At 45.1% G+C, this 72,089-nt stretch overlaps 1 protein-coding gene across 1 annotated transcript; it reads left to right on the top strand.

Annotated features, from left to right (window-relative positions):
- Positions 1-19,198: 19,198 nt before the first annotated feature.
- On the top strand, positions 19,199-68,759 carry znf385c (zinc finger protein 385C). The gene is made up of 9 exons (XM_056407744.1): positions 19,199-19,356; positions 45,270-45,421; positions 50,825-50,935; positions 54,752-54,965; positions 61,098-61,457; positions 61,588-61,775; positions 63,267-63,365; positions 63,830-63,919; positions 65,720-68,759. The coding sequence occupies exons 1-9, from the start codon at positions 19,347-19,349 to the stop codon at positions 65,948-65,950; spliced, it is 1,455 nt and encodes a 484-aa protein (XP_056263719.1). The 5' UTR covers positions 19,199-19,346; the 3' UTR covers positions 65,951-68,759.
- Positions 68,760-72,089: the final 3,330 nt, after the last annotated feature.

The following is a 72,089-nucleotide window of genomic DNA, read 5'->3' as shown; positions in this document are numbered from 1 at the left end:
TCTCGGAGTGCTTTACAATCTGTACACATAGACATCCCTGCCCCAAAACCTCACATCGGATCAGGAAAAACTCCCAAATAACCCTTCAGGGGGAAAAAAAGGAAAGAAACCTTCAGGAGAGCAACAGAGGAGGATCCCTCTCCAGGATGGACAGAACAATAGATGTAATGTGTACAGAAGGACAGATTTAGAGTTAAAATACATTCAATGAATATGACAGAGTGTATGAATAGTTCATAGTAGGCATATTCCACGATGGAGACCTCCACGATCCATCAGGCAGATGGCGGTAGAGAGGAGGAGTGGGCGGAGCCTCAACAGTGGGCGGAGTCTCAACAGGGCAGTGGCGTCGTCGGTAGCAGGAATTCCACGACCCAGACCTCGATGATCCATCAGGCAGATAGGATCTATGTCGTCTCATAGGGTCCGATGACCCCATGAGACGTGAAGTCAAAAGGACTCCGGGGAGAAAGCAGAGTTAGTAATGTGTGATGGAGAGATGAAAATTCATCCCTAAGGAGAGAAAAAAAGAGGAGATAGGTACTCAGTGCATCCTAAACGTCCCCCGGCAGCTATAAGCCTATAGCAGCATATCAAGGGGCTGGACCAGGTGAACCTGATTCAGCCCTAACTATAAGCTCTGTCAAAGAGGAAAGTCTTAAGTCTACTCTTAAACGAGGTGACTGTGTCTGCCTCCCGGACTGAAGGTGGAAGCTGGTTCCATAAAAGAGGAGCTTGATAACTGAATGTCCCTGTATGTCCCTGTATGTCCCCATGTGTCCCTGTATGCTCCCATTGACACTGCAGACGGAGCTAAATGGAATTTGCCGGAAACAAATGGTTGTGAAGCGTTCGGCCTGTGAGAGCCAGTGTGTATGACGAGTGGTGAGTCCAGCTCGCTCCAGCCAGCCAGTGATCCTGCTGCTGCTGTGATGAGTTTGGCTCATGACCTCCTCGGGGCCGCGCCGCCTTACTGGCCCCCTGCCTATTGTTCTGTCAACAGCATCTGTTGGGCCTGATAACAGGATTAGACCAGCCCCCTATAGGGCTGCTGGAGCTAGCCTGGATTAGCCAGCGAGGCCTATGTTTGTGTGTGTGTGTGTAATATTAATTCAGAGTCAATCCCTTATATCCTGTTTAGAGAACTTACATCACAGAAAAAGACGACTGGAACTAATTCCTCTCATCTAGCAGATACAACCTGATTTATTTGTTCCCACCATATGGTTCCTATTATCAATATGACCCCTTCAATATGATCTCTTCGAGCACGGAGAGCCTATTCTTCACCGGTTCTCCGCAAGGGTTGACATTTGTATTAGGAATGGCCTCTCGAGTGCAAAGTAAATCGAGCATTATTATCCCGACCAATGGATTGAAGGTCGTGTCAAGGTCCAGGAGTGTGTTGCTTATGAATATTACATGTTCTTCTCCAACTTCATTACACGCCGCGCTGGTTTCACGGGGTAATAAACAGTTTCCCGGGTCAGAGAAGCAGGCACGCAAATAAATCCCTGGATTTGAATCCCATCGAAAGTCAAGCAATATGATAATGATCTCTTCCAGACCATTGTCTTGTTTGTTGTGGTGCCTTTCAGAGTCATTTGTTAGAAAATCGCTTCGAGAGACAAGCCAACAAAGGCTATTAACGTCTGGGAGACCAACACACGCGCGGGTCGATAATGGCCTCGGCCCCCTGTGGGGATGTGAGAGGCGCACAGAAAGGGTGCCATCCCAAAGTGCACAGTGGGAATCTCACGGGAGCATAGCAACGACGTCCCCCGGGCTCCTGCAGCACCCCCCCCCCATCCCCCCCACCCCACCCCGTCGCCCCTCTGGGATGCACAAATCCCTCTTCCCGCTCGCCATGTTGTTGTTTTTTTCCCCCTCTGAGAGTTTACCTGCCAAAGTGGTTCGTGATCCTGCGACATTCCTGCCAAGCCCCACACCTGCTGACACGTTTGGTTCCACTTGAATCGGGAATCTGGCTGTGTTTTGGATGAAAGATGGAAGACGGGTTCTCCGTTGCTTGTGGGACCTGGTTTACTGTGTGCGCGTTTTTCCCGTCTTTGTGTTTCCGTGTCAAACAAACCGATGAAACCTTCAGTGAAAATAAATCACGGCGATACCCTCAGTGGATTAGAAGCGAGTAGTGACTCTGAAAGAGAAGCCGAAGAGTAAATCAAGTGGTTGTCAGTCACACAGCAGCTCTGCACCTCCTCTTCTCTCATCTGCGTGCCTCTCTCCATCCGGGGCTGTAATCAGGCGAAGGACCTCCAGCTGCTTAAACGATGAAGCTATTGTGAGGCTACATGTCACGACTCACGACACACTATCAAGCCCACAGTTCTTTACCGCCGTTTCTCTCCCTGCTCAAGAGGACGAGCACTTTGCCGTGAAAATGATGCAAGACACATTTCACACGATGAGCTTTCCCCGTTTCCTCCTCTGACCCAAGCTCAGTGGCGGGCCGTCAGGGCCAGCAAGGCCTTCTCTGCTGGCCTAAACATCATCAGAATATATATTTTTTTCTAAATATATTTTCCCACAAATATGTATTCAATTATTTCCCAGAGTAAGAGTTATTCTCTTAATTTCATAGCGTTCCTCTTGGTTGCGCTGCTGCCAGCGCCAGGTTGAGATTTGGAGGGCTGGTCTTTATCTTAGATCTTTTATCCAATCATATTCAGCCATCGTGTGTTGCCAGGGGGCTAAAATCTACCCTTAGGCCTTCAGAATCAACATTGCGGGCGCTGGTAGCTTCAAGTGAATGGGAATGACGATGTTGTGTCAACCAATCAGCTTTAGAGTTGGCTCCTGTAGGCCTTCTAGAAGGCCCCGGAACCGGCACAGGAGCCAGCTAGCAGGCGGAGGGCGTGCACGTCTTTTGATTGGATTACCAATATTGAATTTGATAAAGGAATTAATTCGCGGACTACAAAGCTGTTTTTTCAACCCACAATGGCGGAAGGAGGAGAAGATGTCGATTTGGTCGAGCATATACTTTTAACGCCTTTCTCAAGACGAACTTTTCAAGAAAAGTTAGACATCGTAAGGAGGACTTTTTTTTCTTCTTTTTCTCCGTCCCGATGCGCACATTCTGCAGCGCGCGAGACGGAGAGCCGAGAGAAATGACATGCTGTTGTGTAGATACGATCAACATCAGATGGCTGTTTAGTTTAATAAATGAACAAAGATGTGCTATAGAGAAAATGACAGGGGCGGGCCAATTTTTTTTAATGTCATGCGATCTACCAATACTACGCCGCGATCGACCGGTCACGACGACGAGGACGACTCGACGATTGAGCAGCCCTGGTCTAGAGCCATGGCATCATAATGATAGTAATAAGAGGTGGATTAATTCGGGTGGGACTGTGTAGGACCTCACTGAAGGCCCAGGCCCCAGGCCCACGGCCCGCCACTGCTCAAGCTAGTGTAAAAAGTACCTCACTTTTCCTCGAAATTACATGTTGCTGTTCTAAAAATGGAAATGATATGGGGAAAATACGTTTTTTATAATATCATTTTGATACATTGGATTTTGGGTCGGTAATATTCGGTTGTCAGGACTGAGGACGTACAAAGCTTGCGCAAAATGCAGCATTTATAAAATCTCAATCCTCAGTTTGATGAAAGATGGACGTGTGTGTACATGCTGAGTTCACGGACCTTTTCAGGTCAAAATCCTCCACATAAGTTCACATAATGCTGCGTGTCCGTCATGATATTCTTTCTGATTCTTTACCTGGGAACATTGTTGCTGTTGAAACGCTTTTAATATACATTAAGTACTAGGAGGATGATATTATACCTTTTTCCAGGTGATTTCCCCCGATCGTGTGCTCAGGTTCAGGTCCAGGTTAGAAGTATCGGCGACCGGTTCAGCAGCCCAGGATCTTAGCAATTACATTTCATATCAGACAATTCTGCAGTTCATGATTTACGTCCAGTGCCAGCGCAGGAAGTATCGCATTTTCATCCGTGTTACCACGGCTGTTGTACGTTCTTTCCCAAAGCATGCGTTGGAAAGCTCCGGTCGCCGCCACTCTGCGGAGCTTTGATCCCTTCAGTAAATGTGCTGCTCTCGGGGCATGACACGGTCCGAGGTGAGGGAGGGATCGATGCGGACACTCCAACATCATTCTCTCACTGCGCTCTCTTCGAGCTAATTCGTCAATAATCAATAATGGTGAATTAATGTTATGAGAGTGTGGTGGCATTATAGACTAATCTAAGCCTGAGTACCCCCCCCCCCCCACCTCCCACGCCTCCCTTCCGCTCTGGTGTGAAGAGAGAGCGCTGTGAGGGGCAGCCAGAGAGCTTCAGACGCTCAGTTTTGCAGCTTTGAACAAAAAGGCTTCGTTTCCCTGAGCCTGACCCCCCCCCGACGGAGCTCTTCTATCTGTCTATTGTCTCGCCATCACATTGACTCCCTGTCACTGCCTCTACCTATTATTCTAACCCTTCTGTCTGTCAGCCGCTCCTGCACTCGCTTCCTGTTAGCCTGCTTCTGTCAAACTCCCGCGCTCTTTATCCCGACACATGCTCCGTCTTATTTTAACCGGCATGTTATCACATGGAACCTCGTCTGTCTGTCTCTCTGTGTGTGTGTGTGTGCACACACCCCAGGCGTGTGCCTGTCCTGGGCCTTCTTGAGAAGGAAAGTAGAAAGCACCCACCCACACACACACACACACATGCAGGTCCACATCAGCATGAAACACACACACACACACACACACGCTCATGCGCACGTCCAGATGTTGTGCAGGTGTAAGATGTGACATAGTCCAGATAACAGGCCACTGCCTCCTCCGGTCCACATTGCAATATGATACAGGCTGGATTCCAGTGACACAGCTCGTTCTCTCTCTGCCTCTCGCTGGTCCTTCTGTTTTCTTTGTCCTTCCAAAATGTTTGATTTATGTCTATATGCCGAGTGAGCATGTGCTGCCTCTGGATAGCCGGTCCTGTTTGGTTAGTTTGACCCGTATCAAGGCAAGTCTGCACCATCCCAATCATGAAAATGAAGTGCGGTGCGTTTACCGTTTTTTGTTTGTTTGTTGATTTGTCTGCAGTTATGATTCGGTTATGTTTATTATCAGTTATAATTCACAACTCCTACCACAAAAACACAGCCCGCTCTCTATACCCTTATGCCCTCTGATGTGACTCATACTTGTACTGTAGTGACACAGTTACGCATGCATACACACTGGATGTTGCTGTGGTTTGTTCTCCGCAGTATGTGTGTGTTAGTGTATTTGTGTGTATTTGTGCATCTGTGTGCGGTCCAGTAGACCCCTCCCAGTCAGAGCGGAGCTGTCTCAGCTCGTCAGCATTAGACTCGCGTGGCACCGACAGTCAGCCAGAGGAAATGATGGGATGTAAAAACCGCCCACAGCACCCATGTGACCCGATGTGCAGGGACGAGCGGCCAGTCAGTCTGAAGGGAGGAGGAGGTGGAGGGGAAGGAGTGGGGGGGAGTGTGATGGGCAAAAACAGGTAGGCAGCAGGGTGATGTGTCCTCACAATAGCGGAGGCAGAAAAATATAGCTCGACGCACGACACCTTTACATTTACACACACACACATACACTCAAACATACAAATCTCACACACGTGTACACAAAGCCAAACACACACACACACACACAGAGGCCACGGCTGCTGTGATATTCTCTCCGGTTGAATGGCCGTGGAGTGAATCTCAGCATGGCTGCTCCAGACCTTTACGCTCGTGCCGTTGCTTTTAACTTTCGATGCTTCTGCGGCCGCACACGAGCACAAACATGGAGCCTCGCACAAACGCACACTGCTGGGTCCAATCAGAATGCGGCACGGACAAAGAGAGCAGAAAGAGTGTAAATAGATAGACGCTGTAAAAAGCTGTTACGTCTATTATTAACTACCAAGTTGTTGTTTGGTGAATGAAGTCAATATTGTATTCAAAAGAAAAAATATCAAGAAATATTCAAATGACAAGACATTTGAATGAATATGCTTATTTGTGTATACAAATGTTTTCATACTGAAAAATACAGAATTCAATTTTTATTTTTTTCTTGCTATCCCTGCAGTCTGAGTGACTGTTCAGTAACGTGTTTGATCATCTGTTTGTAGACGTTAGGAATTAGATCTCAAAGCTAAATTTGTCAAACCGAAATATGCGTTGGTATCAAAGGTGCCTCCGGGCCCGAACTTGAAAAGATTAACTCACTAATAACTAACTGGACACAATAATAGGAACAGGACCTGCGAGCATCTCAGAGACGGCAAAGCACAAGAGGGCCTCTTTCCCCTGTAGTCTGTCAGGGGAAAGATAGAGGCAGTAGTATGTCACTCAGGGTCTCTGACACGGGGCAGAAGGAGCTTACGGGCCGCGTGGGGCTCTAACTTGGCCGTGGTGTGAAGGGCAGCATGCACATACAGCGTTTTTCCAAACGCTTTCACATTTATGGCCCTTTTTCTTTTACAGATTTTCCAGGCCGACCATCAGGTGCATCAGACGCCGTCATATTTCCAGGGTAGAGTGAAATCCCAGTGTTTCCACTGGGCTCAGTGCACACCTCCCAGTGGATTTCTTTCCCCTCTCAAGTTCAATATCCCCTCTCATCCCTCTAGACTGAACCGCACCTCAGATCATCGCTGTTTCTCCTCTCTTTTCCGTCCTCTCTCTGATGGTCTGCTTCCATCCTGTCACCTTGTGTATAGATCTGATGGAAAAATGGAGAATGCCTTTGCAATTTTTTTGGGATCAAACTCTGTTTTTAACCATCATTTGCGCTGCAGTTTTGATGTGGGGGCACACAGTAACCACACTGCAGCTCTGGTGTGGCTCTGTGGCGGTTGTCAAGCGTACACATGTTTGCAAGGAGGAGCCTCTAAAGTGCAAAGCCTTGTTCAAGAAACTGCACGTTCAAACCAAGCCGGTGTCCCCCTCATCCTTGCATCAAACGGATACACATGGTGAACACATGCAAGGGTTTAACTGTCATAGTTTGGTGTCACATGACACTTTCCTTGCTTTCACCTGACCTAAATAAATGCTCAGTTGACCTTGCTGATAGTGACGGTCAAAAGCCACCTTTATTATGTCTGTCAGCTCCGTACAGGCTTATCTTCAGTGTACAAAGCAGCATTCTGCCAACGCAATTTCCTTTATCTGAGTCGACGAGCACACTCGCTGCCTTATTGTATTATTTATTGGACCCCAAGACACAAGCTCTACAAGGGGAATACCACCTAAATGTACACATATGTCGGTGAGTGCTGTGCCTGTATATATTCACTATATTTACATACACTCTGATAATGAATGTGTTTTAGCCCAAATTGTTTTTATTTTCCCTTGATTTTACTTTAACATATCCAAATTAAATAATAATAATTGGTGGAGGAGTTTTTGTCGGCTGAAAAAGCTAAACCATTGTAATCATGTGTCGACATTTCTGTAGTTTTTTCTTCTTTTCTATAACTTGTAGACCGGGGCTCTCATCACTATGTGTGAACATCAGTAACGCTGCAAAAACCCGAGGAAGGAGTCTAATATGTGGTAATATACAGCCTGCAGCCACTGATAATGAATAAGAGATTGGTTGTTGGCCTCATACAAGGTTGCAACATGCACTGTAATCTTTTCTGTATTTTCCAAATGACTCACATAGGAGCTCCGCATCAGCCGGACGATACAGAGTAAAGCTGTTTTCCATTTCTGCCTTAAATAAAAACATATCAATGCATTTCAAGGCTAAGATTGAACACAATTACCTTTCAGATTCAAGTGTGGAGGTTTTTCATTGAGGAATAATTCTGTTAGAGTTACTTTGGCTGTCGGTAGTTTGTACTGCGGCTCTATTCTGCAGACAGCGTTGCCTTGTCTCGGCTTGGGGAAGCAGCTCAGCGACGATCTTTAATAAACGTTGTTGCTATGTGCTGCAATAAATGAATTCACATTGGGAAAAAAATCCAGTATTTACCCTTTAATTTCAGTTTGGAGTGCCAAGGCAGTACTTATTAATTATTATTAATTAATTGTACAGCATTAGTCACTGTCGCTAGCCTTGGAAGAGGAAACTGAAAAGACAAAAGAGTTGCAGTCCATCTCACTGATTCAAAATAATAATAAAATAATGAGAAGAAAAAAAAACTTACTCACGGTTGATTTATAGTTTTGCATTTAAGGGTTGCAGCGGGACACCTTCTCAACGTAAGCGTCGCCGTGGCATGTAAAGGGTCAACGTATGGGACGATGACATCCATCACGCATGTGTTGGACAATGTGACTATCATGTGACTATATGTGTCTTGAAGATGATGGAAGTACTCATGCTGTGTTACAGCTGCAAAACTACCACCCCGTCAGATCCTGTGTGCGGCCCACATGAATGCTGGACAAAATAATAGGAACAGGACCTGCGAGCATCTCAGAGACGGCAAAGCACAAGAGGGTCAGGTTCAACATTCAGTTCTCACAGTGCAATACGTAATTGTGTGCCTGGGTTTTCATCTTCCATTCAGCCGGTGCGCCCCGTTATTCTTGGCAGCAGTTACGTCAGAAAGGCTGAAGACGCTCTTTCTTGCGTTTCCTTTTCCACTTGAAGCACGAAGCAGACATTAAGATTCCCACCTGCCTTTTGTTTCCCTCCGCCAGCAGTTTCTCCTCTCTCTGTTTTGTCCTCCCTCACCTCCTCCGCATCCCGCTCTCCTCCTTCATCTTCCACTTGTGAAACCAAGCCAAGGCCAACGGAACGCATTGATGATTTATTTATGCTCGGAAACCCATCTTCCCTTCTTTTTCCTTGCAACTCTCTCTCTCCCTTCATGACGCTGCTCCGTCTCGTCTTCTGGTTGTCGTCTGTCTGTGAAAACATTTCACAGCGATGCTAAACGGAGAGTCCTCTCTCCTGTTGTGATGAGATGAGGAGTGTGCAAGTGGAAGAGCTCACACACACACACACACACACCGCTCCTCTGCAGTGTCATGCTGAGATGACGGCTCTGGGTTTAACTCACATGATGGAGGTATATTTAATACTATCTGCACAGCTTTTTTACAAAGAAACACAAACGTGCGGAGACGTTATCAGATCTACACGTCTGTGTCGCCACGTTATTTATGGAACAGTTTACTGCACAGCGACGGTTCGCTGCATACAGTTTGGGGTCAACTATCACCCACGACGTCTGGTGTTAACAAGGGAAGCCTGCTGGATCAAAACCTTAAGCTGTCTGTTCCTATCAAATCTTACCCATAAGCCACACTCTGGGCCCGGCCGTGTATCATTTGTAGTTCTGTACAATAATGTGTTTCCTAGTCAGCGTACTTCATAAGGAGTTTCATAAATTGTATGTAACGCTTGGATTAATGGCTGGTAAATAGAGGCTCGTAATCAATCAATACTGCGCAATAGATCAAGTATATAAAAAACGATGCCTGTTTCGAGGTTGTTTAGAATGCCCTCTTAAGCATAACATACGTAATCATTTAATCCATCTTTTTAAATTAAGCACTTACAATCTGTATAACAGCTGAAAATCAACGTATTAACAAGTTATTACTGCTACACTCCAGGTGTGATGGATTATTACAACCATCTAAAACGACAAAGGAGGAGCGTGTAAACCTGAGTTGTACATGTTGCATTAATAACTTGTTACCTTCGGAAGGTTTTGTTTTGATCGCCGTGTATTTATATATTTATTTATTTATTTGTATGCATGTTACTCGCATAACTCAAAAAGTATTAAACCGAATCGCATGAAATTTGGTGGGGTGATTGTTTATTATCCGGGGACCATTTGATTAGCTTTTGGGATCGATCGGGTCAAATGTCAAGGTTAAGGTCATGAAAAGGTCAAGATCTTCTTTGAATCGCATGAAATTTGGTGGGATGATTGGTTATTATCCGGGGACCATTTGATTAGATTTTGGGATCGATCGGGTCAAAAGTCAAGGTCAAGGTCATGAAAAGGTCAAGATCTTCTTTTTTTATCCAATTGGCATGCAGCTAATGCCAAAATGTGGCGAAGGCATGCGCTCTACCGAGTGCCCGTTCTAGTTAATAAATGGGCTATGCAGCTCGTTAGTAGTAGTGAGTAAAATAATGGCGCAGGACAAAAGACGAATGGATTTTTAACAACCAAATTGTGTTCTTACTAGGGCTGTCAGCGTTAACGCGTTAATCTATGCGATTAATTTGGCCGCCTTAACGCACTAAAATATTTTGACGCAATTAGCGGAAAAAAATTTCTTTTTAATTTTTTTTAATATACTTTATTAATCCACAAGGGGAAATTAGTTCTCTGCATTTAACCCATCCTTAGTTATTAAGGAGCAGTGGGCTGCAGTGATGCGCCCGGGAAGCAACTGGGGGTTCAGTGCCTTGCTCAAGGACACTTCGACTTGCTTCCGGTGTTCGTTGAAGTTTGTACACTCCTCTGAGTGTCAAACCGCGGCAGTGTGGTTTGACACTGTTTCCGTTTTTAAAACAATTATTTCTCCGCGAAAATAAGGAGCAGAAATCAGTTTAACTCGTGGATGAATCAGTCGGGTTTCCTCCTGCTCCTCCTTCCTCCCGTCTCCCCCTCTGATACACAGAGGAACGGAGGGGCGACGTGTCAGGTGACGCGGCGCGGAAAGAACTCGTCACACGAAACCTTCAACGTGATTGGTCAATCCGTTTGTCTCTCAACATTTTGCGAAAAATACAACCAATGATCACTCAGTAAATCACAAGGACCTCCCACCACACATGTGAGGCTCTTGAGCAACCTGTCAGTCAGAGAAGCAGAGAACACGGCGAGGACAATGTGCCTCAATATATAGAGCTGAGATTGTTCTGGAATGTTTGATGTATAACACATGGGGATGTGTCATATGCAAAAGTCTTTAAAAGATGAATTTACATTGTTTTGTAAAATCGAGAAAATGCCCCCAGCCTCCGGAGGGTTAACGTGACATATTTGAATGTCAGTCAGTTTACCAAGGCCACTGGTTCTGCTGTTCAATGTTAAAGATGACAGGACCAATGGGGTCTTTAATACACCTTTTCTTACTAATCTGGATGTTTCACTGAAGAAACAATTTATCATCCATGATATTAAATACCTCGCTGGCACTTTATAGGTAGGAGCCTCTTTGAAAACACAGCTCTGTGTGAAGTTTTGTCTTTAAAAAAGAATACATTTAAACAAGTGTCTAAAATACACGCTGTCTGAAGGGATTACTCGTTCATTTAGAAGATTTAGTCTTTTGAAGAAAAAAAAACTTTTAATCGCGATTAATGAATTTCAAAATGTGCGATTAATTAGTTACTTTTTTTTAATCGATTGACAGCCCTAGTTCTTACAAATGGTCTGTTTCTTATCAATGATGAATGATGTTTTAAACTTTGAGAGACTTTTCTCATGGGGTACAATTGACAACCCTAGATAATGTCACTATGTAGGATAACATACTATAGGCTTCTTTTGGTCAAGAAAATGCCAAATTTATTTAAAAGATAGATACAGATCCCACAAACATGGAACATTTGATAATTTGGTGTAATAACAAAGCTTTATGGTCAGCTTTGTATTTTATCACCTTTATCAAATGTGTCCCATTTGTGATCAAGTTACCAATTAAAAACTTTTCTTAAAATATTGTTAAATAAAAAAAGGAAATGTTGCCACTATTATGGTATTATTATGATAAATGATGATATGATATATATATATATATATAACCTGAGAGTTGTTAGTTTTGTTTCCTATGTACATATATATATATATATATACATACTTATATGTAAATACATATATACATACATATATATATTCAATTCAATTCAATTCAGTTCAGTTTATTTGTATAGCCCAATTTCACAAATTACAAATTTGTCTCGGAGTGCTTTACAATCTGTACACATAGACATCCCTGCCCCAAAACCTCACATCGGACCAGGAAAAACTCCCAAATAACCCTTCAGGGGAAAAAAAGGGAAGAAACCTTCAGGAGAGCAACAGAGGAGGATCCCTCTCCAGGATGGACAGATGCAATAGATGTCATGTGTACAGAAGGACAGATTTAGAGTTAAAATACATTCAATGAATATGACAGACTGTATGAATAGTTCATAGTAGGCATATTCCACGATGGAGACCTCCACGATCCATCAGGCAGATGGCGGTGGGGAGGAGGAGGGCGGAGTCTCAACAGTGGGCGGAGTCTCAACAGGACAGTGGCGTAGTCAGGAGCAGGAATTCCACGACCCAGACCTCGATGATCCATCAGGCAGATATGATCTATGCCGTCTCATAGGGTCCGATGACCCCATGAGACGTGAAGTCAAAAGGACTCCGGGAGAAAGCAGAGTCAGTAACGTGTGATTGAGAGATGAAAATTCATCCTTAAGGAGAGAAAAAGAGGAGATAGGTGCTCAGTGCATCCTAACGTGCCCCGGCAGCTATAAGCCTATAGCAGCATATCAAGGGGCTGGACCAGGTGAACCTGATTCAGCCCTAACTATAAGCTCTGTCAAAGAGGAAGGTCTTAAGTCTACTCTTAAATGAGGTGACTGTGTCTGCCTCCCGGACTGAAATTGGAAGCTGGTTCCATAAAGAGGAGCTTGATAACTAAAGGCTCTGGCTCCCATTCTACTTTTTAAGACTCTAGGAACTACAAGTAGTCCCGCATTTAGTGAGCGCATCTCTCTAGTGGGGCAATATGGTACGACAAGCTCCTTAAGATATGATGGTGCATCACCAATCAAGGCTTTGTAGGTTAAGAGAAGAATTTTAAAAGTGATTCTTGATTTTACTGGGAGCCAGTGCAGAGCAGCTAGTGCAGGAGTGATGTGATCTCTTTTCTTAGTTTTAGTGAGAACACGAGCTGCAGCATTCTGAATCAACTGGAGGGACCTAAGAGATTTATTAGAGCAGCCTGATAATAAGGAGTTGCAGTAATCCAGTCTCGAAGTAACGAACGCGTGAACCAATTTTTCTGCCTCTTTTTGAGACAAGATGTGCCTGATTTTTGAAATATTACGTAGATGAAAGAATGCAGTCCTTGAGATTTGCTTTACGTATGTATATATATGTATATATATTTGCTTTATATATGTATATATATATACCCCCCCCCCCCCCCCCTGGTTTGTTAGAGTTGCCTTCAGGTGTCAACCTTAACCCCTGTCACGCCATGACAGGTATTGTCTTTCTTGTCAACCCATCTTCAAATGACTGTCGCTGCTCACAGTCGCCCCTCCACGAGCTCCTCCACCCTCCTGTCAGTCTGTCTGTCACTTATAGTTATTAGTTAGTCTCTCTGCCAGTCTCTTTGTCAGTCAGCCGGCCCGGCCGCTACGCTCCGACGCCGTTCCCTCCCAAAGCTCTCCAATTCATTTGTTTGTTTGTCAGAGAGAGAAGTTGAGAGAAGTGTGGGGAGGTTTTGGTCTAGAAAGAAAGAACAAAATATGGCAAAAAAGTAAGCAAATTACTGGAGGGACGGAGAGAGATGGAGAGAGATGGAGAGAGGTGTCAATTTAGAGAGTGAGAGCTCAGCTTAGTGTCAGCATTTCCAAAAAAAAGAGTGTGAGAATAGAGAGTAAGAATGTGCTGAGTTTACTTTAGACAAAGTTAGTTTACAGGCGAGAGAGTGAGGGAGTGAGAGAGAGAGGGGGGGGGGGGGGGGGAGACTGAGAGCTGTTAGTTTAGAGAGGGGTGGGACTGAGAGAGCGAGAAAGAAATGTGTCAGGGAGAAAGATAGATGGCTGTTCGCCTCGTGTGCTGCTGCCAGTCATTACCTAGCCGGGCCTCGGCGGCAGGTTGGCAGCATCAGCTCTAATTGAGGAGGCCGGTGGCTCGGAACAGCAGACAAAGAGGCAGGGCCAGCTTTCCTCTTTGATGCCTCGTAAATTAGCCTGTCACTCATTACACCCTGGCATGTGGCTGGGATCAGAAAAAAACACGCATTTCCAAAGACATTTGCATCCGTCACAAGTTCCTGTACAAGCTCATGAAGCCTGGCTGCTGTGTGCATGCTGAATGTTTAGTTCTGTTCATGGAGAACGCCACGCGCATTGTGAACTGTCCAGATGGCTTGTGTACAATGACTGAACAATGCTGTTGCCAGCTAAATTCAAAAAAACATAATCTTCAGCTATGCATTAATGTCCAATAAACCCAGAGGAGTGGCCTCAGTGTGCGTCAGGCTTAGTGAACCACACAACTCCCGAAGCTAACTTTTCCCGCCGCAACAAGGTGCACATTGGGAATCTGTCCCTTCATGACAGGTATTGGTTGTCGGTTCGATCCCGGCTCTCCCCATTAGTTGCAAGTCGAAGTGTCCTTGAGCAAGGCACTGAACCCCCAGTTGCTTCCCGGGCGCATCACTGCAGCCCACTGCTCCTTAATAACTAAGGATGGGTTAAATGCAGAGAACTAATTTCCCCTTGGGGATTAATAAAGTATATATCTATATCTATCTTATCTTATCTTGATCAGGCTGCTGCCGACAGCTAAAGATGAGCTTCACGTCAGCGTCTGGGAGCGGGCTCCTGGTTATTTGTTGCCATCTGTTAATGACGAACGCAAGTTTAAATATGTGAGGAGAATCAACGTGGCCAAAAGAGTGAGGGGGAAGTGGGCGGCGGGATGTTGCAGAGAGGCCCAGATGCCACCGCTAAAAAGATGTCACATGGCATTAGCCTCGCACGGCGCCGCCGCCGTCTTCTCAGGTGACAGCAAGCTATCTCCATATTTCACGCTTCCTCTTCCTTCCTCCCCTCGGGTCTCGTGGCCCCTACACACACACACACACACACACACACACACAGCCCACTCCCTTCCCCTGCCACTCTCTCTCTCTCTCTCACCCATCTATACGCCGCCCCACAGCCCATCCACCCCGAACCAACCGCGGTGACCGTGCCGACACGCGACAGCGAACACGCACACGGCATGATAATCACAAGCCGCTCACCTCTTCTGGAGTTTTCTTCACCGCAGCGTAAACAGACATCTACATTTCTGTCCCTCTGTCACTTTTATCACAAATATTATGCTTCATTTTTCTAGTAATTAAAATCCGGGTCCGGCCCCCGTCACCATAGAAACTCCCAGTAAATACCATTAGTTTGAATGCAGATTCACCATCAGCTCCTTCTAATGAAAAGAAACAATCGGGATGGAGATTATTTCTGCATTAAAGTACTTGAAATGAGCAAGTATAGTACAAATATATTGTTTACCATGATACCGTTTTAGAGTGTGTCCAACTATCACAGTCTCTCACCTGGATGTGAGCCATATGGACTGTATGTTGCATTAATAGAGTTTTTTCTTCCTTCTTGACACATTTTGCCGAAACAGCTTTAAGAAGAATACCATTTTAAATTAGATTAGATTAGATATTCCTTTATTAGTCCCAGAGAGGGGAATTAGCAGGATCACAGCGGCGAGTGCACATTAGAGCAGTAGTAAAAAATACAATAACAACATTAAATATACAGAGGTATGGTCTGTATTTAAGTCTCAATAATGTCTGGGTTATGTTCCCTGGCAGCATTGGAAGTGGGTCATCTGTGTCCAGCTTGTGAGTCATCGGGCTCCAGGTGGGCATGCAACGTGCAGGACTTTGACGCCAGAGACTTGTGTCTGAGTTCAGGCAACAAAAGCACCTCTGGTTAAGGTTACGGACCGATTGTGGTGACCCAGTGGCATGACGATTCCCTCAAAACATATTGGCTGTTCAAAAATTTAATTTCTAGAGGACACTTTGGAGAATGAGTCTCGTTTCTGAGGTTGTACGGACCACTGAGAGATGTAACTGTGATTCCAACTCCACTGGAGTGCCTTTTAACACGGCATGCAAACCGGTTAGAACAAATCATTTTTGGCTAAAGCTGACTGTTGTAAAGCTCGGAGTCGATCCCGTGTTTCTAATTAGCCCCGGCTCTGGTGTGCCAGCCGGCAGGCCGACGCTTGGCATGAGGCGGCAGGACAGCTGCGCCGGTGTCCTTCACCCGGCCCCGGGGGGAGAGTCTCTGGGTCCGTTGCTGCCCCTCTGACCGGCAAGAAACACAAACCTGGATCGGAGGCAGTGGCGGCTGGTGACATTTTGGGGGGGGGCGGCGCAGTTGGGCGACGCGGTTTAAATAGCACTCAACAATGAGAAGAAAAGAGGTTTTGAGTAGAATATTGCCAAAAACAAAGCTTTATTTCAAGAACACACCGTGCTCAACACTGTCCAATAACAACTATCAACACACTGTAGGGCTCTCAAGTGTCACGCATTGAGCGTGAGACTCACGCATTTTGGTCTTAAGTCACGCACTCCCGACACACATCGTATTTCTCACGCTGAAAAAAACTCTCGGCTATTTAATGTTTTAATGTGCCGCAGCGCGCAAACATGAGCTGGCCGCGCTGCCCTCACCGTGGAGGAATCAAGCGCTCCCCTGGAGTTCTGCTGTGAGGAGCCACTTATCAGCCAATCAAAAAAAAGAAATGGGCTAAACAATAGCCAATCAGAAAAAGAAACGTATCTGTTGTATCTGGGTAAGATTTAATCCAGCAACCAATGAAAATAAAGCATCCTGGAATTGCGCGTGACTGACTGATATCCGAAAATTTCGTTCTGCGGTGGGGGGGGGGGGGGGGGTGCTGATGGAAATGTCACTCTTGCCTGTCTTCAAAACTTGAGAGCCCTGACACTGTAACTTTGGGCATGAGAGGTTCAGAGCAGCTTTAAGAAACATTGGGTTGGGTTTCAGAGGTTTGCAAAATAAAAGAGTTTCACCCTCACATGAAAGAGGTTCAGAGCAGAATAGAGTCAGAAAGAGATCACATGTTACATTGGGTGTTTGACAGAGTAGACCCACTACTGTAAAGACAAGTAGCCTCCTCTCTTTAAAGTTGGCAAACTTCTCCATAACTCTCAGGTTAAAGTCAATCATGTCTGTAACCAGACTGTTTCCATTATTCTGGAGGGAATGTGTCTGTTTTTCAGAATTCCTTCGTTGTGTTTTTGATGCCAGTTCGGTCTCCTTCTGCTGCTCTGCTCTGCAAACAGGGTTAGCTTCATGTTCTTAGCTAGATAACTGCGGCAAGATTCGTGCTTTACACTTGTCTGCAGCTCTTTAGATCCCTCACCCCGTTGTAGTCCAGAGAGTTTCAGTCCCAGGACTTTGGAACAACAGACAGGGGAAACTAAACAGCGCATTACTCACTGAGCTCCAGCTGACAGCTCCGTTAGCAACCTGCTCGCGTAGCTCCGTGGAGCTCTCTGGCTGAGGGAACGATACCGGTCTCTGATTTGCCGAATAGTCCAGTCACGTGACATAAGAAACGATATCATTGGCCAGGGCGCACATTTTTGCGCCCCAAGATTCACGTTTCATCCGCCAATGAGAAGCCGTCCTTGCCGAAACGACCGTGAAATGTTTGCTCGCTGCCGCACACACACGTTGGGCCGGCGCCCCGAAAATGGGGAGGGGCTTCTCTCCGTGATGATGAGTGGCGATATATTATTTATGTCACATTTAACTTAAGTGGTTGTTGACAGGTGCTGACGGTCTCCCACACACATTTAGCGCGTCTACACGGTATATTTGGTATTTAAATGATTTGGTATATAATGTTTTTTGACAGGATTTTTTTTTTTCTTCTTCTTTTTTTTTTCATCTCACAATTTTAAGAGGGGCGGCGCCCTCTATGGACGCACCGCCACTGATCGGAGGGCAAAGGTAGCTCGCAGCTCACGTACAGCACTCGGTCACGAGCAATATTTCATGTTTAAAGGGATCAGCAGTCTGATCTCCCTCGCTGCCGCCACGCTCCACGTTCACACGTGCAGTGTAGCCCTGTCTCACTACACATTAACACCCTCGACTGATAAACGGCATAATGAGCAGGTTATTGATATGCAAGGATACGACATTAGAACATTCCAATGCACAATAGAGACAGCAGATGAACTGCGATTAATTCGGTTTGCACAGCGCACGTCGGGAACAATTTAAACATATTTTTGAAGGCCCTGTAGTTAACAGCTGAGAAAGACTAACCGGGAGGCAAGGGTACGATTAGATGGAAACACGGTTTGAGGAGAGGAAAGAGAGAGAGAGAGAGAGAGAGAGGAGGAAGGAGAACAAATGGGCAAAAGAAGGGGAAGTGAACTAAGGGGCAGAGAGGGAGCGATTTAATGCTGTAATGAAGTTCCTGATAGCACCCTGGGAGATGTGCTTTGGAGTAGCTCCAACACAGCTTAGCATTGCACTGAGGCTCTTAAACCCACTATCTCTGCTTACACACACACACACACACACACACCTACACACACACACCATTTGAACAAATATAAATTTAATACGACCAGGCTCTCTGTGCTCTCGAGCCAATTCTGAATCCCCGAATATGTGTCAGCTCTACCGAATTATGCATCGACAAGGAGAGACACAAAGGAGGAGCAGACTGGCAAGAGAGAGGTGGCTGTGGGAGAAACCATCACTTGCAGTCATTCCCCCGTCGCTCTCACACCGCCGTGCGCACACGCGAGCTGCTTTGACGAGTGCACACAAATCATCCTTGTGAGAGCAGGAATGGAAACCTGTCTCAGAAAATATCCTTTTCTTTTTCATGTTTACAGAGGAGCTTTCATGCGTCTGCCACCTGAAGCCGCTCACTGCACCCGGTGTTTGTCTTTCCCCAATGTGCTCGTTGGCGGCATGGCAGGGCCAACATATGTCTCGAACATCAGTGACAGTGCTGACCTGTGAGACTGTGAGTTTGACAAGAGGGCTAACGCGGCGCCAAGTTGTATACAGGTGGGAAGACTGTGGGGAAAAAACTGCTAATTTTCCCATCTGTGCATTTCTGTCATGATAAAAAAAAATGCCCATTGAGAGGAGGAGGGAGAAAGAAGAACAGTGAGGAAGGGATGGCAGGGAAAGAGAGGGGGGGGGGTGAGAGAGAGAGAGAGAGAAATTCCACCCAGCTTCTCTCCAGCAGACCCATTCCTCGCCGCCTTCAGGCCAAGCGGAGCAGCAGCACGAGCAGCAGGATTGTACCGAGGATGACGCGCATCAATCGGATCTGAGATTTGGGTTTGGTCGTCAAAGACGGAGGAAAAGAAGGATACAGTGTCGCGTAAAAATAGTTGCGTCCTTTACAGAGACAAGAGAGGGGAACAAGTCTGAGTCGACTTCGATAGAAAGACGTGGCTCTTTACAACTACAGGACGCACCTGTGCGTCGCGCAGGTCCTCTTTCTCCGGGGATAAAAGTGCGTAACGTTCCTCCCGTTTTTACGCACGGGGACACGCCGAGCTGGAGAGACGCGGATACTGTCCCGGACGCACGATGCTGATCCGTGAGTGTTCAACACTCCGCTCTTTACCGGGGATGATGTGGCCGCGCTGACTCTCTCTGACTCATGTGTGAAGGGTTCCAGAAACATCGCGGCTGGTGCCCATGTGGATGTTATAGAAACGTTGCAGCGGTATTATGAGAGAGAAATGTTCTTATTCGGTCACCTCAAAGTAAATAAAGTATCTGACATTAAAACGAATCATTCAGAGGAACAGGCGGAGTGAAAGTCGCAGTCGGGACTTTTATAAATATTGATGATGAAGTGATAATCGGGCGCGCATGCTTCGCGTTCAAAACGAGTCGTTTTATGAAGAGATTTCAAGCGGAATGTATCAAGAGTTTTCGGTCATGTTCACTGCAGAATATAAACTGTATCGATCAAGTTATATGGAGCTGAAAAAATAGATCGCGAAATCCAAATGTGCGCGTCCTGACTGGCGCGGAGTTGCGGACACCTGAGCCTCCGGAGTCCTCCTCATTCCCCTAACCCTAACCCTTCCCCCAGAGATGGAAGTTTAGTCTTATATTGGGGACATAGAGCGCATGGATTTGGCACATTAATAATGAAAATGTTGTATGTGTCTCTTTTTAAAAGTGATAAAGTCCGAAAGCATCTGGGTTGTGAATATGTGAGTTGGCCATACATCTGACCTGCATGTCGCCTGCTCTGTAAATGGAAATGAAACTATTCCCTCGATGGGCAAATTATCAGCAAATACATTTTCGTTCAACATTGATAGTGCTATAATTATTGTGTATTGTAAAGCAGAACTGGATTATGTGAAACAGTGATATGTCAGTTTATGCGCACGAGGACTGAACAGCGCGGTGTGTTAAGGATATTTCTTTATTGAAATATTTGTGCATCTTTTCTTGATAATATAGTCAAAGACATGCTTCTAAAATAATAGGTTAACACTGTTTATCACATTTCACAGAGAGACTTGAGAAAATTACTTGTATTTTTATTAATACATTGATTATATATCAAGGTTTCTTAATGGAGGAATACAACATCTTGACTATAATTAATACTTTTAATTTGATTATTAATATCTGAAAATTAATAAAATAAAAAAGACCTATTAAATCCAGAATAGAGAAGTTATTCACTTAATTTGCATAAGGAACTCCATCTCATCTCTTATGTCAGAGAATGAAGGTGTATTCATCTGAACTGAGGGATGGAGCTACTCAACCTTCTCTTGCTTTCTCCCTCCAAAATCTACCTCTTCTCATCGGGCTCTGACATTGACCCTCGTCGTACATTTCAGTACAAAAAAATGGAAGACAGAAAAGTCTTTGAAAGTGAAAATTACGAAATTATTATAAAGATTTTAAGGGAATACGCTGATATGATTTGGATTTACGCACGCAGGTACAGCGGGCCGCTGGATGTGATGGATGGCTATATAGGTGTGGGGCGCGTTGAGATTTCGGTGCTCGTAAAATGGCTTCGGTTCATGGGCCAATGACTCATGCAAATGGATGCCACATTAGCATTTCTCCAGATATTTACTCCTCCTAAACGCCACTTCCCCATCCCTCCGCCAGTGAGCATGATGTATACGCGGGGCACCGTGCAGCCTTCGGTGTTGAGGTGTTTCACTGAAATGTTGCCCTCTTCCCTCTCGTGTCAGTGTTCTCTCCCTCTCGACCCTTTTAGTCAGCTCATAAAAGTGCAGCTCTAATGTCAAGTGGAGCCCCAACTACTCAGGCCTTTGTCTTGTGCTGATTTCAGCGCGGCCATTATGTCGCCTTAAAAGGCACTTGGTGGCTCACGGGGGAGCTCTGGTGTTACTTGACGACGTCGGCCATGATGATTCACCGCGTTGTTGCCTTCTGGAGAGGCAGGGCTCCGGAAAAAGAACCGGTGGTTGGGGGAGTCAGCCATGTCTCACTTTACCCAACCGCCCGTGACCCCCCCCGTCCCCCCGTCCCCCGTCCCCATCCCCGTCCCCGTCCCCCCAGGCATGCAGGAGACAGGTTGTGGGGCTGTGGGAGGGCTGATTATAGGCCTGTCCCTCTGGAAGTGGGTGCCATTCTTCGTCTTCCACCCCTTTTTTATCTGCAGGATCTGAGGTGGGGGAGGGGAGGGAGGGGGGATGCATGCCGGGTTAATCTCCGCTAAACAGGGTCCCAGGCTCGATCGGGACTAATTACAGGGGGTTAGGGTTACAGTCCGAGACCGTATGGGCTGGCCACATCCTGAAAGCCCGGCGGTGAAAGATTGATGAAAATAAGTCAAAAGGGGCATTGAAAAGCAGTTGTTTCTTAGAGATAGACGAGCTAATGATCGCATAATATAGCCCAAACAGACAGTTCTCGACCTTGAGACGCCCGTGTCCTCTTGCCCTTGGTTCCAGCTTTAATGTGTATAGAGGCTGGAGGGGCTCCCAAGCAAAAGCACGTCTGTTTGAAGTGGCTGTGCAGGTGGCGTAAATGAGGGGGTTAATTAAAAGGCCAGACTGTTGTACTGAGGGCTTTGCTCCATTTCCCACCAACTCCACATCAGCACATCAGCCTCTCAGACGGACAAGCTCTTCCTCGAGTGTGTGATTTGCTTTGGCCTCTCGGGTTAAAGCGAGTGTGTCTGTGTGTGTTTGTGTGTGTGTGTTTGTGTGTGTGTGCACATGCATGCGAGAGGCAATGAGACATTATGATGGATGGATCTCCTGAGCCTCCTGTCTCTTTGTTCATCCCTCGTGAGCCGAAGGGATGAAGGTGGCAGCTCTCCAGCTCCTGCTCAACCCATTTAAACCTTCTTTTCTCGCTCAAAAACACACACACACACACACACAGCAGAGACAAATGCTGCTCTATTAGCTCAACAAACCCCTCACCTCCAATGACAAATATGTAGTAACACTGCCTTTTTGATTTTTCATTAGCTCTGCTCCTATTAGTCTCCGTCGTCTGAGTAAAGACTCCCGAAAGAGGAAGAGGAATGTCTCCTACTCCCACTAACTGTGCAATATATTATTTCATATTTATTGTTTCTCATCTTACAGCATTTTATATGTCGTCCCCCTGGTGTAAAGTTCTATTCCACCGTTATGCAGTCGTCGATGCGTGTGTGTGGCTCTTCGTCACTTTAATGTGCCGGTCGGACGTTGCTTCCAGGGAACAGGAACAGTGGGGCGTGTTATCGCTCCACAGCTTTAGGTCCTGCTGTAGTCACTGTTCTTGATCTTGTTTTATCTCTCCCTGTAGAGGTGAGTCCAGGAGGTGATGTGGGTTTAAAGGAGGATTCTATTCATTAAAGCTCTCACAATGTAGCAAATCACCCTCTGATGCTCAGTGACTTTCAGGAGCCATTTTGTAATTAGGTGCTGCAGCATGAGTCTGAACTATACACGTAATACAAGGTGTCCTATGGAAGGAAGCACGTTGTATTTTGAGGTTTTTGTGGAAAAAATAACAATATTTGACTTTATTCCTGTATGATTGCATTATATATAAGGGGGGCTCCACCAATCTTACACATCAAAGTCTGTTTACAGGTCTTGGGGAGTACCACTGCACACGTTAAAAAACTAAAAAGGTACATTAAACCTGCACAAATGAGGAATCTGCACAAATTATAGAAATGTAGGCATGTGAAGTTCAAGAGAAGTTAGCTTTCCAGACCTCTATCGCCCGCTCCTCATCTCTTTCGTCGGCGGCAGGTTTTCATAAGAAGAATTAAAAAAGACAAACTCGGCTCCATCAATGTCACAGAAGTCAAATGCTAAGTTGATGGAGTTTTCGTTGAACTATTCAACTACGTTTTACATTTGTTTTGAATTTGTTCACTTATTTTTGTTTCTGGGTTTTATCCTTGAAAATGGAGAATACCTTGAATCAGAGGAACTCGACACTGTGTGTGTCAAGCTGAGTGTGTTTGAGAGTTCAGGCTGGTTTTTTTGCATGACTTCTATTCAGAAGGGCTCGGGGAGCAGAGGGAGGGGCTGCACTGATGCAGGGGCAATAATTAGACCTGTCTACATGGACCTGCAGGCCCTTTCAGAGAGGTCAAAGGTCAGCAAAGAGCAGAGGTCACAAGTTAATGAAGTTGCCCAAACATGACCCCGACAATGCTAGTTTTCCCTGACCCCCATAGATGTTTCCTGAGATCCTTTTCTTTTGTTTTCATACACACACTTGTATGTGCTTTGTCGTGGAGGCCATTGTTGTAGTCGAAACCACCTGAACCGAGACCATGACAAGAACTAGTGTTCTGCAACATAGACATGATCAAGACTCAAGTCTAAGGGCTTGAGTCCTGACCAGACCAGTGCAAGTCCCACACTGAATGAAAATAAATTATGTAACATGTAGGTACTCCTCAAGTTGATGTTAAAGATCCACGTTCCTATAAAAACACTCTCGGACAACCCATTACGATTCCTCTTCAAGACCAGGTAGAAAATGCAGAGCCAAGACCGAGACCTTCTAAAGGTGGTCTTGAGACCAAGACTGGGTTTGAGTATAGACAACCACTGGTGGAGATTATTAATATACAAATGTGCAATTTGTATGTTGACAGAAATGATATGTCTATTTTTGCGCATTCAGCACTTTTATGCACAGTTTGTACGTATGTCCCTTTCTGTCGTTGTGTGAGTGACAGTCCAAGTCATTTCACTGAAGTGACAGCTGAGCTTTGATTGGCCCGCCTGCTGTTGTGAAGGCTTCTGGATGCTGAGAGCTGCAGGCGTACGCCAGGCCCAGCGGGAGCTCTGACAACATGAGAAATGGTCCAGCGCCGCACTCGGCACCAAAACACCTCGCCACTTAGCCTCTCGGTCCCCCGGTGCTGAGGCAAAAGATGAGGACCTTGAAGGGAAGCGGCAGCACATCATCTCCCAGTGCTGCGTGCGTGTGTGTGTGCGTGTGTGTGTGCGTGTGTGTGTGTGTGTGTGTGTGTGTGCGTGTGTGCGTGTGTGCGTGTGTTTCTACCCTTGTGAATTCATTGGTCTTTGACAGGTCAGGCAGCTTCTAACTGAAACTTCTCCTCCATCACATTCCCTGACCTCGACGTAAATGATTGAGAGTTAAAAGCCATTCAGAGAGACAAGGATGAGAAGTAGTGCATGAAGAAAAGAAAGAGAGCGCCGAGACAGGTTTGAAACTTAAAGGGAATATAACTTGAATAAGATCGCCCGCCCTTTTTCTCTCTCGGGTCTCAAGTGCATTTGTATTGCTCATATCAGACGGACTATGTAACCAGCGCGGCTCTCGCAGCAGGAGGAGGATCAGTAACAAAGGGCATTGATTTTACAGTCAACTCCAGCCATCAGAACCCGAAGCCCTCGCCACCCATCTGCAGTACGCCAGGGTCCAGTGTGCATAATGGAGTGCAGCTAGTGTGTAAATGGTGGTAAGTGTAAACAGAAGACTCGGTGATCCCGCTCTAATGGCTGTCTTTGCTGCAGCTCTTTGTTCGCCATCGGGAGGCTGACCTACGCCTGTTCTGCTCGCCGTGTCGGGAGCGTTTAACAGCTCAGCGCTCGCCAGATTAATTACAGCGGCTGGGAATTATTGTCCGATCCTCGTACACAGTACACACACGCAAAATGATACGTCAAGTAGCGTAAACACCCTAAAAGCTGCATTCACACTTAAAGAAAGATCTGCTGCGCCGCCAGAAATATGTTTTATTGTTCTCTCAGAAATTAATCCACAGCCCTTTTAATAAACTTCAATGTGTGTCTTGAAACATTTTTGTTCACAGCAGTAAAGAAAACAAAATAAAACTCAGTTGAGAAACAAAAAATCTTCAATATTGTACGTGAATAAACTTCACAAAATTAAGACTTGCACGAAATGTATCATTAATTGAAAAAAAGGCAAACACAAGACATAAATTATAGGATACATTTCTTGGAGACACACAAACGCACACACAAAGTATTGAATGGCTGTGCCTGAACAACAAATGAATATACATAAATCACTTGAGAAAATGCAATCACTGAAGCATATGTTTGCATTTTTCGTGCACACCAACATACACACACACACACACAATGCAATCCCTAGTATAAATAGTAAGCATTTTCTGTACACACACACACACACATGCACACACACAGTAACACATTTGAATTTGCACAGTTTGTGCACAGCAGAACACACGTTGCCAATTTACGATGCATTTAAATCCAATGAAAAACCACAAATGCAAATATAGAAATTCTAGCATTCTTTGTTCAGGCAGATGCACATTTAAACGCCATCAGTGGTATTATACATTTATAATGGCTATGCCATGAGTACACAACCAGAATATGAGTATACCAAAACGAGTTTGGTGGGAAAAAATAAATGAATCTGGTTGCAAGTGTTTTTTGGATCTGCGAAAACATTAATTGATATGAAACACGTAGAATATGTACGAGCTTTGCACATAAATACATATCAAGTGGTTGGTTCAGCTGTCTCACTTCTCTGTGTTGATATTTTGCACTACAAAGGTGTGTGTTGGTGTGGTTTCTGTGTGTGTCTGTGTTGGTGTGGTTTCTGTGTGTGTCTGTGTGGTTTCTGTGTGTGTCTATGTGTTGGTGTGGTTTCTGTGTGTGTCTCTGTGTTGGTGTGGTTTCTGTGTGTGTCTGTGTGGTTTCTGTGTGTGTCTGTGTGTGTCTATGTGTTGGTGTGGTTTCTGTGTGTTGGTGTGGTTTCTGTGTGTGTCTGTGTGTTGGTGTGGTTTCTGTGTGTGTCTGTGTGTTGGTGTGGTTTCTGTGTGTGTCTGTGTTGGTGTGGTTTCTGTGTGTGTCTATGTGTTGGTGTGGTTTCTGTGTGTTGGTGTGGTTTCTGTGTGTGTCTGTGTGTTGGTGTGGTTTCTGTGTGTTGGTGTGGTTTCTGTGTGTGTCTGTGTGTTGGTGTGGTTTCTGTGTGTGTCTGTGTGTTGGTGTGGTTTCTGTGTGTGTCTGTGTGTTGGTGTGGTTTCTGTGTGTGTATGTGTGTTGGTGTGGTTTATGTGTGTTGGTGTGGTTTCTGTGTGTTGGTGTGGTTTCTGTGTGTGTCTGTGTGTTGGTGTGGTTTCTGTGTGTTGGTGTGGTTTCTGTGTGTGTCTGTGTGTGTCTATGTGTTGTTGTGGTTACTGTGTGTGTCTGTGTGTTGGTGTGATTTCTGTGTGTGTCTCTGTGTTAGTGTGGTTTCCGTGTGTTGGTGTGGTTTCTGTGTGTGTCTGTGTGTTGGTGTGGTTTCTGTGTGTGTTGGTGTGGTTTCTGTGTGTGTCTGTGTGTTGGCTTAGGCTACATCTTCTCCAGAAATTGGCATTCTCTTCCTGTCGTCGGCACTGAGCCGCTGTGGAGAGAGCCTGACTGGGAATGATCAGCTCTAATGATTTTATGAGAGTCTACATGATTAATGTTGGCACAGCAGTGAGTCTGCGAACAAACCTCCCTCTCTCTCTCTCTCTCTCTCTCCATCCCCTTCCACGCCACTCTTCCTCCCCCGTCTCAGAGGGACTATCCAGTCTCCCTGCGCGCCGCTTTCTGTGGCGCTAGCCGCCGTTTGCCACATCAGCGTGTGACAACGGAGCGTCTTTGAAGTGGGTTATTCTGGCGCGGCGGAGAAGACGTGCCGGCTCGCTGGGCAGATAGGGCCGGCGTATACGAGCACGACGACAGACAGTCGGCATCGATGCGCACGTGCACGCCGGCGCAGACAAAATGCCGGGGGTCAACGCAATAGCTTTCACGCCCACGTCCTCTAAATGCGCTTCGAGAAAGCACTTTCCACGCGCACTCCTCCTGTGCAGGCACGCGTCTGCCTCAAAGCACAACACGCCACCAAATATGAGGCTGCGCCATCCTCCCATCACTTCATCCACAATCTACCCATCTATCATTCCATCCATCCGTTCAAGGTTTTTTTTTCTCCCCCTCCCCTCCCCCGTCCTCCTCTGTTCCCTCTGCAGGCCCAGTCCAATCTGAAAGCTTAGTTGAGCTCGGTCTCTCGGCTTATCTCCAAAGGCTGCCTTTCATTTGAGAAAGTGCTTCATTCCCAGCTCCTCTACGAACCAGCTGATAAGGGGGATGTCTTTTATCCACAGTAAATACCCCCCCCCCCTCCCTCCCTCCTCCCCCTTACCAGCCGAGTGTGGGTGTTTGGCTCGTGTGTATTTAGACGCCTGCGAAGCATATGCAAAATTATGTGTTGGACTATATTTGTAAGTCTTGCGTGAATAGTTTTTTTATTTTATATATATATATACAGGCACGTGCACAGACATTTTGGGGGGCAGGTGCTCAAACCAAAAAAAAGGGCACCCAATGCCAAAAAAAATGACAGAGTTGAAGCATAAGCATCACTACACTGATGATGCTGTCCTCAACCTGCGTCTCCTCTGGCAGCATCAGACCGCTAGCTTACATTTTCTTTATGAATAAAGATGAATTATTATATAGCAACAACAGTACAAGCGTTCTGATTGGCTAATGGGCGTCATGCCAGCCACGTATTGCCCTCCTCGCTGGTCTGATACGGATCCGTATTGCCCTCTTATGTCATTTTCAAAATGAGCGATATTGATAGACATCAACAGCCAAGAGCAGTGGTCCTCAAACTAAGGCCCGCGGGCCGGATACGGCTCGCCTCCACATTTGGCCCGGCCCTCTGAACAAGAGAGGCCTTATGATTTATTTTTCAGTCTGGCCACGCAAATCCTAGACTAGCCCGTTAAATAGAACGGAATAAGAATTCTCTCTCTCTCTTCTCTCTCCCTCTCACTCTCCCTCTCTCTCTTTTCTCTCTCTCCTCTCTCTCTCTCCCTCTTTTCTCTTGAATTCTCTCTCCCTCTCTCTCTTCTCTCTCTTCTCTTCTCTCTCTCTCTCTATTTTCTAAACATAACTAACGTCAGTAAACAGCTGGACGAGGCTTTGAAATTCAGGAGTTTTTGTTTGTATATTTTTTTAGGAACCGTCGGACCAGTTGTGACGTCATGTTTTCAGCAGCGCTAATGTTGTGGTTGATTTATCACAAAACAACGTCAGGGAACAAACACCGTCATGACCTGTGTGTCTGGTGCTGCGGGTCAGAGGAGAAGGAGGTGCAGCCGTTCGGTGGCGGGAGGAGCACTGCGCGGAGGAGGAAGTGGAGGAGGAGGAAGGGGGGGTGGGGGCTCGTGAGCGCCGCGGAGCGGGTCGGGGCGAAATTCTCACAAGAACTCAAATAAATGCCCCGTCGGATATGAAAACACATTTTGGGGGACTTGATGACAGAAAGAGTAACTTTTATTCTTAAATACGGATGAATAAAAAAAATGTGTCTCCAGCAAAAAGGGCACTTTACTCAACCAGGGCAAAGGGGCTGGTGCTTGAGCACCACTAGGGCTCTATCTGTGCACGTGCCTGTATATATATATAAATTATATATATATATATGTGTGTATATAGACTGAAATAAATCAAACATGTCCATGCATGAGAATAGCTGGTGATTCCATAGCGTGCTTGCGGCGTCCTACCAGGCTGCTTATCATTCAAATGTGACATTTCTATGATTACACATAATCACAAAGACTGCTGCAACCTTGCAGGTGTCTCTAATAGGAAGTGATTAAGTGGGACAAGCTAATCATCACAGTGCTTCACGCTGCGTGTGTGTGTGTGTGTGTGTGTGTGTGTGTGTGTGTGTGGGGGGGGGGGTCTGTGTGTTTAAAAAGAGGTTGTCTAAAGGATTGATTAGGGCTGCAGGATGGATTTGTTCCCAGGCATGGAGAGATACGTTGGACTGAGTCTAAATTACATTGTACACGTTAAAATACATTGATCTGCCTATTGATGCCAAATGTCATCTTTCAGTGTTCAGAATAAGACTCGAGGCACAAGTCTGTGTTCGACCATTTCTGTATCTTTCAATACTCATGTCTCTGATTGGACTCCCAGTGCCCCCCCCCCCCCCTCTGCTGCGTCTTGGCCATTGGCAGCTTGTAGTGATGGTGTCACACGGCTATTATTTGATATGGGGGGAACTCTCTCTTCGTTAGGGGCTAGAGGAGCTGCGCCTGCTCGTCTTTTAGCCTCAGACACACAGCTTGTCGTCTCAAATCTGCATTCTCTAACACCACCCTGCCCATTTGGAGCTCCTGCCCCCCCCCCCCCCCTTTCAAACATAAGCTCACTGCAGTCGGCTCTCTCCAGGGACATATGAATACAATTTGTAAAGCTATAACAAATATACTCCCCACGGAGCCCCAACCTCATTGATTCGTTTTTTGTTTTTTTGTAGCTTGAGGCCGACACTTGTGTTCAGGCTAATCTTAGCGGAGCAGCGAGCGCATGCGTCGTCCACGAGAGCGATGCCTTAGCAGCTCTGCATGTATTAGAGCTGCTGTGGTTGAAGCCACACACCACTCCACGTTGAAGGGATTTATCAAGCCGCTTACCAAAGAGAGGTGATTGAATTAATGTGCCTAATGACGAGGGATTGCGAATGGTATATACACGTCCCCAGCTACGCTGCCACCTGTTGAAGCCGTTTCCTCATTACTGCCAACGAGTCCAACATTTGCTCCGTGATACATTGAAACGTTTTTGTCAGCTCATCAGCTGCCTTTGTGCCTTTTGGGGACTCAAACTTCTGCTTCTTGTTGGCGAGTGTCCCTTCTGGGGATAACTGAGCAGCTGAATTCAAACCGTGTGCAAATCCAGCAGTGCCACCTCAAGTTTTGGGGTCAAAAATACTTCTTTATAATGTTTGAAATAAGAACGAGCTCATGTCAGCATCATATTTTTCAAATCCAAAACAGTTTAAATCATTTGTTGAGGTGTTTTTTTCTTTTCTTTCTCATCTATTATACTATACAAACACTCAAGTCTAATCAAATACAATCAAATAACTGTTTGCTCTCATTCTCTCTCTCGTCAATCAGCTAAATAGATTTTAGGAGAGGTAATTGTTCCCTCTTGATAATCACGATTAGCCCTATTCTCCAGAGTGTTATTGTAGAGAATGCTCTTCTGCTGTTGCTAAAGCCAGATTAAATACGCTAAATCCTCTTTGTCTCAGCAGACAGACAGTCTGAAGAGGGTTACCTAACACGGGGTCACAGTGTTATAGCCAAAGGTCAACAAAGCTCACGTTACACCAGACCTTTGTCAACTTAAAAGCGATGACTCCCTTAGATGCTGCCTTATGAATATGGGTTTGATTCCTGTGATGTTAGGCCTGATGTAATTGTGTGGTAAAACCACTACACCACCGTACCATCCCCAGCTGAATGTTGAGTCGTTGAGTCCATCATCTGCTCCTCCATCACCGTCTGGCACCCTGCAGCCACAGCCAAAGACAAGCGCAGGCTGCAGAGCATCATCCGCTCGGCCGAGAGGGTTATCGGCTGCAATCTGCCTTCCCTCCAGGTCCTGTTCACTTCCAGGTCACTGAAGCGGGCCAGAAAGATTGTCGCCGACCCCTCCCACCCTGGACACTCCCTGTTCGAGTCCCTCCCCTCGGGGAGGAGGCTGCAGTCCATCATGACCACGACCTCCCGCCACACCAATAGCTTTTTCCCGACGGCGGTCGGGCTCATCAATGGACCCCGGGACTGACTGACTGTCACCCCCAGGACTACCACCTCTTCTTCCACCTTCCTCTCTCCTCCTTCTTCCCGCTCCTTCCTCTTCCTCCTCCTCCCTCTTCCTCCCACTCCTCCTCCCTCCTTGCGTTGATTGTTGTTTGTCATGTCCAAATGTTGCACCTTCCACCAAAAAAAATTCCTCGTTTGTTTGTGAAAACATTCATTCTTTGGCAATAAACCTGTTTCTGATTCTGATTCTGATTCTGATATCTGCTCACATTCAATGTTACTTTCATTTCTGTTAAAAGTTTTTTTTAAATACACATTTCTTAAAAGTTAAAAAAATTATAGCAACATAAACAGGTCTGTTTAGAGGTACAGTACATTGTAATCTATGCCACACTTTATGTAAGATATACATTTGCAGCATGATTGTATTCAGAACAATTTAAAATATATATTGTATTATTTATAATGTACGGCTCCTGTCATAAAAATAAAACCTAATAAATAATATTGCCGGATTAAGTGTAAAAGTCAAGTCACTAATTAATATTTAACCAATACTAAAAACAAAGGAGTCTAAAAACTAAAGAAATCATATGTTAATGTCATATAAGCCACTCGTACCTCTGAGCTAACGGAGACGACACATATCACAAATAATGTATATGATTTTTATTTTGGTATTATTAATCTCCCAGCACACAACTATTTCAAGATATAGAGTAATACCGACCTCTGCAGAGAATGAAGTAACGAACACAGGTGATCCCTCCCTTTGAAGCAGTTTATCTCATTTCTAAAGAGATCAAGAAAGAGACTTCTCGCACAGCGTTGATGAGTCCAGTTCGAAGCATCAGCCAGAGGCCGCTTTCCAGATGTTCCTCGAGGAAGAACACGCGTGTTTCGGCTAAAAAGGCCTCCGACAAAGAGAGAGCTGAGACCAGAGTCAACATCGGTCTGGCGTTGCCCAGAAGGAGCCGACGAGCTGCTAAAGAACCTTTAAATAATGTAATGCCTTGCTTCAGGGTCAAAGGCCCTGTGGACTAGCAGTAAGTGTCTCACTGTCAGTGATGGATCCACATGATGAGCACAAAGGCCAAACTAAAAGCTCTAGTTTCTTTTGATGGCCGCCCACTACACCGTGTTATTAATGAACTCCGAAGTTCATTGAGTGAGAGACTCAGGAAGCCTCAGTGCTCCGCTGACTCAGGAGGTCTTTCATTCCAGCAGCAGTTCGTTTTTTGATGAACACCTTTACGTTTTTTTTAGATGTATCATCTTTCTGATATTCACGTTTTATGGGTCATCTTCTGGTTGTGTTTGTTCCTTGTATGTTTCTTGTCTGTTCTGTATATTTTTGTCTGTATGTCTTGTTGGTGGCGAATGAGTTTCCCCACTAGGGATTAATACAGTTTTCTAATCTAATCTAATGTGCACTATTATGTGTTCTTCTCACTGGTGTGAAGTGGCAATTAGCTAGATAGATAAGGGTGATGTCATAAACATCTGTGCACCAATCAGGATTCGACAACAATTAGATCCGAATCTGTTGACAGGTGATTAAAACACTCCCACGCAGTCTGGATGAAGCACATAATCTGAGGTTGAACTCTAAAGACATTTTTAGTCACGAGTCATGATGATGTAAAACCAGCGGAGTTAATTTCACCAACTCAAGCTGACAAGCTCAATAATATAAGAGCAATGTTTGCTGGGAAGTCTCCTACTATGTTAATGATGTTTCTTTAGAAACTTAATTTACTGAAATTTACGAAATTCATTCTTTCAAAGTCAATTTGCTCAACTCTATTATCATTCAGTGCGTGTTGATTCCTCTAAATATATTGTTACCTTCGCATTGAAAATGCGGAAGGTAATGTTTTGATCGCCGTGTATTTGTATTTGTGTGCGTGCATGAGTGTTATTCGCATAAGTCAAAAAGTATTAAACCGAATCGCATGAAATTTGGTGAGATGATTGGTTATTATCCGGGGACCATTTGATTAGATTTTGGGATCGATCGGGTCAAAGGTCAAGGTCATGAAAGGGTCAAAATCTTCTTGAATTGCATGAAATTTGGTGGGATGATCGGTTATTATCCGGGGACCATTTGATTAGATTTTTGGATCGATCGGGTCAAAGGTCAAGGTCAAGGTCATGGAAAGGTCAAAATCTTCTTTTTACCATAGCGCGGTCAATTTATATCCAATTGGCATGCAACTAATGCCCAATATTGTGATATGCGAAGGTATGCGCTCTACCGAGTGCCCGTTCTAGTTTTACAGTGTTATTCTGCTCTTGCTTCTTTAAGTTAGCTTAGCAGATAGCTAACAGCATAATCATGAAACAGGAACTAACTACGGTAAGAGAGGAGGGATAAATCCAAGAACAAAAAGGCGATTGCATTCTACGCCGCTTGGCGTCTCTCATGCGACGCATGACAACGTGGGGCCGAACAAGTGGAGTGTTTAAAAAGATAAACATCCACTCAACGGTCCGCTTCCCTCTAGTGACCCCTGACAACGGGTCCGTGCGGTGTTGCAGAGTGAAGCGGTCATGTTGTAGTGGCACATTAAAATCATGTTCCAGATGGTTTCATGCCAGAGGAAAACGTTTCTCTTAGTGCGTGGAACTAATGCTGGAACCACGACGTCCGTCCAGCCAGACGGACTCACACAACAACAACGAGGGTTGACTCTCGTCCGTACGCACGCTGCAGTCCAGACGCTCTGCGGGCGACCGTCCATCCCAAATGACCTCGACGCTTATTTTCTTTCTTTTTCTTGGGGTCGTCTCCACTGCGCTCTCTCGCGATAACTAGCAGCGCTTTGACGCTTGAGGACATTTCATCAACTTTCAATCGAGATTAATCTCTCTTTGAGATCTCCCAAGGTGTCTGTGGACGCGCCGCTGAGAGAACAAGAGAAAGAGAGAGAGAGAGAGAGAAGACGGTTATAGAGACGGGCCATTTGTACCTGCTGTCTCTCGGACCATTTGCACCTGCTGTCTCTCGGAGATGTGGTTCCATCCCCGCTTCACTCCCGGCGGGGACAGCTCGGTCTATCATTCAGCCGTTTTGTTGTTTCTGTCTGAAGCAGTAGATGGCCGAAGGGGAGGAGAAAAAAGTCTGCCTCTTTTCCCCGTTGAAGCCTGAAGGTGAAACCCATCATGCATCATGTGTGTGTTTGCTTTGAATGCATTCCTGTGTGTGTGTGTGTGTGTGTGTGTGTCCACATCAATACGTGTGAATAAAGAGGAGGCCTATTCCGCAGCTATCAGGTGTCAGAGAAGATTGTTCGGGCTGAGTGAACCAGATTGAATTCCTGATTCAGTTTGGTATTTCTTTCGTGTTAAACTAAACAAAACAGACGCTTCGCCTGTGTGTGTGTGTGTGTGTGTGTGTGTGTGTGTTTTTGACAACACCCGCTTATTTCCGACCTCTACCCTCTTTGTCTGGCCACCGCTGTTCCTTTGTCTTCCAGCTGGCTGCTCCTCTTCGTCTCTCCTCTTCCATACCTCTCTCACGTCTCATTTGCGCTCGCATACCGATAATAAAGTTTTCACGGAGCAGAGAGCGGCGTGGGGTTCGACCTCGCGGTCCTCTCGGGGTGTTTATGGAGTCCGTGTGTTCGTGGCGTCGGGGAGATGCGTCTGCAGTGAATCGCAGTGATCCGTGTTTCTGCTGTTTCTCTGCGGCAGTTATTAAAAGCCGGGGGAAAGGTTACGGTAAATGCCACTCGGCTGATGTGCAGCTCAGGCTTGGCAGACATCCTCAACTTCCCGGACACCCTTGGTTTCACTCTAACATTCAGTTGAAATTACCCTTCCTTGCTTTCCTTTTCACCCCTGCCTCAACCCCCATCGAAAAAAACCTTCATGAAGCCACACCTCCACATCTGCTAGAGCTCTATTTCCTGCCACAGAATTCAAATTAAAAGCATGAAAAAGCAAAAGTAGCCCCCCAGCCTAAACCGAGCACCATGCGTCTGACTGAACATTCAGAATTCTCACGTACTCCTCCACATCTCTAGCACTGTCAGCTCTGAGGCTTCCCGCCCCCCTCCTCCTCCTCCTCCTCCTCCTCCTCCTCTTCCCTTGTCACCACTTCTCCCAGACACCCTGGGCACTCATCACAGAGGTCACGCACCTGTCTCCTGCTGTAAACAGGACATTAATAATTCAGGAGACGGCGCTGGTTGACTGCAACAGCTGATGGTCTCTCCGTGACGAAAGACAAAGATTCGTCCTAAGGATTCGCGTTTTACTCCGGAGCCGGAATCACACTAATGAGAAAACGCTCTCCAGAGAGTGTGAGGACCCTCTCCCAGCAGAACCGCATGTTCTTGACCTCTGTGGGTAATGAAGTTGGTTTTAAATGGCAGCCTCGAGTTGAATGAGGAACTTCCTCCACACTGACACTTCCTCTCCTCTCCTCTCCTCTCGCAGAGGGAGCTGACCTATAACAGAAAGCCAGTTGTCTCTTAGTAGCAGGTTGAGAGGCAGCGAGATGCCAGTCGCGGCCGCCGGCTAGCTGGTGGACCGATTGCTTTTCGCTCTTTATTTCCACACCAGCAGGTGTCCAAGACTCGCTGTACTGCGGCACTCTGGGGGGAAATTCACAATTATAACACCCGGGCCGCACAACTTCCTTCGCCACTTCCACCCATCCGTCCCTCAGGAGGGAAATCCCGCTGACCAAGAGCAACTTGGGAATCCCGTGATGGCCTCGCTCCTCCAAACACCTGCACAGGCTCTGATATAAATCCTTATCTGCTCAGCCGCACGTCTCTTCTCTGCACCCCGGCAGAGCAGGCGGGCCTTGTGGAGGGTCTATCATATAGAACCACCTTGGGTGGCCACACATTGCGCTTAGCGCTTCATGTCGGACGCACCAGATACGAGGCAGCTGCAGAGGGACGTGTTAAACCGTTTGCCGCGGTGACGTTCTCCTATTTGAAGAGACGCCGGCTGCCTGGCTCGGGCGCGCCGGCTGCAGCACAACGTCTCGTACGTAGGACGGTGATCCCTTCATGCCGTTCTCCCTTCTCTGTCATTACTCACGAGGAATGAGAGGAGACATCTGCATGCCGGCACTGCGAGGAGAGGAGGAAGAACTTAACAAAGGGCAGAGCAGCTTCTCACAAAGACTTTCCCATTTGCAGCTTGCAGCTGTTTCTCTTCAAAGAGCTTGTCGAGCGGCCCGTCCTCTCTCCGCCTGGAAGTGGCTCGCGATGCAAATGTCTTCGCCGCCGCTGATTAGGGGCTCGCGTTTATCAAACGATGACACTTCTGCTCCTTTGTAAAAATAAATCAATGTGTTGACTGTGTCTGAGGCTGACTTCTCCTCCATTAACAGGTGTTTAGTTGTCGGCGCGATAAGAAACTGGTCCTCCGAGGCTGATTTTCTCACAGCTGCAGTCGCACGCGCGGCTGTTCGCAACCATGTTTCTGTCTTCATTGCACACGTCGTGCGTGTTTGGAAGTGTTGGAAACTGTGTGTGTGTGAATATTGTGCATGATTGTGTCTGCTTGTTTCCCACCCATTGTTTTACCTTTGTTTAGTTGCTTACGCTGTACAGGATTGAAAAGCAAATGAGTCTAAAAGAAGTCCCACAGATGTGCTTCTGTCGACTAATCTTCACGCTCAAGAGCAATTATTCTGGCGTTGATGCGAAGGCACGAGGTTGATTTAAAACAATTACAGTGCAGGTTGGCACAAAACTAGCATGTTACATCATAAGGCCGCTGATGAGCGAGAGCGAGGACTTTTTAAAGAGCAACCGAGGGGTAATTGTTTTCCGTTATTGGCATTAACTCTGAGCCAACCTTTTCCTTTAGCACGCTCATTTTGAGGGGGTAAATTATTTCAATGAATCGTCTCTCACTTTTGCTTTCGGTCAACAAAGGTGTTATATCTTGGAAGCGCGTTTGGCTAATTGTAATTATCTTTTAATTATCTTTAAATTGCGACTGTGTTACGTTTTTTTCTTGAGGTCTTATCTACATTATAGAATGTGAGGTAATTTATGCATTACCACTGTGCTAACCCTCACAGCTGAAGGACTTTCATTACCATAGTCGTATTTGTGTCATAATTCTCATGTAACTGCCTTTCTGTTGCTCAAATAATATGAGAGCTGTCTTCCACTTCCCTGCTATGTGTTAAAATGTAGAACGGAAATGATTGGCCCTACAGCGAGGACTTAAAAAGAACAGGAGAGCTTTGCCTTCCGATAGCCGGTACCCATTTCCAATAAGAGTTTTAATTGGCTCGAGCACACGCCTCAGAGCGGAATAAAAATTAGCTCACACAAAAAACCCTGGGAAGAGGGAGTGAATGAGGAAAACAAATGCAGGTGGAATTAACGTCGATGATCAGCAGACCATTGGATGGAAAGAGAACAAAAGATCTGCTTTGTAAAGGCAATGAACTGGCCTGCTGCAAATGCAGGAGCTCTTTTGCATAAACATGAATGTATTCATGCAAAAGTAATGTACAGTGCAAGATGCTTTCTAGTGTCGGTTGTATACATAAAGGGGATGTTCTCGCCTGTGATAAGAGTGAGAGTGTAAATGAATCATTAAATTGTAAGGAGCTTATCACATGTGTGTGTGTGTGTGTGTGTGTGTGATACACTATTTGAAGAAATTCAACAGAGGATAGAGCCACTTTGTTCAGCTTACCTACGACTTCATTTTCACTTCACATTCATCACAGCCTCGTAACCTTTTGTGTCTGAGGTGTTTTGTTTTGTTCCTCCTCTCTTGCTCCTCTCAGCTCATCAGCCGAGGAGTTAAAATTAGAAAGCAGCTTATTTTCTCCTGCACGGCGCTCCCCCCTCTCTCAAAGACGCTGCCAGCCCGGCCCCGCCATAACTAATCAATTTATAATGGCCTGTCACAGTTGGCATGATGGCTGTGTGACGCTTGGCTGACCAGCCTGATATTTATTCATGTAAAAAACGATGTTGCCACTTCCGCAAATGACTCGATGTGTTGAGGAAATGAACCTCATCTGAGTTCCTGTCACTCCTGCAGGAGTCGCGTATTCCCGAGTTGTTGCATGGCTCGAAATTATTAGTGTTTTCACGCGCCGCAGCGAGTTGGTTATGCTGGTTATCACGACGGAACGACGATGAAGCCAGCGGTGACTCTCAGACAGATCTTAAACCTGTCTTTTGTTTTCTGGCTTCGATCGTCTCCCGCCTTTTCAACAGATTGCCATAAAAGTAGTTTGTTACCGAGAGGGAAGGGTCCGACAGCTGTCATTATCTTTGCAAGGCAAAAGGAAGGAGATTAAGAAAGTGTGGGTGACTTATTAAAGCTGCTCACCCAACGGCTTGTAAGCAAGTGCACATTTATTTTCCTAATTTCCCTCTTTTTATTCTTTTTTCGTTAGTCGTTTATCGCCACGTTGAAGTTCTGTGTGCAGCTGCTGCTTCGGCAGAGCAATGGCTCTGGCCATCGGCGCCATCTGCATAGATTAATGTGTTGTCCTCCACTTTTTTTTCCCTGAGTGGCATCGGGAGTAGCATCTCTGTTGCCCGCCCGTGGCCGTCTGCCTCGTGGAGCTTCGCTGTGGGGAAGCTGAGCAATTTGTTCCTGGGTGGCTCCGGGCTTATCGGCCTCAGCTTGACAGATGGGCTTTGCCTCTGCTCAGGTTGGGTTCGGCAGCGACTCGCTGCTCGTCTGACAGAAGTCATTATGGACACTTCCCGGGAGAAGAGGCATCTCCACGAGGTCCCTCTACCACCGCCAGACTGCCGACACACAAACAAACCGCTGACATTTCTTCTGTAGTTTGAGGTCAAATATTGAATTTAGAAATGATTTGTTTGAATCTTATATTCGTAAGAGCATCTATTAATGCCAATGTGTTACATTATAACCGTAAGAAAAGACACCGCAATGTCAGGGTCTTTTTGACCTACCGTCTCAGTGCATAGTACTTCCCATAATTGAATTTGAGCCTGGTTGTTTATCAATGCGGCGAACAGACAACGGTTGATATCTTCCTCTGATGAGGAAGCGTCACAGCTGAAGCCGGAGGCTGAATATCGATCTCTTTTAAACTACAATGTCAGGTCATATTTTATTTATAAGCTGTAAACCAGCCTCTATATACTGGTATCCACGCTGTGACGGAGCGGCATGGGGGCTCTCGTGCATTCTTATCTCACTCCTGCTCATTGTGTATTCTGTGATTAACAAAACACTAGAATGATTAGAAATGCAGCGGGAGAGGCCTGACTGAGTAGAAGTGGGATTTTGGGGGTTGACTGAGATGTAACTCAACATATTCAGGGTCTGATGTCCTTCTAAAGCTGCATATAAAAGAAAAGTTATGAAGTCATCTTTCAAAGAGTGCTCTATTTTCAGTCGGGGGGGTCAAACTGTGCTTAGCCTTGCATAGAATCAGGCCACATGGAGCAATCTGCCACCTCCTGCAATCCTGGGGCCAGGAAGAGAAAGGAGGGCACAACCACGTTTATTTCAGATTATCTTCAAAAAGGGTTGCAGAAAGGAAGTCCTGAGATTAAATATATTCCTCAGAAGAAAAATCCTCATTCTGTTATTAGAGACTGACTCCACAGTATCTCTGCTGTAAATATCCCGCATACATTTATACATCATGTAGATGGTTATATTCCTGCTAGTTCTTCTCCCCTCGCTCTGCTCCGCTCGAATATTCCTTGCACATGTTTACCGAATAAAGTGTATCTGTCTGGTGCACACACATCGGAATACAAACGGCCATGTGCAGCACACACGGTCATTCATTTCTCACCCCAGTACACAACATAAAGTCAGCACGGCATGTGGAGTGACCCAGAAAAAAAAGAGCGAAAAGATGATTAAAATAAAAAACTTCTAAGGCTTTAAGGTAAGGAAATAAGACAGGGAGAGAAAGGAAGGTATGATTAAAGGGCTCTTTGTGGACATTTTAAATTCCATGCCGTTGAGAATAGTTAAAGTTTCTCTCCTGAAACAAGAAAGGGGCTTGCAGACAAAGAAATCTCTGAAGAACTCAATTTGAATGCAAAAGCAGCTTCAGTGAAGTTTATTTGGCCACTTTTCAGCTCTCATATTTAGAATAGCTGCATGCATCATGATGACATCATAACTGCAGTTGTAGCGACACATATCTTTATTATCTGTTTTATGCATTTGAGACAATCAAATTGGCTGAATTAGTGTCTCATTAAAGTTATTGAATCATCTTTATTCACCCTATTTCATTAAACTCATGTCTGCAGATCATCATATTTCAGGTATCAGAGGAGAAAAGAACTGAGGGAGGATTGGCCGGGGATGGAGAGGAATAAAAAACAGCAGTTTTTAATTATAACTGATGATGCTTTATGTTCTCCCTGCATGCTACAATGGTTCCCACGGTGGCCCTCCCACCACCTCCTGATCAAGCGGAAGCTAATTGGCTGTTTAGAGTCACTCCCCCCCCCCCCCCCCCCCCCTCTTTGTCTCTCCCTCTGTGTCTCTCAGTGGAGTACATATGGACATCCAGAGGAAGTGCAATGTCATTTCATGCCCTCAAACGGCCGTCAGACTCTAATACACCATGAGGCCAATTTACTATTTCCAGGCGCAGCGTGACTGAGGAAGCCATTTGTATGCATAGCATGTCTTGGGTTATTTCATACCTCAGTGAGAGAAAAAAAGCCACCCGTTGGTTGGGTTATTGTAACTAAAGGGCTCCAGTTATATATTAATGTGTATGGTTGTAGTTCCTGCTCTGTCAGATCCAGTCCCATCAGAGGCAGGGCAGTGGCTGCTGGGAAGTTAGCAGGGTGGCTGGTGAAACCGCGTGGCAACAGTGCGGCAGATGCACAATGAGCATCGCCGCGTTATGACTCTTGAGCGTGTGCGTGTCGGGACTCGGGTGTCGACAGATTCGGTACTGGCGTGTGAGGAATGCGCTAAACATCATGAAAAAGAGAGGTTGTTACGTGTTCCTGGCAAGTGACAAAAGAATCCTCCCCATAGTGCAGAGTAATCACGCTCCCATTAGGCCTGCACTTAGTGCTCATCATTTCACCGGTCAGCAATTTTCCATGCAAATTTCCCCCCGTCCACCACATTCGAGTTTAGATGTGTAGATATTCATTATCACAGCTGGATAAATCGGATCAGAGGCCTGATGGCGAACGTCTGTCTGACAGTCCAACTGTTACTCAGCAGGCAGCCACTCACGGCGGAGCAGCAGAGATGTGGTGAATAATCGCCTTGCGTGTTGCAGAAATCAACAGCTTTCATCCCGGCAATCCCACAATCACCTTAACAAGAAAAAAGACCGGCAAAACTACAAAAGATTCCACCGTGCTTTCTCTGGGCCTTGCATGTTGCTTTACCTCAACGCAGCAGCCTTGTGTCTCTTCATGCGAACAGCACAGCCAAAGTCATGCGTGTCCTCAGGGATCCACAAGAGCGCATTGCTAGCAGCAGCACAGTGTCCTGGTTTCTTGTTTCTTCTTTCCTGCTGTGAGCGCCACGAATGACGATAAAGAGAGTTACGTCACACTGCTAGTCTACAACTATTGAAACTAGGTGATGAGAGATAAGTTGACGCAATTATTCCCGGTGATAAAATGAATTGCCGGAGAAGAAGAAGAGACCAGAACCCAAAGAACAGGAAACAGTCAGCCGTCTATCCTTTTAAAGTCCAAAGATGCCAACCAACCCCAAGTGGACTTTAATGCTCTAGAGTAACCTCACCTTCGTCCCTCTTGTCATAATAACCATGAGAGGACTTTGTAACTTAAAGCATGAAGCAACCTCTGCTTCTAAAAAGTAAAGCCAATGTGAAAGTACCTTAAACTTAGATTCTTTCAAATGGGCATCAGAGTTGTCTGATTGCATACAAGTCAATGAGAATATTACCCTACTTCTCACTTGATGTATTACTACCTCGGTAAACATTGTAAACAGTTGACGATCTCCATTGTTGGTTTGAGTCTTATTCAATCCAGCATGTTGCTCATGGAGTAAAAAGCAGTGTCCCATCTACAGTCCATACACCAGGGTTTCCAGTTCACGAAAGGTCATTGAAACATTTTGGCCAAATGTATTTGTTCAAAACTGTCGTCCACAGAGCAGTGGGTGAGGCTACAGTGACGGCGTCCACTTTGTACAGTCTGTGTTGTTTTGGGGCTCTTGCACAAACAAACTGCTCTTCTTTGGAGGACTGGAAGTGAATGTTTCAAGCAAGATCATACAAAGCAAAAGTGTGGTGTATCTTTTGAGAGGCTATAACAGTCAGAAGGAAAAAAGGGAGATCGACTCCACCAACTCAAAGACCCTGCTGTGCCAGCATCTATCCCACATAATTACACTGGGCCACAAATAGAAAGGCAGTTTTCTCTCCTCCCGACTCTCTCCTCTTCTCCTTTCTGCGCCGCTCAGCAGCACTTTGCAGGGATACGCAAAGCACGGGGGCAGGGCGTGGGTATTTAGATGTGAGAAAGAGCAATTTATCAGAAACATATGGGAGTGATAGCAAGAGAATTACAATAGAAGCCCTACATGTTGAATGGTTTATTCTGTGAGAGTAATGAGGAAGGAAGTGTAGTATGTTTGCTCGGGCACGTTGGAATCCATTATTTTCTCATATGTGCAAGAAGAAAAATAATTCTGTGGCTCGGATGTACCACACAGACATCCGAGTAGATGCGATGTGACGGTGGCTGTTGTGTAACAAAGCCCAGTGAGTCATGAGAGGGAGGAATGTGTTGTTGTGATGGTTGGAGGAGGAGGAGGAGGAGGTCTGCCCAGGGAGAGACTGGCGGAGACAGTCATATCCGTTAGCAAAGTCATCTGGGAGAGAGAAAGAGGCCGGACATTTGGTTTCAGGCCTCGCCTCAACTGCCAGCGGTTGTCTGGACACAACTGAGGCGTAAATGAACCGTAGCCTCGCCGCAGACATGGCGCTGGACAGAAAGGGCATATGTGCACATAACGACACACGCATACATATGTTCAGACACACACACACACACACGCACGCACAACATTCAATGAGTGGAAAATGACGCAGTGTGAGAGAAGGAGGTTATCGGGGGGCTGCAGGCTGAAATAAGCCATCCTTCCCACTTGCTCGTACACGCACAAAAACACATTGAAAATCACAAGAAATATGCTTTAAAATATGTGTGGCAGCGGGGGGGTGTTTAGGCTCGGCTGCAGAGGGGGTGGAGCGGGGGTGTGGTTCAGGGAACGGTGTCTGATTGTCATCAGCTGGACTGGTTACCAATCTGATTACCAATCAGTCCAGCTGATGACAATCAGACACCGTTCCCTGAACCACACCCCCGCTCCACCCACTCTGCAGCCGAGCCTAAACACCCCCCGCTGCCACAATATGCAATCTGCTTTAAAGTGTACTCCCACTGGAATCAATATGTGGCGTGTGTGTGTGTGCATGTTAGGTGACTGCGTTCATATTGACTTCTCTCTTGCCCCGGGAGCTATTTGTTTTCAAAGGTGCGTCGGCACTTCAGCTTGTATGCGTGTGTGTGATACTGGTCTAGTACATTCAAGCAAGGCGTACACACAGACGCACGCCTTCACTCACTGTCATGGAAGCCTGGATTCGAGCAGCGTTATCATCCAAAAAGGCAAACAGCCAGCACCTGATTTAATAAGCCGCCTAGGGAGTCTCAGAGAGGAGGGGAAGAACCATCAGCTGATAACCGTCCCGCCTGCAAGCCCAGCTTTTTCCTCTGATAGCCCTGCCAAGAGAAGCCTCGGCTCCTTCTCTGTGAATGTGTCTGTGTGCTGAGTGTGTGAGCGATCTCCCGCCGGCTGCTGCCCACGTGTCTGTAGGCTGCCTGCGTCCGACCTTTGCTGCATCTCTCTGGGTGTCGGACAAACAGCAGAGGAGAGCCACACATGGCTACGGCGGCTTTAGACCCAGCACTGAGCAGCATATGCTCAGAGCTCAGAGTCTTCGAGCCCAACCACCCACCAACCACGACACGCCAATCCTGCCAAGCCGCGGGCCAGACTACTGGCAGGTTTCCCCATCTATCACTCTGTTCTGTACTTCACACAGGAAATGCAGCGGCAGAAAAAAGGCTGAGATAGTGGATGAGTGCTAGTTAAAGTTGGCTTTTTTTTAAAATAGGGTCTTTTCATGACCTTAAAGGAGACAAGCCGTGCTAATTTTCAGGTTTATACTTGTCTTTTGGGGTTTTATTCTGGTCCTTTAATGTTAAAAAACACATTTCTGCTCATACTGTCTGTCTGATTTGACCTGTGTTTACCCTCTGTCTGAAATGCTCTGTGTAAGTGTCTCTTTAAGAACCCGCCCGTAGAAGCCCAGTCGGCTCTGATTGGCTCGAGCGAGAAATACGGCGCGCCACTTTGCAAAGGTAGTTCTCAAGTCCACAGGGTTTAGATTCAGGGAAGATTAGTAACTTCTATTTAAGATTGAAGATCAATTTCTGTCTGTTTGAGTTCAATGTGCCAAAACTGTGTTGTCCGTCTTTTCTCACAGTGATAGTAAATATAGTATTATTCACGATGCACTCGCCTATGAATATATTATCAATTATCAATTGTCTTGACCTTTTTTTATCCCACCATCTTACACATCTCCCCTTTTTTCTGAGATGAAGCAGCTCTTTTCTTGGCCACTGTTTTTCTTTGTTTCTTGGGCGCTGGTATTATTGTAAGATCAGCGATTGCTTTTTTTCGTCTGCGGTGTTTGTTATCGCGTCAAAGTATCGAGTACTACCACCTCACTGTGGGTTGGGGGTGTTGTGTGTGTTGCAGTGAGACTCGCATGATAGCCATACGTTGGTGTGGCCACGGTGACCCGCAGCTGACACTGATGATTGATCCTGGTGCTGAGATAAGTGCCTGTGCCCGAGTGAGCACACCGGTGCACTGAAACGCAGCCAAGCGGAAAATTAGAAATCTCTTCATCCCTGGTCCATTTGAAATCCGATATCTCCCATCTTCGCCCTCGCACAGGCACCTTTCCTTCGCCAATAAATCAGTAATTAAATGATATGTGTGTGTGTGTGTGTATGCACATGAGGACTGGTGACTTGTCTTTGGGGGATCCGCCTGGGAAATTGGGGTGATGGGAGTATTACGTCTCCAGCAAAAGTGCCAGTGTACATTCTCCTATTGTCTGCATAAGAAGAGTAACACACACACACACACACACACACACACATTGTACAATGTGAGTTGGATGTCAGCTGGAGGTGTAATGGTGCCTCTGGTACCAAATTAATCAAAGTCAGGCCTCCTCTGAGCACCTGACCTTTTGGAAGCCTTCAGTTCTGCTCGACTCCTCCAATCGCAGTGGGACAGAAATGGCCCCCTGTGTTAACAAGTCCCGTTGTTTCCTCTCACATCTCTGTCTTTGTGTTCTCCAGGTACATTGGCCCAGGGCAGGTCCCTTCTGGCCTCCTTCCCCATGCCGGGACGGCCCCTGCAGCCTCTGCAGCCTCAACTCGACCTCAAACACCTCCTGCCCTTCAGACTCAATGGGTCCTCCCCCCTCAGCCTCTTCCCCAACTTTAGCACGGTGAGTGTGTGACGACTCTCCGGCACCTGATGTCGTGGGAAATGTAGCGAGTATATCTATCCATGAGGAACTACGGTCTCAAGCAGAGACTAAATATCGTACCAACATTTTGCCTTTTCCCATCTTGCATGGTATCGATCGAAAGTCACGTCAACCCCCAACAAGCATGGCGCAACCGGGAACAACCTTCATTTTATGGGTCGGGGTTGCGATCCAAATACTTCATGAATTTAGTGTCAATACTCAACCTCGTGATCAGTGAGAGGTATAAAAACAGACAGGGCTATAAAACCATGTCCTTATTGCTATTCTGCCAGACCGTAGATTCAAATACTCGTTCCATAAACTCTCCGGCTGTCTCTGCAGAGGCTTTACCTTCATTTGGGATGCTAATCTTTATGCCAGCAGTGCGTCCTCTCTGAGCAGCCCGGTTGTCCCCTCAGTATCAGCATCTCAACAGATGAGACCCTTATTCCTGGGTTTCAAGCCTCAGCAGCAAACTCTTCAGGGCTCGCAGCTTGTGCCTGTATCTTTGATCCTTTACTTACCAGCGCTATCCCCATTGTCGTTTTGTGTGCGCGCGTGTGTGTGTAGGCACTTCTGGTTTCTTTGATCCCAGTTTTACGCGCGTGTGCTTGTGCATGAGGGTGTGTGTGTGTGTGTGTGTGTGTGTTCCCTTTACTCGTCGCACACTGTACAACCATCTCCAGTTCCGTGGTCTGTAAATGAAACATAAGCCGCAGCTTTCGCTCCAGCATACACTTTACACCTTTTCAAACCAAGCGAAAAAAAAGATCGAGATCGAGAGAGAGAGAGAGAGAGACACACACAATAGCTGGATGTGTGAGGGAGTGTACACACGTGTGCTGTATGACGTGAATGTGTGTACGTTGGGGGTCTCCGACCTGCTCATTTGTCCTGCTGCCCTGCCCTATGGAGGGTTGAGCATGCCTGGCAACAGAGGCAACATTAAATCATGTATTTGTGGTAGAGGCAGTAGGGCAGCTCTCTTGTCAGTGTTTTGTCTCTGTTCGTAAAGCTTATGTTTCAGTGAGAACATTTCTGTTTTTATTCTCAAACCGACGTCTTGGCCTTGCCGTTCTGTTCTGGCCCTCAGGTGGTCTGATGTAAACAATGTGTGGCAACCCACAGACAATGTATTGTAAGAATTTGGAAAATAGGAAATGGTTTATTTTTAAAGAATATTGATAAATGCAGAAACATCAAAATTGCAGAGTTGCAATTATATTCAGTCTTTCAGTCACTCGGATATTTAATACAACTCGCAGTAGGACGTGGAATCCGGCACAACCATAATGCAGAAATTGTGATAACTGTAAAAATAGTATCAAATCAATGTCGCTTCAGTCCCGGGAGGAGATGATTAGCCTCCATAACACACAGTCTCACAGCGCAGCTGTGGCATTAATCACAAAGTCCATTCAACGAGGCGCCCCTGCAGGTTCCCGTAGCCCTGATCAGGCACATGTTGTCCCTTATGTGTGCAGGGGAGAAGATGAATGCACCTGTCTCCAAACTAAATACCCTCCGGTTCCCCCGGTGTCCCTTCTTACATTCCCTTCTCCCCCTCCCGCTGCTCTCTCTCTCTGTCTCTCTCTCCCTCTTTCTTTCTACCTACCATTAAACCCCATCACGGTCTCAGCCGCCCGGCGCAGGATAAGTTCTGTCTGCACCGGGATGGCGGGGGAGGACGGAGGGCTCGGACAAAAGACTCATTTATAGCAGTCGGTTCAGGGTGGCTGCAGCCGGACAATGGCCACATTCTTCTCTTCCTAAAACAAATAGCTGTGTGCAGCCTGCCCTCCTGGAAAGAGGGCAGCAGAAGAGAAGGAGAGCTAAGTTTCAACAGTCCGGCTTTGGCTGGTGAACGGAGGAGTCAGTTGCTCCCAGAGGTGGCTCTGAGTCGGGCAGAAGAGGCCAAAATAAAGCAACAAAGGCCAAGATGGCCCTTAGGGGAAGATACACCTTCAGCGTGGAGGTTTCGGTGTCGTCTGTGTTTGTGTTCCCTCTCACACCTGGCCTTCTTGACTCCACTGTTGCACAGAGGCGGCCGCCTTGGGCATGGCACAAACTCTTTGTGCGGTACGGAGGGATCTGCCTCGGCTCGTGTGTCAGCAATGCGGCAGTGCGCCATGATGACCGCCATCAACACGCCAACACTGCTTGATCTCTGTAGAGCCGGCGGGGGGGTCCAACTCTGCGCGAGAACTTCGCCCTCCGCAGTCACCGAGCAGAGGAATGGACCGCCCCGGGGAGAGATCCAAGATGATTGTTATATGTGATACACAATTACATCAGCTGTTGTCGTGGCACGCAGACCTTCTAATGAAGCCTTGGCTTTCACTTGACTGTTGATAGTATGCCGTTCTGGGCCTGTCTGCAGTCTATTCACAGGCAGTTCTAATTGAATTAGTCTGCCCAAAACTCTCTCCAGACACTTCCCTCTGGTCTGCACTGACTCCGAATGTATTAGACAGTCGCATCACTGGGATTACAATGAACTCTTAACTATATTTAAATACCATCTGTAGCCAGACTTGTAACAACAGGCCAATGCAGCCGGGTTAAGAACACACATACTCATCCTGCAGCGCCGGTCTGGAGAGAAGCGTGAAGAATAAAGCTGAACATATCATCTACATCGGGGGGGTAACAGGAATCACTCATAGATACCTGTGGCGTAGGTTTTCATCGATAGTTAAGCACCAGATCAATGTCACTGCACCATGTACCTGACTCTATGATCAGGCACAGATAGACGCCTAGTGGTCCTCAAGCACCGGCCCTTTTGCCCTGGATGAGAAAAATGACCGTTTTTCTGGAGACAAATATCTTCTTAATTCATCAGTATTTAAGAATAAAAATTACTTTCTCTGTCATCAATTCCCTTCTAATGTGTTTTGATATCTGACGGGGCTTTTATAAAAAAAATTACATGACTACCCATTAGCCAATCAGAACTCTTGTACAGTCGTTTCCATGTAATAATTCATATTTATTCATAGGGAAAATGTAAGCTAGCTGTCTAATCCTGCCCAGAGGAAGCGCAGGTCGAGGACCGCATAATTAGTGTAATGTTGCTTATGTTTCAACTCAGAAAACTTTTTTTGCAATAAATGCCCTTTTTTGGGGGTTTGAGCACCTGCCCCCCAAAATGTCTGTGCACGTGCCGGTCTATGATGCTTGAATTATATTCCACACAGTATGCACATTGTGGTGCAGGGCGATGGTGGGGTCTACATACACACTCACACAACGGGAGACTTCCATCTGCAGTGCAACGGCTCTGCCAGTACTTGATCTCTTTAAATTATTACACTCTGAACAATCTCTAAAAAGGTCAAACGGCAAATATCATAGGCACCCAGCAGCTCTCTGAACACTCCTGTCACTTACAGAAATCCATCCGTTTTGGGTGGGTGTAACGTTCTATTAAACTTGCATCACATTTCCATCCTGGACACCAGGGCACTAATACAGGGTGGGGCCCGTCTTGCCTCGGGCCCATTTCTGAGTTCCGGATGTTAAATTAAAAAAGGTGGAGCTCTGTTCATACATTCCACCCTGTGAGAGCAGGGGTACCGATGATGTTCACATGCCTGCAATGCATGAGCGAAGAATGAAAGTGACACACATCTTAATTACTATCAAAACACAGAGACACACACACACACACACACACAAAAGAGTTCCACGCCAAAATGTCTCCTGTCTTTACTGCGTCTGCAATCAAGAGCCAACAGCTAACAGCCACAGATGTACTGGAATAAAAATGTGTTCTTCTAATTGTATTGCTGAACACAAAAGGACTCAGGTGCACAATAAAGTGACTCAAACGTTCATAGGTGCTTTCGGGTCACTTAAATATAGCAGGCACAGATGCTATCAGTCAGTTCACTGAAGTAGAAACAGGAACTGTTGCAACAGCACACAAACAATATAATATATATAAATAAATACTGAGTATTGTTTGACTGGGGGAGATGTCAATCAAGCACATTGTGCACAAACAGGAGGAGGTCCGTTTAAGCTAATAAGAGAAAACACCATGTGTGAAATGAGTATGCATTGACATTGTAAATTAATGTTTTCAAAGCAGAACATTTTTAAAGATATATATTATCATCGTAAAAAGCCTTTTGAAACATAAAATATGTCTTGTAGAAATAGGATATAAATGTTTGATTGTGTGGGAGTATTAAAGGCAATAGCTCAATTGCATTAATGTATAAACTGCTGAATGAGCATCTCCAGGCGGTGGGCCAAGCTTGTTTATCTTTGTTCATGTTGGTCAAGGATTTATCTCTCTATATATATATTTTTCATGTATATATGTTGAATTGGTTTTTCTTGCTACTGAATGCACTCATGGCTCGTTGATCGCACCTGTTGACGTCACTGTAAGTAATAAAGCAGAAGAAAGTAAGCAGCCATCTTTTGTTGCAAAGCATTTCCATCAGCCTGAATATACTTACATTTGTACTTATTACAGTCACATTACGTTCGATCTGGCACAGCTCACAAGCAACACTTAATTAGCTGGCATTCGATATCGTTGAGATGTATAAAGTCGGCCTTCCACTCCTCTCCGAGCTAGCTATTCATCCGAGCTGGTTATCCCTCCAGTGCATCATAAGAAGTGCGTCAGTGCCACGCTTAATGCACTTCTGCCTTTTCTCTTTTCTAACAGTAACTAAATAAAATACAGCCACTGGTCAGTTTCCTGTATCGCACACTGTCCCTGAAACAGAGAAATCCTCCTCGCATCACAAGGTCATGAACCTCATGCTGTGACATGTTTATTTGTTCCAGATTTATGCAATAAACCTGCTCAGCTTTCACGGGTAGACACTCCCAGCTGCAAGATAATCATATTGTTGAAACATCACCTCTCCAAAACAGATTCAACAAAAACTGAACATTTCAACCATTGCGAAGATAAAGTTCATTTCAGGGCTGTTGTCCCTGCTTTAGTTTTAGCGCCGACTTTCATCTCCAACGAGGAATTTTCGGTCTGTGTTCTGTATATTTCTCAACATTAGTGCCATTTTTCACAAATATTTGAGAATATTTCCCCATTACATTCTGCTGTAGCTAAATCATTTCAGTTGGCACTCGGGCCACAAACAAACAAGAAAACAATATTTAGCTATTTCTGCTAACTCGTTAAAAACTACACAATTACTGTTGTTTGGCCTTGTATTTTTCTTTATATGGGGCCCAAAATAAAAACATATGCCCACCCCTGCACTGGAGGACATAAGATTGAATCGTGTCTGGTCTGTCTGGGGAATAAGCTCAGTTGTGGCATTTCTCATTTGGGAAAATAAAATCGCATAGAACTGATGTGGTTTGTATCGGCCTTTTCTTTCTGTCCCTCAGATGGACCCGGTCCAGAAGGCAGTGATCAACCACACATTCGGTGTCCCTCAGCCACTCAAGAAGAAACAAATTATCTCCTGCAACATTTGCCACCTGCGCTTTAACTCAACGGTAAGAAATGTGTTCGTGCCTCGGCGTTCATGGGAAATGTGGAGAGTTTGTGGGACAAGGAGAGAGAGAAAGAGACGAAATGCCAGACTGAGTGATTTTCAACATGAATGCAATCTGTACTAAAAAAAAGTATGTCTAGCTAGTCTCAAAGAACATAATTAGTTTGTTTTGTGCCTCTGCTATCTTCTTGAATGTCATTTTTTTTTTTATATGGCCGCCCCTCACTGACTGTGCGTTTGGCTGTGCATACAGACATGAGTGTGTCTGTATGCACAGCTAAACAACTGTAAGTGGAGCCCTTTCTGTACATGCATGTAAAAGGTAAGGGTCATTTCAAGGTTTTTTTCTCGTTATGTGTACATATAAGTCTAAAGTTTCCGCTTCACTGAAACCTGTGTGTTGTTTTGGTACCATTCGACAGCAGGGAGAGCTTTCACTTGTCCTTAAGAGCAGAGGCAATCAGCAGCCACAGCAGAAAGCTGCGTTCTCGGCTCCTCGTTCCATTTCTCCCATCCTTGCCACTCTAAGCACGCGCACACAAATACACACATACTGTAGGCTGGCAAACATGTGCACTCGAGCACACACACACACACATACAAACACACACATGCATAGACGGAGACGCACAGGCAAAAATCCCACGACAGTTTATGAATATTCACATAAACAAACAGATAGTAGTCCAGAAGGCCTTAAGACTTCTCGTCTGGCACTGTAAAGTCCACACACACGCTGAGACACACTTTTTACCTTCGCATTGAAAATGCGGAAGGTTATGTTTTGATCGCCGTGTATTTATTTATTTATTTATTTGTATGCGTGTTATTCGCATAACAATTTTTTTTTAAACCAAATCGCATGCAATTTGGTGGGATGATTGGTTATTATCCGGGGACCATTTGATTAGATTTTCGGATCAATCGGGTCAAAGGTCAAGGTCAAGGTCATGAAAAGGTCAACATCCTCTTGAATCGCATGACATTTTGTGGGATGATTGGTTATTATCCGGGGACCATTTGATTAGATTTTGGGATCAATCGGGTCAAAGGTCAAGGTCATGGATAGGTCAAAATCATCTTTTTACCATAGCACGGTCAATTTGTATCCAATTGGCATGCAACTAATGCCAAAATGTTCATAATTCAATGGCCAATCCTGTGATATGCGAAGGTATGCGCTCTACCGAGTGCCCATTCTAGTTAAAACATGTTTTACTTCATCTTCAAAGAAGGGCTGAGGCACAGGGGAAGGGAGCTGAGGGGGAGGGGAGACTCAGTCGTGCTCCTCGCCCACTGGAGAGACAATCCTGACTTAAAGAGGAGTGTCAGGTCTGACTGTGGCTTTATCTGTCGCTCCGAGACCACGAATACTTTCCTGACACCTCCATGTAGCCCCCTCTGAGTTTTCTAGCATATTATACCCAGTTATACTTGTGCATAATCCTCAAAGGGGAACAAAAGTAAGCTTCCTCTGTTGCTCCGGAGAGCACACATTTACCTGAAAGAGCAATTTAACAGCAGCTGAACATTTGTTTTCAGCTGTTCCCCTACCTCCAGGGTGTGTCAGCGCACTGTGACATCACTGCTGGGTGCAGGGAGTCGTGTGCCTGACTATTACTTTTCAGATAAAGTGACTTCCTTGAGTCTTGTCATCACTATCACCATATGGCGTTATGATGATCCATATGACTCTCTGCAAGAAAGTCATTTAGCATATTATCCAAAATGGCAAAGTATTCCTTTAGTTTCACACGAGAGGAACACCTCGGTAGACTCTGGTTGCCTTGGGCCTTTCTGCTGTGAAGCTTCCGATAAAGGAAATTAAATGGTTTGAGGACGTGTTGCTATCTAGACATTGTGTGTTACATATTTCGTTTTTTATTTTCTTTAACAGTCAAAAAGATGGGATGAATTTTGTCTGTTAATAGCTTCTGAAAAGGGCTTGATGTTGTTTGTTTGGATGTTGTTTCACGCTGTGTGTGTGTGTGTGTGTGTGTGTGTGTGTGTGTGTGTGTGTGTGTGTGTGTGTGTGTGTGTGTGTGTGTGTGTGTGTGTGTGTGTGTGTGTGTGTTCGCGCGTGTGTGTGCTCATGAAAAATCAGTTTGTCTTCCACTCTCGTACCTGCAGACATTTTCCATTTCATGTCTTTCCTCTGGTTCATCGTATTTCCAATTCTTACATTGTGATAACATAATGGAACATAATTAGGCGACATGTATTTATAGCACCGCTGCGACTGGCACATTTATGAAATGCAACATATGATTACCCCCAATCTTACACTTTTTAGTGACTTGCGTTGAAACATGCACTTCAACATTCAAATTGAATTAAGCAAACCAGATCTGTTATGTTTCATGGCTTTGTGCTACAAGCAAGGCATCATGGGAGAGAGGGTTCAGCACCGTTCCAGAGCGACATGGTCCACGCCCACTCAACATCACACGATGCACCGCACACAGTCCACTGTTCACTCTGAGCCGAAGGATTGCTCAATCCCTGGACAATGGAGAATCCCTCAGAAGAGTGCTGCATCCTGCTGGTGGCGTGAAAACCAAAGCTCATGTCACACCGTGGGTCTCTGCCTCCATTGGACGGAGGCACTGGTGGCGAAGAAGCCACTGGCTGAATTCATCACATCAGGATAATCTCTAAAGCCTTTTCGCGGCAGATCAATCACGCGATGCGCTGAAGTGTCTGACTTGTTTTTACAGCCACTTTGACAGCCACTTTATTCAGCGGCTGCCACCACACCGCGAGGCTCTCTAAGTGCACATGTGTAACTCCTTCCCCGGGCTGCTGAGGGCTAACGCATGGCTCGGACGTGTACCTGGAACCTCTGCACAGCAATAATCTTATGTATTACTCACGCTATATGGATTGAAATCCACATTTTGCTTTATTTTTTTGCCATTTACTGCTTGCGTTTATTTATCATCCCTTCAACATATAGTCCAAACCCTTTCCTCAACTTGTTTTATATTTAGGGATTTGCACGATTTATTTCACGAAGAATTAAATCTGGATGAGAGTTTGGAAGGAAGCATCGCAGCAGAGGAGGAAAAGACTTACCTAGCTCCACATGTCAAAACACCCTTTATACTGAATCCTTCCCCCTTAATCCATGTATCACCTAAATATTGATGGTATGAAAATATCCATACTACCTAGTAGTCTCTATGTTTTGTGGTATTTGGGAACATTAAAGTTAAACTCCTCATTTAGCCAGCTGGTTCCAGTCCTGCTCCTTCCCTCTATAACTGTGTCCTTGAGGTTGTTTTGGCTTTTAATGAGTTCTCTCTGTATTGATTTCTCTGCTATTCCTATGTAACCACGGTTGCTCGTACAACAGGTGCTTTGTTTTCGGATTGAACAGGACCGTGATAATGATGAGAATGAGAAGGGAAAGCTGGATCCTCCTGGAGGGAAAATTGTGTGACTGTGTTTATCGCATGTGTGTGTGTATGTGTGTGTGTGTGTGTGTGTGCGTGTGTGCGTGTGTTGCCACGCGTCCAGGATTTGCAGAGGCTGACTCTCACAATGCACATTAATAGGGTAGTCGTGGAGATGGGATCCTCACTCTTGTTGCATATTACGCTTGCAATTATACCTCTGGCCTCCCAGTGTGCCAGCTCCGTTATCAGGTGGAAACAGACTCTCGTCCTTGCAGCCGGTTTATGCCTGCAGGAGAGCGAACATTCATGCATTTTAACATTTACTGCACGTGGGCTCCAGTCCTTCCAGCACACAATCCATAGAGTCAAACACTCATTTTTGTTTTCCCCTTCTAACCAGTTTTTTTTCCTTCCTGCAGAACCAAGCAGAGGCCCACTATAAAGGCCACAAGCACGCCCGCAAGCTCAAGGCTATGGCGACCCAGAAGAACCGGCAGCGACGAGCCGGGGAGGCCTCGTCCACAGGAAGGGAGAGGGACCGAGACAAAGACCGGGAGCGGGACATTTGCAAGAGGTCCACGTCTGAGGCGGCTCTACCTGCGCTCATGGAAACCAGCTCAATGGAGGGAGCGGGTCAGTCAACAGAAAGCATCTCTTGATGATCACTCTATCTTCCTCCTCACGTCATTGACAGCTTCCATCCTCCTCCTCCTCCTCCTCCTCTTCCCGCATATGTTGGTCTCCCTTATCTCTGTCCCTGCGCTCCATCCACCACTCGGTGAGATTACATCTTCTGTCCACCTTATCCTTCACCCTCTTGCCCTCCTATCCTCTGTGTTTCTGTGCATTCGCAGCTCAGCAATTTCGACCCACACCATACCCCTAAAACCCCTCTGACCCGGCCCCATGTCCCTGAGCCTTGTGATGGATGGTGGACTCCGAAGCTGTGGGATTGTGGGATGTCTGGGAGCAAGAGATGTTGTGTAAATAAAGGGGCTGGCTGAGATCGATGGAAGCCTCACCGGCTTCGCTTTTACCCCCTTTGCTTCTTAATTTCCACTGCTTGACTACCCTGCTCTCTCCTATCGGTTAGATAAAGAGGGTAGTTGTAGAAGCTATAATTGGTGTATTTGTGCGGCATGAAAAGAACGACACGCGGTGCTGGCTGAGATGAGAGGGTGTGAAATAGTGGCGATAGTTTTCAGAGGCTGTCAACATCGAAACAAAAGTTGAAAGAAATCAAAGGCACTTATCTTCTTTCACCAAGCAGTTCACATGTTTTAACATTGGTGGTGTAAATATAGACATTTTATCTTTTGATTAAGAAAGAGGAGTGCATTGGTTTCCTTTCAGCAGAACGGGAACGTTGACTTTTCCACACGGCAAGCCTGCAACTTTAACTTGGAAAGCACCGATTGCTCCGATGTCATTTTGCCTGCAGTGAGCCCATTACCTGCTCGAGTTGCACTCGTCTGGGTCCACACTTTTCACTTATCCAGCCAAGGTGATGAGGGAGGAGAGCAGTCTTCCCTCCCTCTCTTCTACTTGCCTTCTTCTCCTCTCCTCCACTTACCCTGCCTCGCAGAATATCACTATCGGAGCAGAATTCTCAATGCACTCGGGTGCTCGATGGAATATCCGAGAGGAGATATGAAGGTGCTGCGCAGAGGGAGACCCACCCCACCCCCCGTAGACAGGCTAGTGTGCACGTGGATACACACACACACACGCACACTTTTTCGCCTTCAGCACTCGCAGTCTCCTTCAGAAAAGGAGAAAGTGGACAAAAGACTGGGAGCCCGATAACACTCTCATCAAATCTCATTTTAATATTCCGCCGTGGCGAAAGAAAGCTCTGAAAGAAGGAAGCAGCACTGGAGACGAAACGAGACGACGAGTGGGAAAGAGAAAGATAAGATGAAATGAGAGAAAGAGAGAGAAAGACAGCATGGAGGGGAAGAGAAAGTAGATAAGTCCTGGCGAGTGTGTATGCTGTGAACAATTTTACAGTTCCAAGGCAATTTTGTGAGGAGGAACATATTTAATAAGCCCAATTGTGTGATTGGCCTAATGTGAAATTAAAATGCAGCAGTGCGTGCCAGTGTTGGCACGCACCACAATGCCAACCTGGAATGGAACCGCGTTCCAAATTAACACTCTATGAAATGAGTTATGTCTGCCATGAAACTAAAGGCTGGTGGAACTGTCTGAGGGAAATGCTCACATTGTCTCCCATCAGGAACCAATAACACAACTGTCGGCTGCTCCTCTCTGTCTGGCGCACAATAAACACAAGGGCAGCCTTTTCAGCCCCATTAAAATGTCCACAGATGCATATCCAGACGTCGGAGGCCTGGACCATTCGTACGAATCCTTCTGGCTGTGGAGTTGCTGGATGGAGTTCAAAGAGCACCTTTTTGAAGGTCCTCGAGAGCAAATTATGAATCCCAAATTGCACTTCTATCAGAGGCGAGTGGACCTGGTAATTAAGATGGAGCCTTTGTCACGGAGAAATAGCAGAACTCATGTCATATAATATAAATGTAATCGCAAAATGAGCACAACGCAGGGCCTTGAACACAACCTCGTCACCAATGGGGACGGCCGGGATGTTGAACTACCAGCAGCGTCTCTGACTTCCTGGAGATATTCTGTTATTAAGAGTTCCAGTTCATCCATAGAGGAGGGGAGGAGAAGAGACGACTGAGTGTGAAGGGACTAATCGATGCTGAGAAACCACGTCGCAGGCCGACAAAGGGAGGGAGTGAGAGAGCAGCGATGCCCAGAGACAGAGGGCCCGCATCAGTGGGGACGAGCATCAATCACCCTCTGCTTTGATTGGCTCTGCCGTTGAGACCGTCTTCACGGGGACTCGGCCCGTCTCCGTCGCAATGATGATTTAAAGCACCGATTTCGTTTCCTCCACCCCCAGGAAGTTGTTTATGCTCTGAGGCTGCCTCGGATCAGCGCTCGCTCACTAAACCGAGTGGCCGCCGTCTGAATGCGTGTGCGAGTGTGTGCCTAATGAGGCCCAAACTTATATTCATTTGCCGTTTGGCTTTGGTTGAAATTCTCAATGGATCAAACTGCCGAACCGAGATATCATCCGTTGTGTTTACCCTCTAGAAGCCTCGTTAATTGGACTGTTTAAAGCATGAATTGTATTATTTAAAGTTAAATAAAACTGATGATTGCCTCCGTAACATTGATCCAACTATCCATCATCTTCAGCGGTGTAGTCCTCCCCCGCAGAGGGGGAAGCGTTTTGTTATGCTGCCAATACGCCGGCCTTTCGTCTGACAGTTTGCCAATTTTGGTGGCAGTTGCTCTCATCATGAGGATGGCCAGAGAGCAAATGGGACAACTAATAAATGGATAAACAAGCTTTTGTAAGGGAGTGTGTTGAACAGTCTTGGTATTTATCTTTAGTTTTTTCAGCGATATCTAGGTTCAAAATATATTTTTTTAAACGAAATTCAATTGTGATGACAAATTAATCCTCGACTTTTGTTACTGTGCACTTTGTTTCTTTTATTGCACACAACATACCAGTATAAGGAAGTGGATATAATATTTAACTACATATACAATTATATAAGAAGCAATGGATTGTTTACACAATATCATAATATGTCAATTATGAACACGTATTTTTTTTTTTTTTTATATCACAGCTAACGTCAAAACTGGTTTATTGCGACACCCTTAATTTACAATAATATAATAAGAGAGTAGGAGCAAATCCTTCCATTGGGGGAACCAGAATCAAGGGAGGGCTATTTCTGCCAGGAAAAGAAAACAAAAAAGATAATGAAACGTTAGTCATGATAAACAATAAAAACACTAATAGAAAGTCAAAATTATGAGATAGATCGTCACAAATTCACATACCCTGAGCATTGTTTTTACATTTCTTTTGTTTACTTGAAGAGATGGACTAGTGCAGTGGACCAGTTTGGTACTGTTGCTTGACAAATAGCTGTAATGAGTCTTCATCTTCTTGGTGAGTGCTTTATTAATAGCACAAAGTAACAGAGTATAGATTCATCGATGATTTTTTTTCACTGTTATAATGTGGGCTTTTTAAAAAGTTTCAATATCTTAACTTCAGCTGGGAAAGCTGAATGATTATTGGTTGAATGATTATTGGCTGAATGATTATTGGCTGAATGAAGTCCTTCAGGATTTGAGTATTTTGGATTTTTGAGGGTTTGATTCCAACCATGTCTTCCTCTGTCAATTGATCAATATCAGTCCCCTCCAGAGACTTCTCCGGTGGCCCTGTCTTTCACATAAGCTCAGGAGCATACCTACGACCCCATCTCAATCCCCAACAGGGGAACTCAAATCCCTGCGGGGTCACGCTCATTACAGCGAGGGGACTGTCTCATCGTGGAATGAGAGAGGAAGAACCTTATCTCCAATGATGAATTTACTAACTGAGACTTAGATGGGAAAATCAATGGAGCGGAGTTGCACAGGGGAGGGTTGTGTAAATGTGTGCGGGGAGAAAGCACACCGAATGAAATGGAGATATTCCACGAGCGTGTCGCGCAAAGTGCTCCGAGGTGAAGTGTGTGAGCGACTCCCTCGGGAGGGCCTCGGGGCGAAGGGGAGATGTGTAATAGAACTCCAGTGACTTATCGGCCCGCGCCCAGCGGTCGATGGGTTTGTTTATATTGACTGCGACTCCTGGGCCACTTGATGCTTGACTAGTGAGGGAGAAAGGAGGGCGGCAGGAGGCTGATGGCATTTACTGGCCACACCAACAGTAATCTAGTCTGCGCCACGTCGTTTCAAACCGATGCTCTAAAAGCACAATGCTGGATACTATATTGTAAAAAGAATAGGACTGTGAAACGATTAAAAATTTTAATCAGGTTAATCACAGGTTTGTGTGGATTAATCATGATTAATCACATATTACCGATATTCTCGGTATATTTTGTGAGAACATAGAGATTTATGACAAAAGACGGATATATACATTTATACATTCTTCTATACAATGGTGCTGCAACTCAGCAGTTATTTAGCAGTTTTCTTCCATATGGAACATTAATACATCTTCATCCTAAACAGAATGTTTAACCCTCCTGTTACCTTTCGGGTCAATTTGACCCCATTCAATGTTTAATGTCGGTGTTCTTTGGGGTCAATTAGACCCCAGGCTGTTTTTCACTGTGTCAAACATATAAGAAATATCAACTTTTTTATTTATTTAAAGGGCAATTTAGGTAGTCAACAAACAAACATAAAGTACCTCACACTTAAACTTGGGAAGCAATATTAATTCTAATAATTTTCTGGAGGTTTTAATTGCTGGGGTCAAATTGACCCCGAGGGTAAAATATGTTAGTAAATGTAAAGGTAACAGGAGGGTTAAACAGAACATTTTTCTCTTGTTTGTCAACCATTAACTCCACCATGATACAATCTAAAGGCCTCTAGTCTTCCTCTAGCAGCTGCTGAGGCAAACTGACTGTGTGGGTTTTCTTCATGAACTGGGCCGTGATGAAAGGGACGGCGGGGACACCGTTGCAAAGCTGAAACCTCACCGACACGGACACGGGGACAGGTTGACAAGTGACTTTGTTTTTGCTCGGTCCCGATGCGCGCGCACGGAGCTCTGCGACGCGCGAGACGGAGATCGATAAGTGTTAACGCAACGCGAAGAGACAGAAATGACATGCTGCTGTGGAGATACGATCAACAACAGACGTTTAGTTTAATAAAAGAACAAAGACGTGCTCTAGAGAACATGTCAGGGGGCGGGCCAATCTTTTTAATGTCATGCGATCTACCGACACTACGCCGCGATCGACTGGCAGGTCGCGATCGACGTGTTGAGACCCCTGATCTACAGGAAGTAGAAGTCGTAACAAGGTTTCCGGAGGTGAACCTGCGGAAGGATCATTACCGATGAACAGACCGTCTGCATGAGAGTGGACAGAGTTCAGATTGAAGTGGTGTATTGGAAGCTCATTTTGCAAGTGACTTTTTTTTCGTCCCGACGACCAACAACAGACGGATTGGAAGCTCATTCTGCGCATGCGTTAAATGCGTTTAAAAAAAATAACTAGTTAAACCTGTAATTGAATTAACTGAGTTAACGCGTTATTTTTCACAGCACTAAAAAAGAATAAAAGATACAATTAATTCAGCCGACTTCGTATTTTCCAATCTAAAGCGAGTTGTGCTGATTTATTAAGACTCGTTGTCTTTTTTTTCCAGACATCATCCTGAGTTGGTATGCGATTAAAAAAAGGTTTTAATCAGTGTTGAGCAATTTCATTTATTTTGATGTAGTAAATTACGAATTGCATATTGAAAGAAAGTAATGACATTACCACTAATTACTCAAAAACTAACCAAAAGGTATTTAGTAACATCCTTTTTTTTTCATTCGCCGTACTTTAGAGCCAGTTTTAGCTCATTGTCCGGCACATACATTTACAGCTTTGGTTCAGTCCCACCGGTACTAACTGGCACGATGCCGTGATCTAATAATCCTGATGAAATAACCTCATTGTATCGCTATAAACCACTATTAGCATCTCATTCTGTTCCTATAGCTACATAAAAGATAGAGCTGTATATAGGGAAGCTCTACAATGAACATTGTATATTGTCAGAACACATACTAAATTGAACTCCTTGAGAAAATGGACACTGTGTTTCCATTCCTTGCATGTCATCAGAGAAAATAAAAACAGGTTTAAATGACCCACAACTTGCTGATGTTGTCCTTTACCGTGTATGCAGGTCTCCTGTCTGACCCAGAGCCAGCCGACCTGGAGGAAAAGCTTGAAGAGATTCCCGGCAGCTCACTCATGCAGACACCGGTGTTCGAGGTTTCCTCCGTGGAGGTGGTCACCCTTTCCATCACACAGGTATCGCCTTCCTCACACCTCTCTGAGACCGCCTCAGACACCGAGGTCCCGGAGGCTATCGAGGCCGTGGGACCCGTCAACGAGTCAGGCGGCAATGGGGACACGTTCAGCGTGAAGGAGGTGCCGCGAACAGACGAGGACAAGGACCCCAAAAAGAGCAAGGCTCACCTCCATTGTCCTGTCTGCAAAGTCACCGTCAACTCCACCTCCCAACTGGATGCACACAACACTGGTAAAAAAAGAAGAAGAAAAGCCTTTAATTCAAGGCGTTTACATTTCTTACTGAACATCTGAGCATTAAATACATAGCTGTATGATTATTTAATGTGAACCATCACAAACCTGCCGGCTCTCTCCACCAGGTACAAAGCACAAGCTGATGCTGGAAGGTCACAGTGTTCTGCCCCGGCGCAGGGGGAAGGTGGTGGCGGCCCGCGCCGGCTGCAAGAGCAAGAGGCTGGCGAGCAAAGGCAGCGTCGGGGTGCCCAGCAAGAACTTTCATTGTGAAGTGTGTGAGATCTTTGTGAACTCTGAGACCCAGCTCAGCCAGGTGCGTGTCAAAGGAAAGACATATTACGTATATGTGCCTCGCCCATCGTTTAACGTCTCACTATCTACAGCAGGGGTGTCAAACTCATTTTCAGTGTGGGCCACATCAGCATCACGGCCGCCCTCTTAAAGGGCCGGTTGTATAAACTACTCCCGAAACATATTGTTGAATAACTCTCTTTGCATTTGTTTATTCGAGGGTAGAAATATTGTACATAAGAACATTTCTCTAATATTATAATATAAATCCATTTAATTTGAAACCTTCAAAATAAAAGCACAAAATGACGTGGCGGGCCCGATTCGGCCCGCGGGCCTTGTGTTTGACATCTGTGATCTACAGTGTAGGTTTCGTCAGAGGCCTCTGTGAAAGAACAACTGGTCCACTTTGAGACAAGAGTTGGTCCAAACTAAACGGATGTGGAGTCCTTCTTCACATGGCCGGTGGCGTCATGTGACACAGACATGGACAGAAATGTGTCACTCTGGGACTTTCCTCTCCTTCCTGCGCTGTACGAAACGAAAGATGAGGAAGGAAGCGGGTTCTTTTGAGAAGCCGTGCGGATTTGTCACGGCGTACTAAGTGAGAGTGTCGCTTACCCGCTATGATTTTGTCCAAAAGTGCATTAAAGCACTGTTGACTCTGTCGGGGGAAAGCACTCTTGCCCAATCACTTTAGGCGGAGGAGGAGATGTAGCATATAATTCGCTCACCTCCGCAGACGGATGATGTGGTCACACAACTAACTGCACATGATTCGCAATTACCTGACGCATGAGGAGATATTACACATTGAACTTAGACCGGACTGACCTCAAATGTCACTCGTGTAAAAGCGATCACAAATGCTGTGTGTTAACATGGTTCATATGCATGATGGGGTTTCAAAGACCTTGGCTCAACTCAAAGCAGCGCGTTCATTTTACAGCCACGTGAACGAAGCCATTTAAAGCAGATTGCGAGTGCTGAGGACTTTCCAGCGGCATTAGACAGATAACATCTGATGCTATAACTAACTGCAAAGCCCTTCAGTGAGCAGGCATTAATTTATCACTCCATATTGAAAGCTACTAATGCCGCCTGTATTTCATTTCTGGTTACATTGGCATGGAACCAGGTTCGGGAGGCAATTTCTCCCCTTTTGATGTTCATTAAATACGACATGTGAGTGAAGGGATTGTCTTGGAGACTTTGCCTCCGCTGCAGTGGAATGATGGAAAGACACAGGATATGCTGGCGTGTGTGAGCATCCAGGCCGACCTTACATCAACAACCTCTATCCCAGGAGGACAGAAGCCTCTTAGTAGCGCAGCCAGGGAAGGAGATTATGTGGCAGCCCTAGAAAGTAAAGCGATCTCATTTCTCTGGACTTCAGTCCTACTCGCTGTGTAATTTATCCATTATTAATCAGCAGTTAACATTTGAAGTTGTACCACTGTGGCGCAACAGATGTTGTTAGCGCGCTGATGGTATTTTTCCCTGGTCTCGGCAGCACATGAACAGCAGGAGGCACAAGGATCGGCTGGCCGGAAAACCACCCAAACCCAAGTTCACGCCCCACAGCAAGAGCCAGCCGAGCACCAGCTTTGCGGTAAGTCTCGGCATCGAGACACGGACAAACACGCCGAAATAAACTTAGTGCGCACACACTGGAGGAACACAAGCACATCATAAATGCCTTTTTCTACGACAGCAGATAGACACCAACATGCCGTGTGGAATAAATTCAGTCCGGCTTGTGAATGAATGCATTTTTTTGTAAACCCCAGTTTGAATTAATCTCCAGTTACAGTAAACTGGTTTGACCCCAGCTCAAGCAGACATGCAGAGAAGAAACAGAGACACAGATCTGGTTACGTGGAGCTCAGGGACTCGGCGTGCTGTCACAGAGGTTAAGCACACTGTTGAGTCCTCCACCCCGGAGACTAGTCGAGAATAGCACTGACCAGCTCTGACATCAGCAGCCTGAATCAGCACATTAATCACTTGTCTTCTCCTGTCATATAAACACCTCCCTATCTCTCCTCCTCCTCCTCCTCCTCCTCCATCCAACAGAGCCTGAGATGGAGTAGCTATGCAGGCGTGGCTGTGTCTGCCATGAAGAAAGCCTTCAGCCAGTACAATCTCACCTCCCTCTCCTCACAGGTCAGTGGCAGGAGAAGCGAGTCTTGGGGTGAGAGCTTCAGATGGCTGAAGTTTAGGTGTTTCTATTCAAGGGATACACTCAAAAAAACGATTCAAGCCCTTCTTAGAGGTGACACATTTAAATATTGTTTGATACATTTAAATAAATCAATTACAAAACGAAGATATTTATATTGAATGGGTGTAACACAAAATGTAGGAATACTTTCATTTATTAGATTTATTTAGGTTACACTCACAAAAACGATTCAAGCCCTTCTTAGAGGTGACACATTTAAATATTGTTTGATACATTTAAATAAATCAATTACAAAAATAGATATTTATATTTAATGGGTGTAACACAAAATGTATGAATTCTTTCATTTATTAGATTTATTTAGGTTAGATGGTGTGCATATCAACTCAAAATAAATGTGTTTCATTGAGGACTACCCTTTGCGCATGCGCCAGCTGAAAATCAGTTGTTTGCATGAGGTGAACACACTTTCATGGCTGTACGGTGGTGTAGTGGCTAGCACTGTCGCCTCACAGCCAGAGGGCCGTGGGTTCAAGTCCCGGTCGTGGTGTTCCTTCTGGGTGGAGTTTGCATATTTTGTTAGTTCGTGAGTGTATATTTTGAGTTGGACAAACACTAATTTAATTTAATGAATATCGTAATTTTATTTTAGATGTATTTGATACAAATGAGTTGGTCTAACTTAATTACATTTTATTGCACTGATGTGCTAAATTTGAGTTGGAGTTGCATATAATTATTGGATGGAAAACCTGCCAACAATTTAATTGAGTTCATCCAATGAGTCATTTCTTTGAGTGTAGTTCTGATTGGTCCTTTTGGTTTGTGTATTTTACACGATGTGCTACCCATTTTATTTTCTCCCGAGGGGCATGTCAATAGAGTATCGAAGGGGAAGGAGTTATTCCAGGTGGCCTTGGTTTCTGGAGGACAAAACACACCATAATGTTTTCCTTCAGGTAATGTTCGGCCACTCCACAGCTTTGATGGAGCTCGTCCAATCACAGAGCCCGAGGGTCTGTTCTGTGTGCCGATGACAAGAGGAGGAAGCTAAAGATTACGTTGTTAAGAAACCTGACGATACAATCTTGAATCGATTCGATTTTGAGTTCATGGTCCAAATGTTTTATTCAGTAACTATTTTATTGTATTGTGATTTGTTCACAAATTCAAGGAGGATGCATTTTGAAATGCTGCTCTACGTATAGCAATGGCTTCTGAGGCTCTTTGGTGTTGTAGTAGTCACCAAACTGACAGACAAATTGACATGATTGTTCAAGGGGACATATCATATTTATTTTTAGGTTTCTACAAGAACATGTTTACATGCTTTAATGTTCAGAAAACATTATTTTTCTCCTACTGTCTAAACACCCTTGGATTTACCGCCTGTCTTTTTAAGTCATCCTCTCTAAAAATCATAGTCTGCTCTGATTGGCTAGTGAGAAAAGTATACTGTACCTTCTAAGGTGTATTCTAATTCTGTTTTATTCTGGAGAATCCCATGTGCTAATGTAGATTTCCATTAAGGGACATGTTTGACTGAAAAAGGTGACATGAGAATGCAGAACATCAGCTGGGTCTCTTGATTTCGTTCATTTCTAAAGCTCAGACTCTCTTCTCAGAGTCTTTGTATCATTACACGTGTGTGTTTGTTCCAGAGAGGATGCAACACGCTAACCCTGATGGATGGTATCTAGTTGAGCAATGTATACAAATGCATCCTCTATGTGTGCTGAACATGTTTGACCTCATTGTGTTCTCCCTCCTGTCCTCTGCAGACCAAACTGGCCTTGCAGAAGCAGCTGACCAAGAGCTTGACAACTGGCTTCCTGCCCGGGCCCCTCACCCACCCAGCCCTGTGCACAATGGCTACTAACCCACTGGCTCTGCGCCACCCGGTGGGCACCACCACCTTCATCCAGAACCCCTTCCTGGGCCCCGCACTGTTCCGGCCGGCCCCGGGGCCGCTGCGTGCCACACACACGCCCTTCCTCTTCTCCCCCTACTAAAGACTTGGCCCACTTCCTGATTGAGCTCCACCCTTGTCCCTGTGCCAAACCCCAGGCCTCTCCTCCAGTGTGACCCACATGACCGAGGCCACACGCAAACTATGCAGCCCGCCTGACTTACAATGGAAAGAGTGCACAAGTCCTGATGCTCAGTAGGCCATTAGGCCTGAGAGCTGTTCCTATCGTAAAGGCCCAGATCCCCCATCATGCCTTCTTTCTGCTCCTCTTATCATGACCCTAGGAGCAGGACAGGCCTCCAGACAGTGACTGGTGCACAGAGGCCGCTTTTATAGCCATTTCATGGGTCAACGTGGTCTGGATTATTATATTATTGTGTAATTTATTAGAGAGAAAAATATAGACATGTCTCGATGTATGTTTAGTGTGGTTGCCACAAAATAAGGTCCCTTTACTTGATGCTCTTTTAAAACGTTTTTTTTTTTAACTTATTGGTTTGAGGGTTTCATGAAAGGTGGGAGGGTCATAGGTCATTGAAGCAGCTGCACCAGAGGCCTCCTCATATGTCTGGACAGAGCTCTCATTGACCAGTGTTTTCAATCAACAACCCTAAAGGACCATGTGAGGCCACTTGCTGTCATGTTTCTCGTTGGTTATGGCGGTCATCATCCCTGTGAGTGGTGTGTAAAATTGCATAAATTACAACTCTGATTCATCTCACAACTTTACTTTCTGAGTCACCGCCACCGTCATAACCCACTTAGATTTATTTATTTTTTCTGTCCTGTATCCGCAGGATTAAGCACTCATTAGTATCCAGAGAAGGTCAGCTTGTCAACTCGACTTTGATCAATTTCCAAATGTCTCTTTGGAGTCTTTTTTTTTCTCCCTTCGGTGAATCATTCATGCAGCCTGAACATTATGTTCCCGCAAAGCTCGCGTCACAAAGTCGTTCTCGCAGCCACGGATGTCTTACATTGCAAAGCACCATCATTTCATTCCCCTGGTGACTGCTCTTTTTCTTTCCCTTCCCTCCTCCACCACGCTGGCGCATCGCTGTTGCCCTTGATTTTTTGCGGAGTGATCTCAGCATGAAATGAGGAGGAGGAGGAGGAGGAGGAGCAACACAAACACGTACACTTACACACACACAGAATGAAAACACAATGGATAACTTTGAAGACTTCAGAGGGTTTCAGAGCTCAGTTGTGATGACGGTGACCACGTCTTGATTGACATCCTGTCGCAGCGCCTGCGTGGGAGTGAACAAAGCACAGTGCCATGGCAACCACATTAAAAGCACCTTTAAAAACAGGATTTTACTGACAAAAGCAATGAAACTTGTGTTTGATATTTGCCTACGTTTTGCCCTCGGCGTGTCTGTTGTTGCATCTCAATTTAATTTGAAAGAGAAAATAACAATCGGGTGGGATTGTTTACTTTATGGTTTAATCCATAACCAAGACAAGTCTCGCACTCAAAGCAATACGTTCAGTATGTTCATGTCTATGAAGTGTGTTCAGTGTGTCGATGGCTTTATCTACTCTATACTGTACACGCCTGTAACCATGTATTACTGTCTCCATCACAGCCAGGGGCCCCAACTCTGAAACGCGGGTCGTCCTGAGGGTGTTCTGCCCTCCGTCTCCACGCGTTGGGCCCCCGGGCCGAGCCGTTCCGGCCCCTTCGGCGCCATATGACATTGCGGTTTCCACTTTTCAGTGGAGCGGGAGTACTTTCGAGTGACTTCCAACTTAGCAAAAATGACATCGGAGACAAAGTGTTTTGGGACAAGTGTCACGTGTGCAACATCAACCGTCATATTGTTGTTAATGCCCCCCCACACACACACACACACACACACTAACACACGAGGATATCTACGAACTCTCAGCTCTCCCTCTGCCAACAATGAACTGTTGGCAACGTCTCATGAGGACTGTGATCGTGAGCGTCATCCTTCATCACTCAATCCAAATCATGTATAGTAGTAACGGAGCAGATCCTATGCATTTCTCATTGTGCAATACGTATAGTCGTCTGTGATGCAGCAGTGCCATCTGTCGTATAAACCCTGTAATGGCCATCCGGTGCTCGTGCTTCTCCAAAACCCAAACCCTTTGATCATGTATGTGTATTTCTGTTTAAGGAGCCCCAAGTCTCTCTGGGTAAGCGAGGCCATACTGATGTGATGCTCCCCGTCACGCTACTCAGTGAACCAGCCAGCCTTTAATATTCACTGTGTTTTTGTTTCGCGCAGTGGGAACTCTGGCCTAAAGAAGTGAATCTTTCTTTAAACGAAAAAATAATCTAGATAAGGCAAATTATATGTAGAAATCATAGAGGAACTATAGAGATTTTATCAGAGTTGCTATTGTTATCATAACTGCTATCATAGAGGAGAGGAGATTACGTTATTGTAGGCTCTGTACAGCACACAGGGAAATGAAAAATGCTTTGCTTTCTTTTGTTCTTTGTTTGTTTATTTACATGGTTTTGACAACATGTTTTATTTTTGGTTTTTTTAAGTACAACAGAAAATATTTAAAACAAAAGTTTTTGTGAGTGATCTTTTTTTGTTTTTCTCCTTGTGACTGAATTAATAATGTAATTCAAGGCCTTTTTAGATAAATATCCAAAAGTCACATTAGCCAGGCCTTCTCAGGGGTGACAGGTTGGGCAAATGCTAACATGACCATCCATTCAGGGTATCCCTCCATAGCTCTAGAGCAGGAAACACTGTACACATGGATGGATTGAAGGACAACAAATACGATATTTACAGTGCTGTACCACAGAGGGGACAAGGGATGGATTTTGGAAAATAAAGCTTTTAGAACTTGTAAAAACATATATTTTTATGACTGACTGTGTGTGTGAACGTCCCAGTTTGCTACTCGAGCGGTGGCAATCTGGGTGTGGGTGTGTGAAGAAACATACCGAGAGAAAACCAGATGATCGCTAATGAATAAACATCGACAAAATGAATGCTCGGATTAGCAGAGATGCTCAGAAATTGCACTTTTTTTGTTTGAATTATGTTTGGTTGAGTTGAGTCACGCAGGGAAAAGAGAAAAGGCATCACTGACACAAAATACTGTTCATTAATCCAACGGTCAAACCTGAGCACGTCCAGATATGAGAGTCAGCAAATAAAACGACTGATTGTGTTCCTGAGTTTGCAGGTGCAGAAGCTGCTGGCTCCTCTGAAAGTCTGCGACGGCCTCACAGCATCTGCTTATGTGGCAAACCACCGCTCTACTCATTTTTCCAGCCATTTGCAGGAACCTTGTGACAGCCGAGCCGACGTTTAGCCAAGATGTGACGGTGAAGGCAAATGGATGAGAGCGCCTGAGCTCTGTTGCATCTGTGGCACACAGAGGGGCGATATAGAATCATACACCTGAGAGGCTGATGTGGCATCCAGACAGGCTCTGATCTCCTTTATCTGCAGATGATTCTCCCCAGATGGCCATCCTAGAGTGCGTTGTTCTCTCAAATGGCTTTAGTGGCTGCGGAAACATTTGCTTCCGAGACTATGAATTCACTTGGATTGTCGAGCAGCTGTGTGCATGCCGACATGATACAGTGTTCATCCCTAAAGGCAACTTCAAGGCGAGCAGAGGAGCGTCTTCATGGTGATTAACTGTGACTCTTATCTAGTGGCGACGGGCCAATAGAGGGCCACAAAAAAATTTATATATATATATATAAATCAAATATATATATATATACATACATATATGTATTTTATATATATATAATGTATTTTATATATATATAGAAATATTTTTAAAATAGGATATGTGATATGTGAGCAAAATGTATGCTTTTCCTGCATGTCCTCTCTGCTCGTCTCCACGTCTTAGCTGGGGGCCGAATCGATTTGGCCCACAAGAGACAGGTCTAAGATGCAGTTTTGCCTATAACTGATTACAGATATAAATGAGTGACATACAATTTAGCCAATCAGCGTCCTAAAATAGGTTCAGCTTTGGGCCAAAAGCTGCAAGACCGACCCGCTAAAATATCTCCCCAACGACCCGTTTGAGAGAAGAACTGTGGCGGAGAAACTACAGGTCGAGCAGCTGGGCCCAGATCAACCTCGCAAGAACACAACACACTGGCTGAAAGGGAAGCGGCACATGAAGCTCATCGAGAGACCGGTACACCCGGAAGGTCTGGCTAGCTGGATGCTGTCGTGCTTTAAAAATCTACAGGGACAGATCCAGCATGGACAGATACGGGAGAAAGAGACATGAAGCACTTGTCGGAAGAATTAATAAACCAGGACACACATGATAACTCCTCAAGCAGCCATATTGGGGAAAGTGAACGCCACTACAGCTGGACGACGGACACAGGAGGAGGTGAAGAAACACAATGAGGAAGAGGAGGATATAAACAGGCTCACTTTAACCCTACAAGGTTCATATATATATATATATATGTGTGTGTGTCTGTGTGTGATTTATATTATACAATCAGTATATTTTATTTTAATATAGTTATGATATTTGTATTGTATATTTATAATATATGGTATTCATATATCATATTATACTGAAAACTATATGATAAATACATATATATATATATACCGTCCTTCGTGGAAACGGTAGATAAGCACAACATCCAAGTTCAGCCCCGCCTGAGGTGTCACTCAAAGGGAAGTCATCGGATCCCCAGCACCTGCTGAAGCCAGCGATATGGTCGAAGGACACGGTGACCTTGGTCACAGTGACACCACAGTGCATCCGCTGTATTGATCAATGGCCTTATCTCACTCCATGGGGAAGTGCCCCATTATCTCCTGTGGTGGTGGTCAGTCACCGACTCGAAGGGTCACGAATCACGACTTATACACATAAAGCTTCAGTGTGTGTGTGTGTGTGATTGAAAGGAAATGGATGATTATGAAAGAAGAATATACACCGCAGGCACCTGGACAGTTTTTCAGGTGCCACTTTTAGCTTAATATTCATTGTGTGTCAACTATCATAAATAACTAGAAAATGCATTTCCTGCTGAAATGCTAAAATCTGGAAAAATATAACTGTTATTGGATCAATATCACTGTCAAGTAATACAAATTAATAAATTTATATAAAATAATAAATGAAAAAAATTAAAACGTATTTAAAAGCACAAAAGTAATAAAAAAGTACAAAAGTAATAAAAAAGTACAAAGTAACCAACAAAATAAAAAGTAATATAAAAGTACAAAAGTAATCAAAAGTACGAAAGTAATAAAAAAGTATTAAAGTAATAAAAAGTACAAGAGTAATGAAAAAGTACAAAAGTAATAAAAAGTACGAAAGTAATGAAAAAGTGCAAAAGTAATAAAAGTACAAAAGTAATAAAAAATTACAAAAGTAATTAAAAGTACTAAAAAGTTATATAAGTTTAAAAGTTATACAAAATTATTAAAAAGTTAAAAAATTAAAAAGTACTAAAAAGTCATTAAAAATGTACTTATAAAAAAATTATTAAAAAGTACTAAAAAGTTATATAAGTTTAAAAGTTATACAAAATTATTAAAAAGTTAAAAAATTAAAAAGTAATAAAAAAGATAAAAAGTAATAAAAAAGTATGAACAGTTATAAAAAAGTTACAAAAAGTTATAAAAAAGTAAAAAAGTTATAAAAAATGTTAAAAAGTTAAAAAGTAATAAAACCATTCACACATATCTATGGGCAATTTAGAGATCAATTAACCTGAGCATGTCTTTGGACTGTGGGAAGAAGCTGGAGAGGGAACCCATGCTGCCTAGGGGAGAACATGCAAATTCCACACAGAGGGACCGCCCTGACCAGGAATTGAACCGTCAGCCCTCTTGCTGTGAGACGACAGTACTAGCCACTACACCACCGTGCAGCCCCACACATCTAACCTAAAAAAATCTAATAATAGAAAAAATTCCTACATTTTGTGTTACACCCATTAAATATAAATGTGTTTATTTGTGTAATTGATTTAATTAAATGTATCAAACCATATTTAAATGTGTCACCTCTCAGCAGGGCTTGAATAATTTTTTGAGTGCTGGTAACTGGAAAAATATAACTGTTATTGGATCACTGTAAAGTAATACAAATTAATAAAGTTATAAAAAATAATAAAAGAAAAAAATTCAAACTTATTTAAAAGCACAAATGTAATAAAAAAGTACAAAAGTAAT

The sequence above is a fragment of the Pseudoliparis swirei genome, chromosome 23 (assembly GCF_029220125.1).
Source record: "Pseudoliparis swirei isolate HS2019 ecotype Mariana Trench chromosome 23, NWPU_hadal_v1, whole genome shotgun sequence".
Classification (NCBI taxonomy): domain Eukaryota; kingdom Metazoa; phylum Chordata; class Actinopteri; order Perciformes; family Liparidae; genus Pseudoliparis; species Pseudoliparis swirei.
This window is presented reverse-complemented; position numbering and strand designations above follow the sequence as displayed.

What these genes read in the sequence shown, in the direction of transcription:
- znf385c (XM_056407744.1), top strand. An exon ending in CTGAGACCCAGCTCAGCCAG is followed by an intron (nt 61,776 to 63,266) that starts GTGCGTGTCAAA and finishes TGGTCTCGGCAG; the next exon opens with CACATGAACAGCAGGAGGCA. An exon ending in AGCCGAGCACCAGCTTTGCG is followed by an intron (nt 63,366 to 63,829) that starts GTAAGTCTCGGC and finishes TCCATCCAACAG; the next exon opens with AGCCTGAGATGGAGTAGCTA.